We start from the raw sequence: 72089 nt of genomic DNA, 5'->3' as shown, positions 1-72089 counted from the left end.
TACCGTTCAATTTCATTCAAACTCAGTGAAACAGAAATTAAAAACAAAGTGAAACACCAAGACACACCAACCCAAATAGCTGAATCTAAGTGGATGGAGAATACCGAGTTCTAAGGTTTATTGAGAATGTGCAGTGATAGTAGTTTAAATCAGTACCAACTCCTCAGAATTCTGTTGCCATTTTCTCCTAAGGTTATCTAGGCACAAACTGGTATTCAGAAGTTTTATATGGAGAAAATTACACACATATGCCATCAAAAGACACGTACTAAATACTCTTACATTGTTCAAAATAGCCAAAATTGGATAAAATCCAAATATCCATATATACAGTAAATATGAATGACATAGACAACTCTATGGGGATTATAGGAGGCAAAGAGGGTGAGGGAGGTAGAAGAGAGTAAAGGGGTGAGTAATGGTGATGGAGGGAGACTTGACTTGGGTGGTGAACACAGAACACAGCATATGGAGGATGTGTTATAGAACTGTACACCCAAAACCTGTATAATGTTATTGACCAATGTTACCTCAATAAATTCAATTAAAAATAATCAAATTGACATAAGAAGTATACTATTATTACAATAGATTGCTGTGTAGTAATTGGTAACATTATAAATTGAAAACAAACAAACAATCCTGCCGTCCCACACAAATGCAGGAGGGAATTCCGTAAATACTATGGTAGTTGAAAGAAGGCAGACACAAAGTTATTGCAAAGAAAATCCTGTGTAGTCGACATGTAAGATTTTGAAAAAGGAACACAACTAGGAATCAGAATAGAAGTCCAGAGAAAGAGAACCTTTGGAGAGGAAGATCAGATTAATGTTTGGAAGAGGTTATTTGGGGGATTTGAGATTCGTTAATATTCTATTTATTGATTTGAGTAGAGGTCACAAGGGTATGCTTACTGAGTTGCAGGTTTTTATTTTTAAAATTTTCTGTATCTAAGTATATTTTAGCAAAATATTATATAAAGTAAAATAAACAAAAACATAGCTACACCAAGGAGGATGGAAATATGTATTTAATTATAAAACCTTAAGTGTATAGAAATTCAAGAAGACCCGCCCTGGCCAGTTAACTCTGTGAAGAGCGTCGGACATGCATAAAAGTTGCCTGCCATTTCGATTTCTGGTCAGGGCACACACAGGAACAGCTCATTGTTCCTGACTCTCTCTCTCTCTCTCTCTCTCTGTCCCCTTCCTAAGCTTGACACTTTTGTGGAAAAAGAAAAAGAAATTCAAGAAGAAACCAACTAATATATGCTAAGTAGGTTAAAAGGAACAGGGGATCAGAGACATCAAAAAAGATTAATTTCATTGCTTAACCTACTAGAAATATATTTAGAAAAATAATTACACAGACATACATGAAATAGGTGAACACTAGGTAGATTTTTAAAAAAATAATAACTGCTATATGTTTCAAGTAAAAGTTATCTCTTGCTTTATAAAACGTAAATTTAAAATAAAGGGCACATTTTACTGACAGAGTAAAGCACGAACTGAAAGGGCTTTGAGGTAGTTCCAATGAAATATGAAGAACGTAGAAGTTCAAAATAAAGGTGAAGTGGAGGAACTGAATGATGAAAGATTAAAGAAAACAATGAAGTTACACACTATGAAAAGCCTGGCTATGTCCTCAGGGCGTTTAAAATCATCGCAGGTGAGCTCCCAGCAGAGCACGTGGGGCCTGCAGAATCGGGGGTCAGCTTTAAACCAGTCACCCAAGAGAAGCCGCTGCAGGAAGCGCTGCTCAGTGAAGCGAGCTGACCCGGGACCCGGTTCTCTCTGTCTGGGGAAAACTGCCCCACCCCGGGTACACAGCAAAGATGCGGTTAAGGATCAGAGGTCTTTGTCTAGAACTAAAGAACTACATTGCTTTTAGGATGTTGCTTTGCCTTTCTGTGACCTTTATTAAAAAAAAATTCAATCTCATTCAATTCCTGAACTAAGCCCTCCCCCTTTTTTTTAATCACAGCAAGGGATTCTGATTTAATGTGTCACCACTTCCTTGGGAGTTCGACTTTTTAACTGTGATAGTCATTACAGCAGGCTTGGGAGTTATTAAAATAAATAAGTCATGTGCCCTATCCTTGAGCAGCTCACGACCTACTGAGTTTGAAAAATCGAAGAATGGTTTTAAACATCTAAAGTTGGAAAGCGTGATGTACTCAGGAATGGATTCTGAGGCCAGTAAGAGATTTCTGGGCAGCAGCATGAAGTCAAAATCTACATGTGGGATTAGCTGCTATGCGAAACTTGGGACCCATGGATAGAGTCTTCTAACCTTAGGAGGAATTCCTAGACTAGAACAATGAAGGAAATGACGGGGGTACTTTAGCTTGATAATAGGGATATTGAGAGTTATTCTTGCTTTGGGGTCTGCCTTGGCCTTGGCATGCTTCTTCAGAATATCATGTGAAAATTTTCCTCTCCTGGACCCTTTCTTTCTTCGCTGATAGTTCAGAAAACTGCCGAGGAACACTAGGTACAGGGGCCTCCATGTTGGAAATTATTTCTCATCCTGGAATAGGTACCCGTCTCTTCTGGGAAAAGCGAACCCTGTGACTCATTTGTACACGAGTCTGGTTCTCCAGGGCCTACCCTTAGGTTTGGTGGGAGTTGCAATGATGGATTTTATCCAACCGTGTTCCCTTGTGGACTTCTAAGAGGCTGCCTTCAGCCCTTGAAGATGGCCGGCCAGTGTTGACTGAAAGTATAATCAGCTGACTGCAATGAACTATAAAAACTTCTTCTGCTAGGTCTTCAGATCAACTCAATTGATGACAAATTAAATGAGCTCCCATATCCCCCAAATTGGTCTTCTCTCTGGTGAAGGAGGCTAATGGCGTAGTAAGGTATTTGAAGAACTTCCTTGCTCTTTCAGTAGGAGATAGAATTTGTGTATTGCCTTCTTTCTCACCCTCTTTGAATCCTAGGAATAGCATGCCCCTAGGCAATGGAGGGATGGGAGAGACATGGGAAGAATCTGTGAAATGTATGTCCTGTGAATCCCCACCTGGATGTAGTTGTAAGCTTGTGTCATGATGCTATGCCTCCCCCCACCTGTGTGTAGTCAAAGAGTATATACGCAGCCCCTGAGAGGTGATCAGGGCTGCAGGATTTGGGTAGGAGGCTTGCCCTGTGTATGCTGCCAGCTTTTCATGATAAAACCCCTCAAAATACATGTTGGATGTGGTGTCTCTACATGAACCCGCAGAAATGAGGTACAGTACTTTATAACAATGGCACTCCAAGCGTTAGAAGTGAGATGAAACAAACACAGAAACAGTTCCATTAGCTGCAAAATACCAACTTTATCTAAGAAAATAGCCACGTATGTGGCTTGGGTAATTAACTAGAATTAAATTAAATTAAAAATTTAACAAGGAGTCCTTCCTTTTATATCTTGGATTCATGAAATGCAAAGCAAGATCAAACTGTACACCCAAAATACTCACGAAGAGCCATAGCGAAGGTAAATATTACTTAAGAGAAACACTCTTCTGAGGTAGAGAGCATCTAACTGTTTTCCTAAAATAGCATATGCTAATGAGGTGTATCTGGACCTCGCTGTTTTCCATCAGTGATCTATTTGGACAGCATTGAAAAATCACATCCAGACTGCATAAGTTACAGTAGCTCATTTGTTTCTCCCCTAAGCTCAAGTGTACAGAAGATAGAGGAAGACTAGCTACATGCATCAAGTAAAAGACATCTGAATGCATCTCCAAACAGTAACATTACCCTTTGTTAACACTACTGAATGGGAAACATTAAGTGTGAGTATCATCACTGAATCCTACGCAGAATGCTGGTCAAACTGCAATATTCACAGAAGAGAGAAACAAAAACGGTCTTTCTAAGTAACAGCGGATTTGTCATTAAAACTCGACGTTGTGATGACTCACTATGAAGCCGATACCAACGCTCTCTGAGTTTTGCAGCTTGCAAGTTTGCACTGTGTTACTGTTGAGGAAACTAGAGAAATAAGCTGATTCCAGGGTCACGGGATTTAAAACCAAGAGTATTTAAAGCAACGGAAAGTCAAAACCCTCTAGATTTTACCTTTTGACTCCAAATGACCAAAATAATTGCATTGCTTTTTTCCCAGAACATCTAACTATATACAGCTAGAATCCTTGCTTCATTGCCTTTCAAGGAATGATTCTAAAATGATATTCATTCCCTTATGTTATCTAATGGACAAAAATCCTACCTAGGACTTTTTAACAAAGATAGGACCTCTCACTACTAGCGAATACAATAATATCTTAGGAGCCTTCTAGAAAGATGGTGAGAGAGTGTCAGTTACAGAAATATGGAAGAATCCATTGTCGGCACAGTTGGGAATTATTCTCAAGGAAATGCAGAACACTGAATATTGATAAAAGATGTCATAAGAGAAATTTATTATAAAAGAATATACCTAATAAGAACGTTTTTCATTTTTAGAAAATAATATGGCCAACATTTATTTTTTTAAATAAGAGAATTTCTCCCAAACTCCAGCTAATCAATGACTTGAAAGAAAAATATACAAAATGGAGTGATATTTGTGAAAATAATAGCAATAATACAGAATGCCAAAACTTTTGAACTGGAGTTCAAGTGTGCCTGAACTATGTTTAACTCTGCAACTCATTACTATAGCAAGAATCCTTTATACAGGCACCAAAAAAGGTGATCGCTACCCTCTCACATCATGCTTCTGAGTGGGGTCTATTCCTCCCATGAAACTGGTTCCATTGTTGGAGAAGTCTCACTGTTACAAATACCTTCACGCTGCATTACGTATTATAGCCATAGACCCTCTTCCAGTAAGGCTTTGCCACAGAAAGTTCAAGATATCTTAAAAACCAATTGTTATTTACCGTACAGATATTCTTTAAAACTCCATTATTTTCAAGTTTAAGGGAGACCATCTTCTAAAAAGCTTAATGGTCTGTTGTTTGTAACTGGGGATTTTTCCATAGGACATTGAGATGCACCATGCCTACATGCTCCCTTTATGTCCTCATAAATAAATTCACACCACACACATGCATGCAGGCACACATCTATTAATAAATGAATAAATAAAACTATGCCAAGAGTTTAGTTCTCTGCACTCTAAACATCTTTTCACTGACCAAATATTTTAGTATTTTTCACATGCAAGGCATCACATGCAAGACAGGAAAATATGATCAATTAAACATATAACTTGTATGTGAAGGAAAATGTATGTGAATATTCATTATATTATAGGTATTATTCATTATATGTATTATGCATACATATTATAGATATTATGTCATTCTGAGAAAATGCACTGAATGGTTAAAGTCTAGAGGCTAAAATAGTCTCCAACAGAAAATGATCAGGATCAAAAGTATTTAAGGTGAAACATTGGAAACTTAAAAATACAGGAGTATTGTAAATGGCAGCTCCCAGAAGTAGCAGTTACATATTTGTCTATGTGAGTGGCACACCTGGGGACTGTGCTATGTGTATCTGCCCTGGTCCCACACAGCACATATACTGAAGGTTCACTAAATTAAAATAGTCAATATCTAAAGATGACGTCCACATTAGGAAACAGCGTGGGCTTTGGAATTAGACATGCCTTTGTCTGAACCTTGGCTGTTGTACTCAACAGTTCAAGAATTCTTACCTTTCAAGTAGGTGTACGAGAAAACTTTTTCAGAAGAATGGGTCAAACTACGCACCTCTCCGACCTGAGTTCTCCAACAGCCGGTGGAGCTGGGAGAGACAAAGAGGCCACCTCACTGGCTGACCTGTGAGCTGCCCTAGGCAATCACAGTCTTCGCAGCCTCTGCCCTGTTCTCGGAACACACATTCTGCCCATGGTTGTCACAGCTGGGGCCATGTGCAAGGACACAGCCGTGAGAGAGCAATGTGCAACAGTGACTGAGCCACTTCCAGCTTTCTCCTATAAAGATCCTGGTGGGCAGGTGCAGATTTCTTCTCGTCTTGGGGCCACTGATAAATATATAACTCCCCTAGTTTATCAATCCTGCCACCTACCAATCTGGAATGGTCTGCCTCTTTCGACCTCTATGAATGGGGCCAATTTGCAAGCCAGCAGTAATAGATGAAGGAGGTAAAACCCTGCTCTAAACTACAGACAGCTGGACGCACTCATACAGCCAAATGGAACCATCAGAAAGTGAAGGTTAAAGGTGCACGTCTAAGCAGGGATGGCACTGTATCCTCACAGACACTCGGGTCATTCTTCCACAGGGAAACAACACGACTGACACGCCGTTCGATAAATGCATGTGAGTCTTATTACCTTTTCATGTATAGTTGATGGAAAGTATTTATATACTTTTAATAAGTAAAATTTTTATATCAGTAAAACACAACTTGAAGTTGAAGGACAAATAAAGGTTTTGTGTTTGGGTGTCATACAAAATGATCTGTGCCCATCCTCCGAAGAGTCTGAGGGCAATATTCACCCTACAGGAGCTGAGGGCAATATTCACTGACATCAGAATGCTTCAGCTAGGATCCATGGGTTATTAGGATTGTACAGGTCTTGCTTTCATTTATATTCAATAGCAATGACTCATAGCATTTTAGCTACCCATTTCTGTGCTGTCTAAATCCGTCCATCAATTATTTAAAAAATATTTTTTCAGATCAGCTAGGTGTGTTCGTGCAATTTTTTAAAGGATTAAGAAAAAAGTGTCCTTTGTTAATTCAAGTCAGTGCATCTGAACTTAAACTACTAGCATATTTGAATTTTTTCATTGGACTATTTTATGAAGGGTACACTTGAAACTGGAAACAGCTGTGAGTTTCTATGTTGTAAAAGTGGATAGGATAAGTTATCAAATTAATCACATTGGACAAATCTCAAGTTTTTAAAAGAGGAGAGATGAGTCAATTTCTTTTGGCAATGTTTTGAAAATACTAAAAAAAAAGTACAAATATTTTAGATAACCTTGTTCTAAAGATACAATATGAATTATTTTGCCTTTCAACCCCAAGTTAATCATGCCATCCACCTCTTTACCTCCTACAGAGATTCTTCATTCTCTGGAACTATATTTATTTTATTACCTCTGTATGTCGTTAGATGCATGCTCATTGTTACAAGGGAAACTCTAACTAGATCACCCATTGTCTGCAGAGAGCTGGGATTTCAGATGAGCCTGGCAACTCTCATTTTATCATTAGGCTATAAGCAATTTTGAAAACAGAAAGTAGAGTTTATTTACTACACCTGGTGAGTCTCTAATTACAATGGTCTATATTCATCATTTACATACATTTGTCATTTTAATTAATTACTCAGGGCTCAACCTGGTCCCTTTGCTGCATTCTAAAATTCCCATTGATTTAAACAGGTATAATTGGTGCTACGGATTAACGGACTTTTTGGAATTAGAGGTGTTTATGCAATCAAGAACTATTCTATACAATGTTTCTCCTTTGTGAAGTTCGGATTTCCTTCCCCTTAACAATCATTTTGACTTTCTTTTTTTCTATGACTATTAATACAAAGAACCTATTTTGAGTATTTTAGAAAACCATTAAAAAAGTGTCTTCAGTCTTATAAGTCCCATGTTTAACATCATTATAAGTATTCATAGGAGATATTATAACATATTATATTTTATTAATAATTGCTTTATATAAATATTAAAGACGTTTCATAGGTAACGTGTTTGCCTGTAGCCATAGTCATTCCTAGAAATATAAAAATTAATGCTCAAATGTAATACAAACATTCTAAATTATTTATATGATACTGTTCACTCTTGAACTTTTTATTCCCTAAGTATATCCTTGGTTTTTAATACAGTCAGTAACTTTAAAATACAGATTTAACCAATGTCATGAAAAATATCATTCACAACCACATGATAGAGTTCTTTCGGTTTTGAGTAGTATGTAACTCAATTGATATCTACACTAAATCAACTTGATTTAAATGACTAGACATGTGCTTTTTTTTCATGCATTACTAACTTGTATCAGCCAGTTAAGTAAAGTATGTATAATACCATGGGTGATTTCCAATAATAACTGTGTTTATTGGTTACTTAGATTATGGTGCTATTCCAAGTGCTCCGTATGGAGAAACTGACTTAATCATTATATCAAACTTGTCAATAAACCCTAGTTTAACCTCCATCTTATAGAAGAGGAAACTGAAACACTGAGGGGCTATGTAATTTCCAAAGTTCACACAGTAAGTGGCACAGATTGGACCTGACCTTAGACTCTAGACATCCAGAAGCTGCCCTCCTAACCTCAGTGCTCCACAGCCACATTTTCATTTATTTATTATAAGATATTAGATAGTTAAGGCCTCATCCTGGGCATCTTTTACCTCTCCCACAGGTCATTAAGAACTAAGTGCTGAATGTTTTTGACACAACACATCACAACCCAGCACAATTGGGTGAGCAGACTCAAGATGTCAACTGGGTCTTCTTCTCAGTCCATGATTTGTTTTGTTCCTTCTGTTCTGGTTTTCAACAGCTTTATTGTTGTTTATGTTACATCCAAGAATTTTCATTTGTTTTAAATGAGCAATTTGATGAGTTTTAGGGTACTTTGTATATCCATGCAATAATCATCACAATCAAGACATAAAATTTACCAATATCTCAGAAAATTACCTCAAGCCCCTTTATAGTTAACTTTTTTATTCCCCTGAATCTTGCCTATCTGCTTTTGGTCATTATTATTTACTTTTTTCCTAAAAGGTCATAGAAATTAAATACCACACTATTTATTCTTTATACTAGAATCTCTTCACTTAGCATGAACTTTTGCAATTGATCCAGATTTTTACACATGTCAACTGTTTGCTCCTTTTAATTTCATCATATATACAACAGAATGGGTGCACCAGAAACTTGAGTGGCATCAGTTGATGGACAGTTAGATTTTTTTCTCATTTTTAGCTATTATCAGCAATGCTACTACCAGCATTTGTGTACAGGTTGTTGTGTGGCTATATATGTTTATTGATCTCTGGTAAATCTCTAGAAGTGGGATTGTTGGATCATATGTCATTGTAGATATAACATTATCTCTGATGCTGATCTGTTTTCCAAAATGACTGTACAATGTTGCATTCCCATCACCAATGTACGAGAGCTCTAATACTCAATATAAGTTTTAAATGAAAGTTGGTTTCAGCATAACCTCAATGGACTGATCATAACTCTAGTTAACACCAGAAACCCAGTGTGAGCAACAAGTATATGGTAAAGAAGAAAGCACCAGCCATTTCCATTTATTTCTGATCATCCCAATAGACAAGAAATGGATGCACTTTAAATGGTTTCTACCAATTTTATATAGTCAACTCGGTGTTTACCCAAAGTACTCACCTATGAGGAAAGAAACATTCTTTTATCCTGTGTTAAATACATATTAAGTTTATTATAGGAAATTTAAACCCAACTTTAAATAGGATAAAAGCTATCTGCTGTACTCTGCTTTACTCTGAACAAGTAATCAATATATTCACATAGAGGTTCAGAATAAAACAATTGATGGTATCATTTATTTTAAAGACTTTAAAGATCTTATTTATACTTATTTTTGTTATGAGATAAGAATAAAAATAGATTACATAAGGAAGCCTCAGAAATTAATCTATCAGATATATTTTATTAGTTATAAATAATAGCCTGACAAGGCAGTGGCACAGTGGATAGAGCATTGGACTGGGATGCAGAGGACCGAGGTTCAAAACTCCGAGGTTGCTGGCTTGAGTGTGGGCTCACCAGCTTGAGTGCAGGTCGCTGCCTTGAATGTGGAAACATAGACATAATCCCATGGTTGCTAGCTTGAGCCCAAAAGTCACTGGCTTGAAGCCCAAGTTCTGTGGCTTGAGCCTAAGGTCACTGGCTTGAGCAAGGAGTCCTTTGGTCTGCTGTAACCGCCTCCCCCCCCCCCAGGTCAAGGCACATATTAGAAAGCAATCAATGAACAACTAAAGTGCCGCAACAAAGAATTGATGCTTCTCATCTCTCTCTCTTCTTGTCTATCTGTCCCTACCTGTCCCTCTCTCTGTCTCTGTCATAAAAACACACAAAAATAAAAAACATTCATGAAATTTTATACTTTTTAAAGTTTCTAATATTATCATAGAAACCTAACTCAAATTTTCAACTCTACAGCCGGGTCAAAGTAAGTGCCAACGTGCTCAAGGAAAAACAGTTTGGACTGTTCTCCTAACTTCTGTGATGAAGTATAAATGTCCCTAGGGTTGAGAAGAATCAGCAATTGCAATCAGAAGAAGGGGAAAATGAGACACCTGTCAAATGAAACACAAACCCTGAGGCTAAAAATACTTTAAATGGTGAATTAGACAGTAGTATAGCTATTGAATCCAAGTATTCTCTCAGAATTCAAGTTTCTTTCCTACAAACTTTAACAAGTACACTGTATTATAAGTATCAGTTATGCACAGCATTAAGGACAAGGGTGAGCCTGAGTCAAGAGTCAGGTTTGAAAACAAACAGTGTGTTTTCTGCTCCTTAGCAAGGAAATAAGTACAAAAAGAATAAGTTTTCAAGTTAACAACTGTAGTGGCCTGGAGAAATAGAATTCTAAAGCTTATTTGTTCTGAACATATAAACAGTCTCTCTCTTGCTCTCTCTCATGCACACACACACAAACTTTAAATATATTTTTATAGAAATGTGGACTTATCTATCACTATACTACTAATCTCTGTTTGATTTTCCTTTTCTTTTTCTTAATGACCCAAGTTCATATTGATACCATATATTTAGAGGCATATCAATGGTCAGGATACAGCGGCAGACACCTGTAAGGTGGTCCCAATGGTCCAAGCATATCAGTGCGCATGACTGTGTAATTCCTCCCCTTGAGGGCGGGAAAGAAATGACTTGCGCTAACCCATAAAATAGAGTAAAGGTGCTGGGTTTTCACTCCCATGATTTGTTACCTTTGATGAGATGCTACCTTGCTTGCAGACTCACTCTCATGCCTCCCTGGTAGCCTTCAGAAAGCAAGCAAACATGTTGCCAGCTGCTTATAGAGACGAGCACCAGTGAGGGAGCTGTTGGATGAGTTTTCGAACTGAAGTCAGCTTCCGGAACACAGGCAGCAAACAACTGGAGCTCTCAGTCCCATAACGATAAAGGAACGAACTCTGCCCACAACCTGACCGAGCTCAGGAATGGTTTGTTCCCCAGTTATGATTCCCGATAAGACCACAGCCTGGCTGATTGCTTGAAGCCGCCTTCTGAGACCCTGATGAGAGAGAGCTAGCTATACAGAGACTTTGGACTAGCAGAAACAAACAAGATGATACATAGGTATTTTTTAAGTTTGTGCCTAATTTTTATGCAACACAGCTGATTGATACATCTCTATTTTAAAATGATAGTCTAGCCTTAAAAATGCATTTTTCTTGCCTCACCAGGCAGTGGCGCAGTGGATAGAGCATTGGACTGGGATGTGGAGGACCCATGTTGAGACCCCGAGGTCGCCAGCTTGAGCACAGGCTCATCTGGTTTGAGCAAAGCTCACCAGCTTGAACCCAAGGTCACTGGCTTGAGCAAGGGGTTACTTGGTCTGCTATAGTCCACGGGTCAGGGTACATACAAGAAATCAATCCATGAACAACTAAGGAGCCACAAGGAAGAATTGATCTTTCTCATCTCTCTCCGTTCCTGTTGGTCTGTCCCTCTCTCTGACTCTCTCTGTCTCTGCCACACACACACACACACACACACACACACACACACACACACACAAAATGCATTTTTCTTAACAATTTTACTTATTTCCGATTTCCCAGCTATTGATGGAACACGCTAATGTGTTTTGGCGCTGTTGGGCCCGAAGATGTTTGGTCATCATTGTTGAATAAATTTGGAGCTATAAATTAGCGACTCATACATGTAGGTTTATTGGTATTAGAAATTTAGAAGATGATTTTAAAAAGCATATGAGAGGTCTGCTTCTGTGGAGTTCACTAGGTTAGGGGCAGACCAATGCCCTCACTGTTAACAACTAGTAAAGCAAGATAAATAATAAAGTTACAAAGTTACATTTTTGAAGCCATATGTGAGATTTCAAACCAATGAGTACTGGATGGGTTCAATTTCTAAAGAAAGAAAATTGCTCAGATAGAAAGCAAGGACTCACAGCTACTTTTTTTTTCTTTTTATCCCCTACTTGCTTTTGCACGTTGAGACTGTGGGCTTCGGCCGAGGAGGGGACCGCGGAGTGTGAGCAGTGGGAGGGGAGGGTGACAGGGGCTTGCAGCGCTGGCACAGGACTGCCTGAAACAAAATGTGCATCTTGATGAGCCATGAACTCAAGACCGAATTTCCCCCAAAGCATTTCACTGCATTGGGGGATGTTAAAATAAGACATAGATAGGGTTACAGTGAGAGCTGCTTAAGAGCAGAGGGAAGGTTCTGTACGTGCAACGGTGTATCATGGAGAAAGACCTCCGGGAACAAGGGAGCATGGGGGACTGGAGCCTAACTGGAGGGTTGAACAGGCCATGACAAATTTCATCTGCCTTTTTCTTGAGTAAATTGCTAAACAAATACGTAGCCCCCAGCAGAGGACCGCTACTGACGAACCCAATCAGAAACTGCTAAAAATTCCTAAACTAGAAACACGGGAGTCCTTAAAAATAAACAGCCAGTTTTCCCTGGAAGATAGATGACTATTTTTTTTTTTTTAATCAGGAAAGGTAGGCAAAAGAGAAAATACGAAAACCTTCTGAAAGACTGCCACAAATCGCCAGTCTTCTTTCTGAGCTAAGGATACAAAGTCTGTCCAAGCTATCCACTGAATGTTCTTGAGAGACAAAGTCTAGACACAGAGTCAACCACATGGAAGTTCAGATTTTCACTGAAGCCCAGCCTTGACCAGCTCAGTCCAAGGTTAGGGTGTAGTGAGACAGTTCACACTCCGGATGATAACAAAAGGAAGTATAAAACCTCTTCAATGAAAGACAGCACAATTGCATAGTGCTCAAGTTCTTTTAGACACAGAGCTCAGCATGTGTTAAAATCAGACAAGGAAGAAGAAAGACCACATCATTAAGAAACAAACAAAACTTCAAACATCAGGAAAGAAGTAGGTGATTCAGACAGGAGAGAGAGCAAACGACAAGAATGAATTTGTTACAGCAAATGAGGAGACCATGGATGGAATCATTGGTGAAAGAATGAAACATTTCCCGTGGAACGTTAGTTTCCAGAAAATTATAAGGCTTTCTAGAAACTGTGTTTTATAACTAAAAAGAGGCACGGACAGGATAGGCTTACCATAAGAATGGACACAGCAGAATATAAATTGGCAAGTGGAGCAACAGATTGGACGCAGCAAAACCCAGATCCACAAATGGAATATATGTCAGAAAATAAAGCAACCTGAAGCACAGAGATAAGCAAGTGTAGAGGTGAGGAAATGAGCTTAAAGGATGACTGGGACACGTGCAAAAACCCTGAGGCACGCCTAATTGAAATAGCAAAAGGAGAAGGCGGAGTAAAGGACAAAAATCAACATCTGATAACATAATGTCTGAAAATTTGGCCAAATCAATGGAAACTATCAATCCAAACAGTCAACCTCAACAAATCTCAAAAAGTATTAAAAGAACCCTCAAACAAACACCTCACTGAAAAACAAAATGAAGAGAACATCTTAAAAGCATTAACTACACAGACACACGAGTTATGGGCTGAACTGGGTCCCTACAAAACCCATGTGTTAAAGCACGAGTTCTTAGTACTTTCGGTGAAGTTAAAATGATGCCAGTAGAGCGGGACCTTCTCCGGGCTGGCTGATGTCGTGACAAGAAGAGGTGATTTGGACACAGAAGAGAGACACCAGGGATGTGGAGTCACAGAGCACAGAGCATCTGTGGGCAAGGCAAGTGGGCCTCCCTCTACAAGCCACCGGGGGAAGCCTCATGAGAAGCCAGCCCTGCTGATGCCACGATCTTGGCTATCGAACTGTGAGGATATAATTTCTGCTCTTTAAACTGCCCAAACATTGGTATCTACCTTTGGCGGCCCAAGCAAACTGACACCCGTGGCCTGCAGAGATGCGACAGGAAGATCCACCGCTGACTTCTCCAAAGGAAAGTCAAAAGTCAAAAGAGAATGTAATGACATGTTGAATTATTACTAAAAGAAGAGAGTAATGCCTAACCAAAATGTATTTAACCAAAGTGCAGGCCAAAATTTCAAAGATAGAACTTCTGCCGAACATGGCTGTACGGACAGGTCCCTAGAGCACAGAAGCAGAGCAAACCAACCGGCAGTCAGTGCACGAGCCTCGGAGGTTATGTTTACTGGCTTTTGCTTACATTGCAATGTTCTTTTGTGAGACTCTATTTTCTTTCGACAATTGGAAAATATTTAAACCAAGGAGAAAAATACTTAGAGTTAAAAAGAAAAGAGGACATTGCTCGCCTGCAGTTTTAAATTTAAAGAAGAAAATTTGAAAAGTAAATGAAGCAAAATAAAAAACAATCACGGCTGGAAACAGGAAATGCAAGAGGAGTGATGAATACGGGAAAAGGAGTTTATAAATGTATGAGTCCAGAAAAGTATCGAGTTCATAAAAACGACGATGGTAATAGCTTGCGAGGTTCCCAATATCTTCAGCAGGAAGGGCATGCCGTGATGAGAACGCGGAGAGGGGAGGTCTCCCAGGGGAGACGGACGCCCTCCTGCGCCACAGCCAGTGCTCGTCTTGGCATTAAATGGAACAGGTCAAGGACAGGGGATGTAAGCTTTAGAATCATCAAAGTATGAAAGTATGAAAGAATAGCAAATGATTAAATGAACATAAGGGGCAACTGCAATATTCATTACTTGCAGAAGACAACATGGAAGGAAAATAGGATCTCCCTTTGGTGAGTGAGACAAATGGAAAATACAGTGACCTTGGTGATAAAGACCCAACCATCTCAGTTATTACGGTGAATATGGGCTGACTTCTGCAAGTAAGACACCAATACCGTCAAACTAGACTTGATTCAAAGCCTAAACCTAGGCTACTCTCAAGAGACGTTTTGTGAAGATCAAGACATAGAACAATTAGAAGTCCAGAGAACATCTGTAAAGATTAACCCCTCATAATCGGGGAAGAGTAAAATTTAAGGCAAAAACTATACCTGAGATGAAGCCGGACATTTCAGAATGATACATTTATCATAAGCATTTCACAATCCTACACTTCCATGCATTCAGCAACGTAAGTTAAATTATACATTAAAAATTAATCAAATTATAAAGAGAAAACAATTCAGAGTCTTAATGAGGACATTAACCATCGTCTTCCAATAGTTGACAGGAGAAAGCAAATGAGAAAGAAAGAAAATATTTCTTTAATATAATTTTGAAATTTAACTAATTCCTACATACAAAACCTGGCATCACAAAAAACAGACATCACATGTTTTTGTTATTGTTTTTTCTCAGCTGCCATAAAACTCTTCACAAATTGTAGAGCTGGTTAAAAGGAAATTATAAAATACCGTAATTAAAATACTGAATTTTTTTTTATTTTATTTTTTTTATTTCTCTGAGCACAGTGTCGGCTAAATAACTATTTTTTTTTTAAAAAAAAAGTAACTAGGACATCCCTCAAGTGCTAAGATTTTTAAATCACACACCACTGCCTATGTCATAGTTCAAACGCAAAATCTAATATACATTAGAAAGTATTTTACTGAATAATAAGTATATGAATTCTTACGGGGTGTAATTAAAACTGGGTACAGTGACATGTAAATATTACAATCTGTATCCAAACGTTTCCAACAGGCTTTCAATTCCCAATGTAGGTTTCAATTAAGGATCAGACAATTCTTATATCGTCTCTGAAATCACCTTTACTCTCCAGGTGCCTCTGAGCTTTTTAAAAAAATATCTATGACTCTGACACTGTGTTGCTGTTTTTGCTGCTGTCATTCCTTTGTTAAAAATTAACGTACTGAAAAATGTAGCTACAGTGAGTAGTTCAGCGTACTGCGAAGTCTGACCTGTTGGAGGCTGTCCTTGCGTGTGGAGTCAGGTTCAGCGTTTTGAGCAAGAAGGCCGGGGAGGTGGGCGGTGCACTTCCTGCCGCACCAAATCAGGTGACACACGGTGCCTGCTGCACGTGATCTAGGATGCTGAAGTTCTGAACGAAAATATACACTTTCCGTCAGTAATCGGAGATACTCTGAAGTCTTGGGAATAACTGTTCCCAAGTTTCCTCTCAGAGCACTTGCTGAACCAAACATTCCCTGTGTGATATTCAATTAACCTTTTAAGGTTTATTAGCTGACAGTTTCCTGTACAGAAAGAACTTTCTTTTAACTTCTTCCTACAGAGACAGTATGGACTCGTAAATTATTTTTCTAATTCGACGGGTGATAACCCATACTGTTATTATCCATTTTTTCTTCAATGCCCCAAATGTGGCCAGTGAGAACCTGTCGTAGCCACTTCTCCCAGCAGGCCCCGGGGCTGAAGAAGCAGAGAAATATAATCATTTGATATTACATTGAAATTTTACATTTAATTTTGATACTTCAATTGTCTTAATGGCCACAGGGAGACAGTGCTCACGAGTAGAGTGACTGAACATCTCTGGGCTGTCCTTGCGACGTCTGAAAAGGGTCGGGGATTGGGTCCTAAGCAGACTCTCGGAAGACAAGAGTTGAAAAACTTTGATGCATTTTCCCTTTACACTCAACATATTCCAAATCTGTGACAGACTGGTGACAAAGCAAATAATAGTATAAGTACATACCTTATTTTTTTTCAGCTTTCTCCATATATATTTTTTTACTTTCTTTTTCTTTCTTTTTTTGTGACAGAGACATAGAGAGACAGAGAGAGTGGCAGATAGGGACAGACAGGAAGAGAGAGAGATGAGAAGCATCAAGTCTTCATTGCAGCACATCAGTTGTTCATTGATTGCTTTCTCATATGTGCTTTGACCGGGACACAGCAGACCAAGTGATCCCCTGCTCAAAACAGCAACTCTGGGTTCAAGCTGGTGAGCCTTGCTCAAACCAGGTGAGCTCGCTTTCAAGCCAGTGACCTCGGAGTTTTGAACCTGAGTCCTCTGTGTTCCAGTCCAATGCTCTATCCACTGCGCCACCGCCTGGTCAGGATATCTCCATATTTTTAAATGAAATCTTTACCATAATACAAAATTTATACAAACAATAGTGTAAATTGTATCTAAACAAAGCAGACTTACCACTTTGTTTATCTGTTATGATATGTGATAGTAAATGTAGCATGTATAGCATTTCGTATCATACACTATAATTCTATACCATGTAATAAACTTATTTATATTAGATATTACATTTTTGATGTTATATATGACACAGCAGGAATTACTTATATAGAACATAGTTTAGGAATTTAATATTGAAAATATAAAAACCACATAAAATATTTTTTCACATTTGTTATGGTTAGTACCTAAGAAAATGAGAGACTGGTAATATACCTCCCTATATGGATATATGTGTGCACATACATACTCACATGTATACACATCTCATACATGTGAGTGGCAAGAACTCTATTACAAATATATATTTGCAGATATGAAAACTCATAAGAAACAGTTGAAAATACAAAAGAAACACAATTTACAATCTCCAAGCTGCACAGTATACTATTTATAAAGGTAAGTATAAACAAAAGTAAATTTAGTAGTAGTATTTTCAAATTTGCTAAGGCTTTTCTTTTCCTTCTCTTCCTTGGGGATGTCTTTGTTGCTTTGTGTTTATTTGAGTAGATAAATATTTTATTACAGCTGAGTAGTGCAATTGCTACATGTTTAGAATACATTCATATACACATTAAATCGCCCTGACCACCTGCAAATGAATTTAGGAATTTCTATTGTTTCACATACTTGTAGCAACACCTATAGCAAAGAAACAAAACAGTGAGAATCAGTTTGGATATTTAATCATATTTTTTATAACTTGGAAGGATAAAATAAAGTTTATAGTCTTTTGCATTTTCGTTATAATGGCTTATTTTTTTTAATTAACCGTCGTCACCTTGAAAGCAGCATGAGAGTAGAATATACTTTTTTGGACACATTAAATAAGGTGGTTTGTACTTTCTTACTTATTTATATTGATCAACAACTGTGACTTGCTAAGCAGGGAAACTTGAACTTGCTTTTTTTTTTTTTAATTTTCTTTAAGAGAAGTGTGGTTTATTTTAGTCCTTTACAAATTTTTTTGAGAAGAGTCAAAGTCAGGGTCATTCCAATTTCATGTGATAAAAACTGACATGGAAACTAGGCACACACGATTTTCCTTTATTTAACTTGGGGAACGAGTGCTTCACAAATATTAGTTCATGAATATGAAGAATAACAGGATATAGCTGAACTAGAAACATTTTCTTAAAAATCATACATTTTGATCCCCGAAATCCAATCCCAGAACATATGGTGCTGTGGTTTCAGGTAATCAAATAACCTTTTAATTCTATTATCCTCACTCAGTATTTCTTTTTTTTTCTTTCTTTTTTTTTTTTTTTAAGTCAAATCTAAGATTAAATCAGTACTCTAGGCTTTGGATCCCAAAGAAAGTTAGCAGAAAAAAAAATAACAACAGCTATTTTCTATATCTCATGAAATCTAGAGGCTTCTCTTCCCATTTGGTACCATATCAGACATTACAACCCTCGTGGCACAGTAAGAGTGGCATCTATCCCTATTACAACAGGGTAAAATAACTCCCCTTTGACAATCAGTGTCACCTTTCCTAGTCAGTGACACAACCACACAATAGAACCGGCTACCAAGAACACTGTTGCCATGGGGCAGTTACACTAATATAAATTCTCTAAATGATTAAAGTATCAACTAATCCTTACTGTATTTCTCGATATGAAGAATCATTTATTGCAGGCAATTTTTGCAGGTTGTCAAGATGTCACAGTTGAACTAAATTATGTGCCTTTAATCTTACTTTTACTATTTTAAATTCATATTAATATTTCACTTGACCTGGTAATTATAAAGTATAATTCACACAAATTATAATTAACTTTTACAATAGTGAAATGTTTCTGGCCACTCAAGAAATGGTGCATTTTTCTATTTTCATGACCTCTAGATGAATATATCAAATATTCCTTCATTCTACGCAGAGACAACACACATTCTTTTAAAGCACCATAAATTTCATGTTGATTTTACATGAAGCTAATAAAATTTCAATCAAAAATTAAAAAAATAATAAGGACTTCTAAGTAGGTTGCTTAGAATTTTGAATCAAAGCTATTTTCCCAAATCTCAAATCAGATCAAAATATCTTTAACGGGCTCACTTGGCATTGGAATCAGTTAGTTAACTCCAAATGGGTTAACTAAGAATTCAAAACCAGAGATAGAGTGGCTCAATTCTGAACATTATCTCTCGCTGTGTCTCTTCCTAAGCTCTGCTCTCCCACGGTCAGACTTAACTGGCATTGCCTCCAAACACGTGCATTTTCACAGCACTGATATTTAAGGAATGCTACTGTTTCCATTCAAAACACCGCATCCCTGTCTCTCCTCTCAGAAGTCCCACTGAGCCATCACGTTTCAGTGGAAATCACTGTCTTCCCGACAACCCCTTCTCTGCCCTCAGTTGTGCCTGGACGTCTTGGTCATGCCCACCCTGTTGGGATAAGCTCCACAGCACAGGATCCCTTTGTTCTCCGTTATTACAGAGCCAGTAAAAGCCACTCTGACGAGATAGATTTTATTAAGGGGGTGCACATCCTCACTGGATTTAGCAAGAAAAAAGAGAGAGAGAGAGAGATCTCAACAAATGTTTATTCAAATCAAACCTTTGTATTTAGTAATCTTGGTGCCAAAGCTCCTTATTGGATGTTGCCTTGACTAGTGAAAATTAATATAACGTTTCCTAACAAAGACCAATACTGTATTATTTCACTTAAATGTGTACTATAAAGGAAAGGTAAACTAAACAGAAACAGGCTCATCGACACAGAGAACAGGTTGACAGCTGTGGGGGTGGGGGTGGGGAGATGCGTGAGGACAGGAAGGGACTAAGCAGAACAAATGGGCAACTTCAGAAGAGTCACAGGGACGTAGACGAGCGCACAGGTGACGCTGCGATGACCATGACTGGAGCCAGGTGGGGACGTTGGGGGACTACTCTGTAAACTATATCATTGTCTAACCCCTTTGCTGTACATCTGAAACTAATACAGAATAATATTGAATGCGATTTGTAACTGAGAAAAAAGAGCACCTTGAGTGACCACTTTGTGACAAGCACTTAACTTAGTTTAATTGCCAGCTCTGCCTCTCACGATTGCTTGTAATTCCAGCCCAGCTCCCGTGGCCCCCTCAGGGTCCCAGAGGTCTGGCTGGCAGTCACTCACGTCAGCTTCTCTTGTTCCCTTCTTTCCTCAGAACTGCGCTAGGCTTCATGGAGGGAATCCGGAAGGAAACAACTCCATCAGTTTCTACGATTCTGAACACAAAATTCCTGAGTTTGTAATCAACGCAGAAAGGCAACAGAAGCATGGATCTCACAGGGTAAATTATTACGCATCTCAACTTTTTAAGTTAACATTACTCCATGTTTTAGAAAACAAATAAATGACTCAGGTTAAAAAATAGCTTTCTAGTGTCTCATGATGACCTTTATCTTTTGCTTTCCTTTTAAAAATAAACCTTGTTTTGAGGACAATTATATGTTTACAAAAAGATTGCAAAGACAGTACAGAGACTTCCCTTTTATCCTATGCCCAGTTTCTCCTCCTCACAACTTCTTACATTAGTGAGTACATATATTTCAATTAGTAAGCCAATACTGATGCATACTTATTAACTAAAGTCCAGACTTTATTCAGATTTTATTAGTTTTTACTCAACGTCCCTTTTCTCTTAAGGGATCCCATCTGAGATAACAGTGAATTTAAGAATCATCTCTCCATATAGCTCCTCTCGGCTCTGACAGCTTTTCAGTATTGCCCTGTTTTTGATGACCTTGACAGCTTTGAGGGACAATGGTCAAGTGTTTTATAGGCTGCCCTCCATGGGGATTTGTTTTTCTCATGATTGGATTGGGGTTATGGGCTACAGGAGGAAGGTCACAGAAATAAAATGCCATATTCATCACATCATAGCAAGCGCACAAACGAGCAACATGATTTATGACTGTTAATGCTGACCTTTGTCACCTAGCTAAGGAAGCACCATATTTCTTCACTGTAAAGTTGGCTTTTTCTTTTTATATAATCTGGGTTCTGTAATGCGCTCTTTGGAAGGAAGTGAGCACATGCAGCCCACATTTACAGAGCCTGGACAGTGCGCCTCCTCCTGGAAGGTGGAGCCTCTGCACCAGTTACTTAGATTTTTTTTCTTCTGCATGGAAGGTTTCCTCTGCTCCCTGAACTGTTAATTTATTCATGTACTTACTATAGCCATGCGGACTCGGAGGCATTGGTATTATATTATGGGAAATAATCCAATGCTATTGTATTTATTTTGTTCCTCAAGTTGCTCTTGCATTGGCCATTGGGAACTAATTGGCTTCTATGTCCCTTGGATATGTCCCAATCAGTGTGTGTGTGTATGTGTGTGTGTGTGTGTGTGTGTGTGTGTGTGTGTGTGTGTTTAGCAAGCACTTCCTTACCTTCTGCAACTACAAGATGCCCCAGATGCATTCTGTGTATTGGAAATCCCAGCCCTGTCACCAGCCATTTGGCCCACGTGATTGTTACTTTCCCTGGAGTATTAGACTCTCAGATCTGGGTACTAGGGGTGCTCATTTCTTTCAAGCTCTCTCAACTCACAGGCTAAAAAAAAACACTGTGTGCGTGCTAACCTGTGTGCATATGTATGTCTATAAATATTTCTGTATGTAACCATATGCATTACACTAAACAAGAACCCTTACTTACGTCTCTAAAACCTTTGATGAGCACGTTGCTCCCCCTGCCCTCTCCCCCCTGCTTATGTGTAAATTCACAGCCACAGTCAGCTACCTGGCTCCCACCATCGTCGCCTCAGATCTTTTGAGCAGTCAGTTGGTTCTCTTATCGCTGAGCTTTAGAAGTTCTCTTAACATTTTAGATTTACAAAAGAGTGGCTTGTAATTTGTAGAAATAAAGCCATCATGCCCTTAAAAATGTAGTTTGGGGAGATGATACCACTAGTTTAGAGTCTGTAATAAACTAATAAGTCACCCTCACTAATTACAGTAGTCACTTTCCAACTGGTTTTATAAAATCTGTGCTTCGTTTGGTTTTTTACATTATTTTCTATTCTGTCATAAAACAGATTTATCCAGGAAAAACAGCCAACTAACTGACTTGGTAATATTTCTTTTCTTCCCTCTCCTCTTTTCTAAGAATAAAATGTTATATTCCCTGTTGAGTTCTCTTGACTGTTTGTATTGCCCACTTAATCTTCCCTATTTCCCTCTTTGGGGAATACAATGTATGCTGTATCTTTCTAAGGCTTCTTCACATTCTATATTGTTTCATCAAAATGGAAGAAGACAGAGATAGTCCTTTAAGTTGATTTATGCATATTCACAAATATGTAAAATTTAAAAACAATAAATAGCATATAAAATAGAATAAAATTTTGTTACAGCCTCAAAAAGGAAAACAATAAAAATATATAGGTTTTGGAAAATTCCAGAAAAAGAAAGTACTAGAATGCATCTATTTCTTTTTCCATATTTGATATGGACCAGAGTGGCTAGAGATTCTGGGTCTTGAGGGAGAACGATGTGGAATTAAAAAAATACTCTCATCAAGAAAAGAGGATCGATTAGGAAGCCTCTTCAATGCTGATGGCAATATCTGAGAGCCCCACAGACTCCAGTTTGCTTTACTATATAGCCATATGCAAATAAGGAAGTCTTTGATACAAAGTCACACATCTGAGGCAAAACCAGGAACTCTCTTAAGACATAAACAGGAATCCCCCCACCATGCATAAGTGAAATCAACCAACATCTGAACAAACAAAGGGTGAGAGGAAGGACATGGAAACTGCTTCCAGCAACTTAAGCAAGCAAGTGAAGTGGGGCTATGGGATGAGTGCAAATACTCAGCTTCATAGACAATATGGAGGTGGTGGGGAGGAGAACTTAGCCTTTGCAAAGCTTAGAATTTACAAAGGCTTTTCGCCACTTGCAGTCTACCATACATATTTAGTACTTCCTTAGGCTATATACATTAGGATTGTCCTGACCACTGGATACAGAGCACGGAATAGCACAGAAAATGTCCAGATGTTCAGGACACTGCTTTCTAAAAGGAGACAATGAAAAAATCACGAATAACAAGATGTCAATTTGTGACAAGTAGTATGATAAAAAAAAAATTTAAAGCAGAAAGAGTGATAGCTACTAGTCTCTATTTCCAAATAATAATAATGGGTAATTACATTTATAACTATTGATAGACTAAAAATAGCTCTTTGTTTTAATATTAAGATTTTCTCTCTCTTGAGCTATATTTGTTTCTATGCAAACTTAATATGCAGGAAGTATCCAGCATGGATCTGAACCTTTGTTCTATGTAAAGACACAAAATTCTCATGCAGGGCTGCGCACAAGTATCAGTGTTTGCGTTTACCTAGCATTTCCAAATATGAGAATATCAGAAAGTGTCCTTAACATGTAAATGTGCTAGGCCATATGTCATTATTTTGAAGTCAAATCACACAGAGAAATATTTCTGGGTGCCTACAAAATTTAAAATTACATCTTCTCATCTGAGAGCTCTGCTCTTGATAGCCTTTGAAATGGGATATAAAGTCACAATAATTCTATGTATTTATACCTCTATACAGTAATGACTTGGACGGTCATCTATGGAGCTGCATGGTACAACTCTGTAGCTTCCATCAAGAACTCCCTCAAGGATTTAGAGCTGAATGTGATCTTGAATCCATTTCTAACTGAACCGTGTCCTCTCATAGAGCCAAAGACACCACCACACGTGCTCAGCCTCCCGCAAGTGCTGGCTTATCACCAGTCACGTGAGCCAAGGAAATGACTGCAACATTTTAAAAACAGGAGGTGAAAATACTGGTAAAGAAAAAGCAACTACACCCAGATCGTCCTAAAGATTAAGGACATATACAAACAAAAGTGTGTGTGTGTGTGTGTGTGTGTGTGTGTGTGTGTGTAAATACCAAGTTAACATGTCAGGAAGTCACAGCCTCGAGGAACACAAGGTAATCACAGAGCAGGTGCCGTTCCGATAGGACACAAGGATGTGCTATCTCATAGAGGGGATGAGACAGCCACCCAGCCAGGGGCCAGGGGCCAGGGGCCAGGGGCCAGTGGCGGGGAGGGAAATATTCCTTGAGATGCATGTTCCTTCTACACCTGATGACAAACTCCTAATATTTTCAGTAGAATCCATTAAAATGTCTGAACGTTTTATCAGTTCTGGGGAGATCCTCTTTGTACTGAAATCAGTAAATGACAGAAATATCATGCCAGAGGCCCTGAATCAGATATTAAAACACACACACACACACACACACATACACACACACACACTTTATGATGTGATAAGTTGGAACTTAAAATGTTCTGGTGGCAGTTCAAGTTTCATGCATAAGTCGCCGTCGTAAGACAGAAAGTTGATTGCAGAGCAGTGGGAAATTTATTTTTCGGGAATCTTATTGATTTGATTAGTTGACCCGTTGGCTTTAAAATGCTTCAGCAGTGCCATATCGCTTGCCTAAAAATGGACATTGGAAACAAACCGTTCCAAAGACTGTATCTCCGATTGCGTTAGATACTACGATCGGGGAGCAGGGATTGGAGACCCTTACAGAGTGGAAGGCAGGGTGGTACCAGGTGCCATGTTCCTGCCAAGGAGGTCATGCTGATGGCCAATTACACTACATAACTTTATGTTCTACAGTTCTTCCCTTTCAAAACCCTAGTTTATACACTGTTTTATAAATGTGATCTAACTAACCCCAGTTCAGTGAGGCAGACTCAAGGGTGACGTCGCCCACATTTTGTATATGTAAGTAAACTGGCTGAAACAGGTCACGTGCCTGGCCACAGATCAGACATCCAGGAGACGGATGGATAGGTCAGCTGGGGCCAGGCCTGTCAGCTTCTCAGCACAGAAGGCCATGTGTGGAGCGGGAGGACGGGGGACCAGTTGGATGGAGGACCAGGCCATCCCTGTTCTAGGCGTTGTACCTGACTCTGACACCACGGCTGCGACTTTAATTCAACTCTGTATGAATGGAGAGAGTGGGCAAGTCATGTTTTTCCCTGTTGTTGACATTTTGGATATTTTCCTAAATATAACCCTCCTCCTACACTCACATTTCTTTATAAAAACCTACAAGCTACTGCTGTCGAAAGGCTACTAGAAAGGCCCTGCCCACAGCTCCAGCTGGGCCGACACCAGCTGCACGTCCTTGAACAGCTCTCGGTGGCTTTAGCTCCAGTTGAACAGGTTCAGGAAAGGGCCTTCTCCCAGACATGCGTTCGCTATTAAATCATGTGATTCAAACACGGGGCCATTACTCCCTTGTATACATTTCCTAAACCACAGACCCCCACATGTTAAGGAAGCACCGTCACATACTATTGTTTGCTTGTGTGTTTGTTTTTAAATTCAGAGACATTTCCTAGTCCCAGTCTTCCGTGTCGCTGAGGGTGCTGCAAAGCGTACACAAGGCTCTGCAGAAATGCAGCTGGATAAGCGTGCGCAGGAAATCCCGTTCTCGGGCTCTGGCCACATGGTGGTCAGGGTGCCCTGACCCGATGCACTTTCTGAGGCCCATTCCTACTCCCACCCACCACCATGCTGTTCCTTGGTGCTACCACTTGACTGAAAAGAGCGGACGAAAACCATTCTTGCTAAACATCACCATTTCATACGATGGCGATCTCTGCAGCAGAAATGGCGGAAGGGAATTGTTCTTAGAACGCTGAGTTCAACTTCTTAAAAAGGAATGAAATCTTACCATTGGCAACAATACGAGTGGACGTACGGGGTATTACGCTGCATGGAATAAGTCAGACAGAGGAAGACAAATGCCACGTGATTGCACTTACATGTGGAATTGAATGAACAAGCAGCATAGAAACAGACTCACATACGGAGAACATTTTGACATTGCCAGATGGGAGGGGGTTTGGGCGGATGGGTGCAAAAGGTAAAAGGGTTAAGTAAAAATCAGTAGTTATAGAAGAGTCAGGTGGATGTAAAGTCCACCCAGCACAGGGAACAGAGTCAATAATGTTGTACTGGGTATGTACGGTGCCAGGTGGGTACTAGACTTGCTGGGGTGATAACCTAGTGAGCTATATAATGCCTAATCACTGCAGTGTATACCTGAAACTGATATGATATTGTACGTCAACTTTAACTGAAAAAGAAAAAAATTATTTAAAGTTGAAAAATAAAAAATAAAGTTCTCTGAAGAACAGCAGCATTACTTACCTTAGAAATTGTCCGTAAGAAACGAAGTTTATTGGGTGGAGAAAGAAGGGGTGAGGGGGTGTCACAGGACAGGTGTGGGGCCTTGACTTCCAATCTCAATAAAACCACACATATCTGTGCACACAAAGAGCAGCCAGGCACACACGCCTCTCATGGGGGAAGTCTCCCTTATCGCTAAGTGAGCCAAATCTCCAATGCAGAAGTCCTACAAGTTGTCACAGTTGTATAAGAAAGAATAAGACTCGGGGACCTGAAACTAATCAAGGGAAATGGGTCAAAGAGTGAATTTGTGGATGTACAAAGAATGCCACTTTTCCTCATCTCTTAAAGAATATCAACATTCTGTCTCTCGGTAGCCCTTTTCAATGGCACTCTACCTCACAACTGCTTTTTGACAACCTCTTTAGAAAATTAGGTCATTTTTTATTCCGTGGCCTCATGCTAGATCCCATAAGACGTCTTCTGTGGATAATAGGACGGGTTCCAAAACCCACGCCGACTTTCCATTTAATGAGAAATGCGTTGTTCTCCCGCCACTTAGAAAGGGAGATGTATTCCAACAGTCTCTTTGATTCTGAGCAAAAGTCAAACCAGTCACATTTTTAGGGACAAAAGAAAATCATTTATAACTCAGCAGAGCATCCAATCCGTGAATTACTGTCACTCACCTGCGCACGGTTCGGGTCATGGTGATGCCTGCTCCCCAGGAAGTGTGAGGAGCTGCATCGTGCACGGGAACCCTGTGAGAAAAAAGGAAAAATTGTCTGCAAGTTGAAATCAGGGAGCTAGACCTTTTCCAAATAACACAGATTTTACTACATATATGTGTGTATATATATATATATATATATTACTTATTTTACTATACACACACACACACATGCACATTTTATAAATTTCACGTTTCTTATCTGTACGTGAGACCTAAATTTACCAAGGCCCACAGACAAAAAAAAATATATATATATTATATATATATATTTTTAAGTGTCATCTGTCCCCATAGAAATAAAAGCAATTTCTATTATTAGGATTTATTTTTGTTTTAAGGGATGGTGAAATTAATCATTTCTCAAGGTCCACATCGTGGTTGCTATATCTAGTAGTCACATACTTAGAGGCAACTCGTTTAGCTTTATATGTGGTAATGTAAAAAAGTTTACAATAGAAGCTTCTTGTGCCTGACCTGTGGTGGCGCAGTGGATAAAGCGTCGACCTGGAAATGCTGAGGTCGCCGGTTCGAAACCCTGGGCTTGCCTGGTCAAGGCACATATGGGAGTTGATGCTTCCAGCTCCTCCCCCCTGTCTCTCTCTCCTCTCTCTCTCTGTCTCTCTCTCTCCCTCTCTCTCTCCTCTCTAAAATGAATAAATAAAATAAAAAAAATTTAAAAAAAAATAGAAGCTTCTTGTGACAATTATAAAACATGAAAAAGCTTGCACTATCCATATATGTGTTTGTGTATGTGTGTATGTGCATATATATACACACACACACACAAGTATACTATAATATTTTTTTTATTTTGTTGGACTTTATTAATGGGAAAGAAAATAAATATCACCTATTTGTGAAAAATAGGTGCAAAATTTACTTGAAAATCATAACTGCAGAACTCCCCCTTCCCCATCGTGGGGTTCTAACAGCACACACACGATCTCATTGTTTCATGACATGGAAAATGGGGAAGCAAAGTCCTCCTCAAAACTGTCCTCTTTTGGCCCTGGCCGGTTGGCTCAGTGGTAGATCAGTGGCCCAGCAGGTGGATGTCCCAGGTTTGATTCCCAGTCAGGGCACACAGGAGAAGCACCCATCTGCTTCTCTACTCTGCTCTTGCTTCTCTCCCTCTCTCTCCTCCTCAACTGCAGCCATGGCCCCATCAGAGAGAGTTGGACCCCAGCGCAGAGGATGGCTCCTTGGCCTCTGCCTCAGTTGCTAAGTAGAACTCAGTTAGTTACTGAGCAACAGAGCAACTGCCCCAGATGGGCAGAGCATTGCCCCCTGGTAGGCATGCCAGGTGGATCCTGGCCAGGCACATGTGGGAGTCTGTCTCTGCCTCCCTTCCTCCCACTGAATTAATAAAAAAAAAACAACTATCCTCTTTCCCAAGTACTCTGTGTCAGCGAACAATAACCAAATTTCATAGCAAATGCTATTTTCAGTTCCCTTTTATAACTCTCTAGTGTTGTTCTGCCTTTCAATAATAGGTAATTGGAAAAGGCAATCTGCATTATACAAATGTTTTTTTCTTTTCCCTGGGATTTCTGAAAGGTGACATTTTTCGAAAAGTCAAAGCCAAAGCGTGTGTTAGTCCAAGGAAGCTCATATAATTAAAGCCTCCAGCTGCATGCATCTCTAATACCGCAGACAACATAGTAATTGACATGTGGGATTCCAGACCACGCTTCCGATTTCAAATTATTTTAGCCTGCTGGAATGTGTGTAAGTGCCCTAACCAGATAGACTTTCAGTAATTCGGCTTCTAATGACTATCCTTCACTTCCGATCTACCTTTGATGTTAAAATGGTCTAAGAAATAATGTAATTTCCCCACATGCTGGTTGGGTTACAGTCAGATGTTTCTTAAATATTTCATGTGAGAACTCTCCTTGACCCCGACCACTGTGAAAATGTGAGGAGATTTTACATACAATAATTTTATATCTTGTAGTTCACTAAATTAACTGGAATGATCAGGACCTCCACCGAAATTGATTGCTGAACCCCAAATAAGATCAAAGCAGTAAATCAAAAGGACATAGCAGATGTAAAAATACAAATGATAAGAATAAGTTCGGGATAATTAATATTTGTAAAATTGCACTGAGGCAGGCCTCAGAGGTGGAGAGCTGAGAGCACATTAAAATCTAAAATTTTAAATAGGCCTCTGCACCCAAAAAAGACTACGAATTCCTACTGATTTCCCATAAAGCCACGAGGCAGGGTACCACAGAGCTTTATTAGCAATTACACTAATTTCTGTGCTCAGCCTTCTGAATGCCTTGCCACCAGGCTATTCAGACACCTTTCGTATTCATTAGCCAAGGTTACAGTGCCTACATTCCCCTCCTTAAACAGTTCAGACAAAATATAATCATGTATAAGGAACACCAGAGAGGATTCCTTTTAATAAATTAAATTTAGTAAGTATTCATTGAGCTCCCATTATCGAAGAACCAGCGAATTGTTTTGGTTACATAAAGAGATGAAATAAAAATATTTGTTGTCTTCTGCCTTAGAATGTAATAAAATGAGGAGATAAATAGAAACAGTATGTGAGGATCAGGAGAAATGCTGAAAAAGGGAAAATATTATGTTGAATTTAATGCGGCTGGGTTTCCCTTAGCTGAGACAATAAGAAAACATTCCATGGTAGTGGCAGGCAGTTCATAAGTTTTAAGGGAGAGAAGAAAGAGCATTTCCACTATGAAAATTGATAAAGGATTGAATCGGCCCCAGCTGGCTGTTTCAGCAGAGAGAGTGTCAGCCTGGTGAGTGGACATCCCGGGTTTGATTTCCAGTCAGGGCACACATGAGTAGAGACCATCCGCTTCCCTCCCCCTCCCTCTCCCCCTTCTCGCCCTCTTCCCCTCCCACAGCCAATGGCTTAATTGGTTCTAGTGTCACCCCCAGGTGCTGAAATTTGGCTTCATTGATTCGAGCATCGGCCCTAGATGGAGGTTGCCAGGTGGATCCCGGTTGGTGCATGTGGGAATCTGCCTCTCTATTCCTCCTTCTCCCACTTAAAAAAATAAAATAAAGAAGGGTTGAATCACAAAACATGGGCATAACTGTCAGTCTACAAAGAAGTCTGCTTGACATGACCCAGCCAGCACCAAGAGAAATAGAAGAAGTTAGGACTGAAGAGGTGGTGTTGGTGGTTGGGTCATGCACCCTGATCTGCACACTTCAGCATCTGTAGTTCCTCTGGCCTCCTCACACCGTTCCTGCGCACACAGTTCCTCTGACCTCCTCACACCGTTCCTGCACACACAGTTCCTCTGACCTCCTCACACCGTTCCTGCGCACACAGTTCCTCTGACCTCCTCACACCGTTCCTGCACACACAGTTCCTCTGACCTCCTCACACCGTTCCTGCACACACAGTTCCTCTGACCTCCTCACACCGACGCTGCATGGTGGTGAACACAGAAGCTAGGCAGTCACGGGGAGACACTAATGAAGAATTGAGTGCAATGGAACTTTTGTAAAAAGAAAAACATACAAATAATTCGATGGAGGGAGGGAAAGACATCATATTAACACTAGATCCAAAAAAGTCAGGATAAAAGTTTGTTGGAAATTCACACAGAATCTCAAAGAGAACCCAAATATTCTTGATAAAGGAAGAAAAAAGTTGGAGGGTCCGTACATCTTCATTTCAAGAGTCACAGCAATACACACAGTCTGAGATACACATAGACACACAAACCAATGAAATAAAACAAGAAGCCTAGAAATAAACTCTCACTAATATAGTCAAACAATTTTCAGCAATTGGGCCAAGACAATCCGTATGGGGAAAAGACTTTGTTTTTTGATAATTGGTGATGGGAGAACAGGATATCTAAATTCAAAAGAATGAAGTGGACCCTTATCTTACACCATACACAAATATTTACTCAAAATGGATTAGACCTAAATGTAAAAGCTAAAGCTAAAAAGAAAAAGGATGAAAGTTTCAATGCATTGATTTTGGCAATGATGTAAGACAGGACAACACAATCACAGGTAACAAAAGATAGAGAAACAAATTAAACTACAGCAAAATTTAAAACTTTTGTATTAATTAAGACACTGTTAAGACCATGAAAGGGGCAATGCATAGATAGGAGAAAATATTTGCAAACCATATATTTGATGAGAAATTTATAAACATAATATACAAACAACTGTTACAATTCAACAATGTCAAAATTCAACAATGACAACAAGCAACTCAACCTAAAAATGGGACTTGACTAGACATTTCTCCAAAAATGATAGTCACATGGTCAATAAGGACGTGAGAACATGGTCACATCTCTCGTCCTTAGGAGAACGTAAATCAAAATGACATTGAAATACCACTTTACACCCATTAGAGTGCCTATTATAAAAAAAAATGAAAATATAAGGGTTGGCAAGGGTACAAAGAAACCAGAACCACCTTGGCCAGGTGGCTCCGTTGGTTAGAGCATCATCCTGAAACCAGAGTCTCTCTCTCTCTCTTTTAGCTTTCTCTCTCTCCCTTTCTCTCTCACTAAAATGAATAAATACAAATATTTAAAAAAAAGAAGTTAGAACCATTATGCCTTGATAATAGGAATGTAACATGGTACCTCCACTCTGAAACACGGTACAGCAGTTCCTGAAAAAAGTAAACATGGAATTACCATGTGGTCCAGCAATTTCCCAGAGGAACTGAAAACAGGGACAAACAGATATATACAAGAATGTCTGTAGCAGCATTATTCACAGTGACCCAAAGGTGGAAGCAACCCCAGGGCTCATTAACAGATGTATATTTACACAAAATGTTGCATGTGCAGATGATAAAATATTAGTTGCCCTAAGAAAGGAAGGAAATGCTTATGATACAATGTGGATAAACTTTGAAATCTTTATGTGAAATGAAGTAAGCCCACCATAAAAACAAAACAAATACTATATGATTCTACACATATAAGGTACTTAGCATTGCCAAGTTTACAAAGACACAACACAGACGGGGTTTACCAGGGACTGGGGGCCAGAGAGGGATCGGGAAGTTAGGGTTAGTAGTTTAATGGATACAGTGTCTGTCTAGGGAGAGGAGGAACTTCGGGAGACAGACTGTGACAATGCTTGCATAGTGTAAATGTATCTAACGCTACTGAAGTGTATGTGTAAAAATGGTGAAAATGAAAACTTGTATGTTATGCGTCCTTTAATGTAATTAAACAAAAAGGGAGAAACAAAGTCTGTTGGGCAGAGGAGCTGAGCTGTGACACTGTCAGAACAAAAGCCTCGGCCAACTCCGTGGGGCACTCGGGACCTTTCTTGAGGACACGGGCAGCAACCTTCGTTCATTCCATTCACAACTAACAGACTTTGGGTAGAGGCCACTCCCAGCGAGGTGCAGTAGACCTGCATGAGTCCACTCTACCCTTCAAAGATGGCGAGGGACGGACTTCACTGAATGTAGCCTGCCCTCAGTATCACAGCAGCTCGTGGGTGAGTGCCTCAGTCCTAACGGCCAGCTGCAGACCACACCTGTGTGGCCATCACCGAACTCTCTGCCATAGCTGTGGCATTGCTCCTCCACCTGCCGCTGGCTCTCTGTCTCCCCGTTCGAAGAGCCATCCTAGAGTCAGGGTCCTGTGTAACTCCTGTCGAACAGGCGAGTGCTTCCATTTCAACAGCATTTTATATCCAGCCCAAAATCTTGCCCATCTTGGTCCAACATTCTAAGAAGTCAATTCATTTCATATTTGTCCAGCTTCTCTTGTTACATGTTGGCTAAATCGTGCAACTCCTTCAGGTCTAAAATGTACTGTTTCTTCCTAGCATGATTCAACGACGTCTGTAATGCTTTTGCTAACTTTTGCAGTTTTTACCTCTTTCTTAGTGCCCTTTCTCCAAGACACTCCTGATTACTTGATTAACCTCCAGTAACTGCAGATGGCATCCTCGGTGAGACAAGAAAATGGGAGCAACATTTTTCATGGTTTTATGAGGTGTTTTACGCTACATATATTGCCTTAATAAGTTTAAGGCAAGTTTTATATCAATTTTATAGAAGAGAAACCTGAGGCTCAGAGAAGTTAATTGACTATAAAAGAATAAATACCTAGTAAGTAGCAGAGGAATCATTTGGCTACAAAATCTTTACCAATACTTCCTCATTAATGATATCAACGAAAGATCTCTCTTATTGGGCATCCAATATGCGACACACACTGTGAAAGTCACTCAGAGTTTAAATTTAACACTTACAACCACCCTATAGGAAAAAAGGAAAACTATCATTATAAAGAAGCTGATGTTATTCCAATGTCACATGTGAGAAACTTGAACTTCAATTAGAGACAAAACACCTTAACACAAACTCACACTATGATCTATGTCCAAAGTCACTCGGTCTTATGGAGATTCCATAACCAACCTGAATCTGCCTTAGAAACTTTAGATATAGATACAGAGGTAGAGACAGAGATAGAGCTATCTAGATAGCTGGATCACATTTATATACATATATACATATGTATATATATACAATCATTCAGGGATAAAACATGCCTTCTGTGGTAGAACCCATTCCATTGGAAGTATTTCAGCTTAGAAAAAAAAAAAAGTCACAATAAAATACCAGCTGGCAAAGTTAAGCACTTTATTCTACATCACAAAAATTAATCTTCTATTTCATACGAAATATAAGGTAGATAAAACATTTGTATTGTTTAGAAAGTAATATAACACATAGGGTATTCTATGTTGGTTTTAGGCTACTCAGGAAAAAATAAAAATTTCCTTTACAGTGTACAACAAACACATTATTTCTTCTCAAAAAGCCCCCGGAAGTTGTATCACAGACAAATGGAATGATGCTCTGTTTTAATAAGGCTTGAATAATTTAAATTGATAAGCTCAAATCACTTTATTATACCAAGTACTGAAACAACATTTAATTATCTGTAGTTAATAATACAACCTAATGGAATAAGCTGTTATGCTCAGGGTTCCCAGAGGCACAGGGAGAAGGAAGCTGGTCAATAAGCTTCAGGATTAATAGACCGTCTAAGGGCGATGTGTGTGGATTATCTGCGAGTGTGTTTGAAACAGATGCATCCCCAACACTGCATTAATCTGCACACGGGAAAGCAGGACCCAAATGAGTACCAAAATGGAAATAAAATCGGGGCAAGTTACCTAAAGAATAGCAGCTCTGCCAGGGCCATGTTTCAGATCACTGACAAAGTGGAAGTTCAATTCCATGCGTGGTACCAACGCCCTCGATTGGAAAAACCCTAAAGGGATGAGTTAGGCCAAAAAAATGGGAAACACACTCTAAATCCACTCAGGTTAGAAATACATGAAATAGAGCCTGACCAGGTGGTGGCACAGTGGATAGAGCATCAGATTGGGACCTGGAGGATCAAGTAGCTAAGCTGTGAGGTCTCTGGCTTCAGCATGGGCTCACCAGCTTGAGTGAGGGGTCGCTGGCTTGAGCATGGGATGGTAGACATGACCCTATGGTTGCTGGCTTGAGCCCAATTGGGGTCACTGGCTTGAGCTCAAGGTCACTGGTTTGAGCAAGGCTCACCAGCTTGAGCCCAAGGTCGCTGGCTTGAGCAAGGTGTCACTCACTCTGCTGCAGCCCCCAGTCAAGGCACATATGAGAAAGCAATCAATGAACAACTAAAGTGCTGCAACAAAGAATTGATGCTTCTCATCTCTCTCCCTTCTTGTCTGTCTGTCCCTATCTGTCCCTCTCCCTGTCTCTGTCTCTGTCTCTGTCTCTCTCTCTCTCTCTCTCTCTCTCACACACACACACACACACACACGAAATAGAGACGGTCTTTCCTGTAACGGAGCTTCAACGATCAGATTGGTTATTTCTTGAAATTCTTCTGAAAAGGGCTCAATCATGTTTACCTATAGAATCATGCTTTATTTCTTCTGCAAGTATTTGAAGATAACAATTTGTGATCACCACAAATTAAATTTAGTCTTTTCTTGTGCATACAAGGACAGAAATACAAGAAACATAAAATGCAATGAAGTAGCAAAACCACTAATGTTTCTCAAGGAGACTGTGCAAAACAAAGTTATCAGTAGTTTGAGCAGGCTTTTACTATTTATTTATTTATCTATTTATTTATTTGACAGAGACAGAGACCTTGGGCTTCAAGCCAGTGACCTTGGGCTCAAGCTGGTGAGCTCACACTCAAGCCGGCAACCTCGGGGTTTCAAACCTGGGTCCTCCGTGTTCCAGTCCTATGTTCTATCCACTGTGCCACAGCCTGGTCAGGCTGAGCATTCTTTTGGAAGGGCGGTTTCTTGGCTGGATGACTACATCTCAATTGTTTCAGTGAAACAGAAAATTAGTGCCACAAGAGTTCTGGACAGACATGTGACGCTGTAGCATTGATAGTATACAAATGTAGGGCTTGTAGAAATGAAATCCTTTATTAAGTTAACCGTTCATGTTCTCTTTCTGTTTTTTAATCCTATGACTTCAATGTATTGCAGAAATGAAACGTGTCAGAAGAGAGAGTAGTTGGACAGAACGCATGCCTCCCTCCCAATGAAGAACGAAGTTGGATATTACCATTGGCGGAAAGACCTTGCTCGCATTTTTTTTTTAAAGAGACAGAGAGAGAGTCAGAGAGAAGGAGAGACAGGGACAGACAGATAGGAACAGAGAGATGAGAAACATCAATCATTAGTTTTTCATTGCGTGTTGCTTTAATTATTCATTGATTGCTCTCTCATATGTGCCTTGACCAGAGGCCTTCAGCAGACCTAGTAACCCCTTGCTTGAGCCAGCGACCTTGGGTCCAAGCTGGTGAGCTTTTGCTCAAACCAGATGAGCCTGCGCTCAAGCTGGTGACCTTGGGGTCTTGAACCTGGGTCCTCTGCATCCCAGTCCGATGCTCTATCCACTGCGCCACCGCCTGGTCAGGCTGCATTTCTGTTTTTACTTTACAAGTATGAACCTCTTCAAAGTTTAGTTTAGTCTCTACAAAAAAAAAAAAAAATCAGTCAAAATAACATTAAAAACCAGGCTAATGTTTTCTTCCTATTACACATAAAAGTTCCCAGCCACGGCTCATGTTCCTGACAAGACAGGAAGGGATTCATAGAGAACCTTGCGCAAAGCGGGGGAGGCAGCCTCTTGTTCCTGCCGAGCGCGCAGAGCCCACTGAGCAACAGACAAGCTATTATAACTTCATTGTTTCAGGATATAAGCCTATTATCATCGGCAAATGAAGACACTGACATTGTGCTGTATTGGCTGAAAAGATTACCAGTTCACAAAGAACAGGACCAACTGAGCCAAATTAAATGTATTAACCTTTGAAGGCTAAACAGTCGGTGTGTCCTCCGCTGTAAAAGCACACAGAGATATGGCTGTTAGCAATGGAGTGCATGTCAGTCTTGTGCATGCAATTTAAGTCTTTGCTGTTTTGTAACAAAACATGACAAGGTGTGTTCTTCTAAACCATTAGTAGGCGAGTGGAGTGTTGTGAAACAGTGAGGTAGTGTGTGTGTGTGTGTGTGTGTGTGTGTGTGTGTGAAGATGAATATATTTGGATATTCATGTCCTGGCACCCCTTAATAGAATTAAGAAGTAATATTTAAAATACTACATACAAATATTTATGTGCTGTATTTTTTAATTTTCATATTTAACATCTTTTTACTCTACCTTGAGTCATCATAGGTTTTATTCTGCTCTTTTAATTTGAGTGCCTTTTATTTATTTATACACTGCACTTTATTTAAAATAATCTTTTTCTTTTATGTGAATGCAAGCTCCATGATGTTATTAGTTATGTTATCTGTTTCCACTTCATTCTCTGCATATGTAAGCTATTGATATTGATATCAACCCCAAACAGATGCAATGAGGATTAAATCAATAAAATATTTTAAAGCATTTGTCATTTTAAATCTTTAGCATTTAGGGGGAGAACAACACATGGTAAATGAGAGTGCAAAGGATAGAGCAATTGTCTGTATCTCCCGTTTGTGTTCTGCACTCACCTGCCTTTAGAAACATCTCCTCAGAGTATCTGAAACATGCTCCAGACTGGGTGGAGCTCCACTGGAAAACACCCAGTGACTCAGCACCCACTTCTGGGGCCCCAGCAACGACAACGATGTCATTCTAACTGACCTCACTGTTTTCTCTCCAGATTCTCCAAGTGTGCGCATTTCTGCTCGTGTTCAAGAATGATACTTCATTTTAAATTACAAGAATGCATTTAATCCGGTGTTCATATACACCTATGTATATATCAAAGGCACATTGGTGTACTCCACAGAATGACCTAGTTTAGTGACACTTCCTACTTGGTATTTTCAGAGTCACAGTTTTAACAAGCTTAATCACAACTGAGAGCATGAGAGGAGGAAGAAGATCGGGATAAAAGAGACTTTGCTGTCACCTTCCAGGCTGGTGATGAGTCCATCATGATCAGAGAAGTTCCTCAACTTCCCACAGAAAGATCAGCTGGTGATGGTTCGAGCCATGCTTTCCTGGATCTTATATTTTCTATTCCTCACTGTTGTAAATGTCCCTGAGAAAATGCAACGTAAGGATTGTATAGTCAACATGCTAACTTTCTTTTAGTTTTGTTTAGAGGAGTAGAATAGAGAGACAATCTAAAATTATAAAAGGGCAAATCCTGGTCCTCAGCCTTTGGAATGTTAGAATTGATAAGAGAGTTTCTATTTGGTGGCTTAAAAGACTGCTCGATAGTATCAATATAGATAGATAGATGATAGATAGATAGATGATAGATAGATAGATAGATAGATAGATAGATAGATAGATAGATGATAGATAGATGATAGAGGTAGATCCATCCTTGGGTTACGACAGTCTTGACATATGACATATCAAGTTTATGATGCTCACTCCCATAAAAACTTCAAAAAATTGAAATGTGAGTGTTTTGGCTTACACCATTAGTGCTATACTTACTGACTACGTGGGCAACTAGTTTGGTTGCAAGTTGCAGAAAAATACGCAGAATAAAGTATTTATAGTGTATTTATATCTTTTTCCTTTTTCTGTGGCTTGGTTGTGTTTTTATGTTCTAGATTGTTATTTTACAACTGTGTTAGGGTAGGTAAGTGACTTAGGCTAGAGTGTGTTCTGACTTACACCAAAATTCGGTTTACGTCACTGTCATAGGCATGGAACTATGTCGTAACCCTAGCACCCCTTGTACATAATAGATCTCTGTATCATAAAGAATTAATTGTTGAAAGGCATTGCATCTCAGTTTTAAACAGTGATTTGAATTTTTTATATTTATTTTTTATTCACTTTAGTGAGGGGAGAGACAATGAGAGAGAAGGAGAGAGGAGCAAGAAGCATCAACTTCCATATGTGCCTTAACCACGCAAGCTCAGGGTTTCAAACCTGCAACCTCAGCATTCCAGGTCGACGCTTTATCCACTGAACCACTGTAAGTCAGGCAATTTGCATGTTTAAAATAAAATCACAAGGCTAAATGCAACTACGATGCTAAGAAAGGCATACTGTAAATGTTAGATGTTAGAGAGGATTAAGAGAGGAGATAAAATAATGACAACCCAAAAACTCACAGTCTGAGCTTACTGATGTTGTCATATGAAATCCGAGTTGCTATTCTTCATACATCTATTCAGCTATTTTCCCAGTAGGCACTTCCTGAGGGTTCACTCTCGTAAGTACTGTTGACAGAGCGGAAAGCCAAACCAGAGGGAGCCCTGTCACCCCAAAGTTCTCAGATTGGGTAATGTGTCAAAAAAGCAAAAAAGAACTTTTTGTTTCCCGCCCATTTTCTTCACTATCTTCTCAATAATCGTTACTTCATTTGAAAGTATTGTTAAAATACAGCCATTGGATTTCCAAGGGCTAGGTTTTAAATTTAGAAAAAAAAATAATACAAAAAGCCAGATGATGGACGACAACTACTTCTTTAAAATATTTTGAAATCACTTTCCTGATGCTCAGCCATGACTTTGGAGGTAAAACCTGTGTCATGTTAATTCATGGTTAAAAAGCACTGGAATGACTCAGACCTGAAGAGATTCCTTATGTTGGTAAACTGGTAAATATACTTTCTCAAACCAAAGACAATTTTTTAGTTTTTTTGCAAATAAATTTTTAAACTTGGTACTTAATATGTATCTGCATTACTGAATATCAAGGAAGTTACCAATATTTTAAAAGAAACTGTTAAACTTCAGTTTTTTTATATACAACAGATTTTAACATGGCTTTTCGAAAAACAATGTAACATGAATCATGTTGACAGTTTTCACTGTGAGAGATTAAAAGTGACTTCCCTTTCTTTCTGAAAGGCAGGATGGTACTAGATCCTTGATGACCTGTATTTCTCACATTTCTGACCAAGACAACCATAATAAGTAGCATAAAAAAGAAAAACATATACACCTATTAATAAGCATTACTTATAAAGTTTATTTTTGAATCATATTTTAAAATATATTTCCTAATATTACTTAAAAATTAAAAACAGTAGTATTACATATATTATGATGTCTTTTAGACCAAATGTGAATTATTTTTTACAAAGGTGCTGAGATCACTAGAAATCTTGCCAAAAGAGCCAAATCATCTCAAGTTGGCTTGATGACTCATAACTTCATGTAGTTCAAGTAAGACTTGTTTACAGAAGGTGCTGTATCTGTATCGTGCAGTCTCTCCTATAAAAGTAGAACCCGTGATGGATAGAGCCTGGAGCTCTGTACAGAATATCAGGCAAGGCTAACGCACCGTGAGATCCAGTTTAGCAATGATGTACATCGCAACTATGAACCAATTTCATTGCAGGATAAACAAAATATGAAAGGTGCTTTTAGTTACCGTTGATAAGAAGTTATTCACCTGAAAATAACTAGGAAGGAATAATTATGAGAAAAAAATAGAGATTATTAATTTGTGATTTGAAAACTAAACTTCAGTAAATTTGGATAGATTCTATTAATAAATAATAAACCTTCAGTTTCTGTGTTGAATACCAGTCTCCTGCTTTCTCCACTGAAAAATCTCATAGGTAGGCGTTACTCCATCAGTTTACACATCCCAGATATTACTAGGCAACAGCCTGGAGGGTAATATCATTACACAACTTGAGTTCATTAATTTACTATGCTTTAAGCACAGAACTTGAGTGTACCTTGTTCTACCTCCTAACAAGTCCACCACTTGAGCCTCAGACAGAGGAGCCAGGAAAAAAAACGTTTTGACAATTTTCAAAAATGTTATTGAAATAATCTGATTAATTTTTAGTAAGTCCACTATCATTTTATAATGTTTTATAATTTAAAAAATCTTATACAGAATACCATGACTATATCTCAATAACCAGATCAAATAAAACTTGTAAATACTCCTTTGAGAAATACACTTTGGGAAAACTATAGTAATTCTCTTCCTGAAGTGGAAAAGGTCCCTTATACTGACATTCACACCCTGACATTCACACCCATGACGGGCACCGACCCTGAGCACCCACAGTAATTAGCAGTCCTCAAGGAAGCCAGCATGGTACCGGGGCCATGGGGCTTCGTCATCGTCAAATGAAACAAGAAACAGCTCTATAAAACAGTGTTATCTCCAGATTAAACCTTTCATTTCTGCAAATTAAGATGAAGACAGATTTAGTCAGCAAAGCAATGATTCAATACTGAAGGAGAAATAAATGCACTTTCTTACAAACAGAATTGATTTTTCACCACCACAAACACAATTTTACTTCAGGAGTCCATAGTGGCGTAACTTCAGAAAGGGAAAAAAAAAAAAAGATCTCCAAAGAGGCTGAAATGCAAGAAAGGTTAACTAGAAATTGGTTAACCACAGGTAAATCTGAGATAATTTCTCTATATCATCATAATCATCATATCACATGGAATTAAGAAAAAGGCAAAAATAAATTGCAAGACCACCATAGCCCACACGCAAGCATTGGTCCCGAGCACGCAACGCAAAACAGACTTTAGAATTAAGATACATTCAACTAAAATGGAAGATAGCAATAGATAAATGCAAGAAGTCGTCAAAATGCCTATTCAAAAAAAAAATGAAACAAATATAACTGTCCCTGAAGATACATGAAAGTTTCTTGCTTAGCGCTCTCTGGGCAATTCTCACACTCTTCCTTCAGAATCAGAGGTGATGCTCTTTCCTACTCTGTGAATTACTGTTCTCTGCAAATGAAATCATAGGTCCTACAAACAGTGTCACCTCCAGCTAGTGCCGCCCCTGCAGTGCAGTCTCAGTGATATCTCCCAGATCAGCAAGATAAGGGAAAACAGAACCAGCTCTGTGCGCTCCGAGCACTGTTGCTAGGGAACTTCGCATCGCCAAAAAGAGTCCTGTTCAAAATATTTTTTCTAGATGTCTTTCTTTGCCTTACCCCCACTTACTTAATATTCCACACCCAAACTGAAAATGACACAATTAAAAATCATTTAACAATGAAAATGCACTGTATCTATAGCAACCTGCACAAAAGAGGCATTGGACATCACAGAATAATCCCTCCTTTGTGTCACTCTTGCCCTCCCTCTTGTTTTATCTGAAGCATCACATTCTTATTATTTATGCACAAATAATCTGAGATACAAATACGTGTCTCACGGTCTCAGAGTTACTTGTATACTGTTTCCATTTTTAATTACTAGAAAGGCTCCTGAGGAAAATGGTCTCTGTATGGTTTACTTATCATTTTACTAAATATTATAAAATATTGGATCATGAGCTAATTAAGGTTTAATTTCATCTGGTAATTAGAATGGTCTCACTGAAATTTTGACCCAAGTCCCAGTTGACAATAAATGTCAGTTACAGGAAACCCACAAAGGCACAGGGCAGACATATCAGTAACTTAGAGAGAGCGGACATAGAGATTCCCTTGGAGGAGGTGACTGGTGTGCTGCGGGCAGACACTGCCTAACAAAGGTGGACCGTGGGGGACATGCTGCCTCCTCCTGAAGCCTAAGGAAATGTGGAAATTAAAAGGGCCACCCTTGACTTGATTCTGGTTTACTGAGCGTTTCCGATTTTGTTATATGGGAGGAGAAAGAACCAGTCAGATTCAAGAATCTGACTCCTGCTTGAAGAGTATTATCCATGCACACCGTGAGACCCAAGCATGGAGGGGACCCCTAAAAAATAAGATTTTACAGGGAGCAGTACTCATGTGAAGGTAACCTGCCCCTAGCCCATCCCTGAGCAGAGAGTGCAAGCACAGGATCCAGAAAGACCCTGTGGAAACTTAAGCTGAACTAGTAGCCAGTGAAGCTCAGCTGTAGCAGTCTGCCAGACCTGGAGAACAGTCATCTCAGAGCGGCACCACACAAGCAAAACTTGATGTGAAACCTGACCCCTTCGACGCTCTCTCTCCGTATTCCAAACTGAGGGAGGTGGGGGACACAGTGAATGGGAAAGAGAAGTAGCCAGCTGCCCCTATTCCCAGGTGGCAGGCAATCTGCCTGAAGCCAGTTCTATATGCTGCAATGAATATTTAAATCAAATTCACAGTTATGAATATTATACAGAATCAAGCATTTTGCTTGCTGATTTCATATTGTGTCTTTGGATTTAGAGTTACCACAGGACTTCCCCAAGCACAAACAGAAGAGTTAGGGGATCCATCAAAACTTTCATTTAGCAGGAAAAGAATACCTGCCCTCATTGAATCATAGTAAAGGGCTAGTAGGAACAAAGAATAAGCAGGTATATGAAAAGAATCTCAAAAGTCAAGTGTGCTCAAAATCTGGGTATAGCCCTGGCCAGTTGGCTCAGTAGTAGAGTGTCAGCCCAGCATGTGGAAGTCCTGGGTTTGATTCCCATCCAGGGCACACAGGAGAAGCGCCCATTTGCTTCTCCACTCTTCCCCCTCTCCTTCCTCTCTCTCTCTCTTCTCCTCCTGTAGCCAAGGCTCCATTGGAGCAAAGTTGGCCTGGGTGCTGAGGATGGCTCCATGGCCTCTGCCTCAGGTACTAGAGTGACTCCAGTTGCAACAGAGCAATGTCCCAGATGGGCAGAGCATTGCCCCCTGGTGGGCATGCCGGGTGGATCCCCGTCGGCACACACAGGAGTCTGTCTCTCTGCCTCCCCGCTTCTCCCTTCAGAAAAATACAAAAAAAAAAAAAAAAATCTGGGTATCATTTTGTATGAATGGATCATCATTTATTCTCTTCAACAAAAGAGAGAATGAGAGAATGTATTTGAAATAGTAGCTCAACTTAGCCTATAACAGAGACTGAGCTGGGAAAGAAACGTTTACAGAAGTTTTGTTTCTTGGTTGGTTGGCTTCATGCGGCCCTTCTCATTATCGCCATCTGGCAGTCTTCCTGTGACAATTACTGTAGAAACAAGGAGCTGTATCCCAGCAGTCACTCAAAACACACAATAGATATTTAGAAGAAAGAGAATCACCAATCATATCCAACACAGATGTCAGAAATTTAAGATGGTCGGATAGAGTTTTATTTATTTTTTTCTCAAAGTTTCACAAGTCCAGCAATATATCTTATCACCCTCTAGTTTTGAGTTTGATTATTCGCATAAACCAGGGTCTCTGTGCCTCAGCATAACTGACATTGTGGGCCAGATTGCGCTTTGTGGTGTGGGGTTGTGTGTACTGTAGGATGTGTAGCAGCACCACTGGCCTTTATCCTTGAGATTCGGGCACTTTCCCTTAGCTGGACAAGTGAGAAAAAAATCTCCAGACATTGTCATATATCTGCTAGGGAGTTAAACGGACACTGTCACCTACCACCACGAGAACCACCATTCTACAGATCAGCTTGCATCCAAATCTTTCAGTTGGCAATCAAATTCTAACATACTTGGTTTTCATTTAGACTTTTAAAAACTTTGTGATGCTTCAACATGAAATGATCCCTCTTGGTAAACCCAGCTTGGAAAGAGCTGACACATTCCAGGCGAGTTGGAAATTAGGAAATTGTTTTCCTGAGGCTACCTGGGCTCTTCCAAGACTTGACGGTAACTATCGAAACATGTCGTGGAATTGGGAAAACAGAATTACTGTAATAAACTCATATTTCAGTGAAAATTTAATAAGATTCTTTCTGAACCCTTAGACGCTCATGTCACCCATGGAGCAGAGAGTGTGGGTGATCCTGACACAGGTGCAGCAAGGGCAGCTGCACTGTCACTGCCAGGTTATTTGGATGTCAACAACTATCTTCCGGTTGTAATTTCTTTTTACTTGCAGCTGTAAAAAATAATCTTATGATGATCTGTTATTTTATTACTTTATAAAAAATGTTTTAGGTTACTGAATATTGATCACAGTCATGATTGAAAAAAAGGAAGAAAGGAAATGTCCTGCTTATATTTTAATTCAAACTAGATTAGCCTGACCTGTGGTGGCGCAGTGGATAAAGCGTCGACCTGGAAATGCTGAGGTCGCCGGTTCAAAACCCTGGGCTTGCCTGGTCAAGGCACATATGGGAGTTGATGCTTCCAGCTCCTCCCCTCTCCTCTCTTTCTTTGTCTCTCCCTCTCCTCTCTAAAATGAATAAATAAATAAATAATTTTAAAAAAACAAAAAAAGAACAAACTTTCAAACTAGATTAATACAGTCCTAATGTCATGACCTTTGAACAATGTTCAGATCAAGGTATCTATTTTGAGATTTGCTAAATATAAGTATTAAATATTTCTTTACCTTTACAAATAACTCCACATGGAGATATTTTTACCTCTTCTGAAATAGGCCTCCCAATTAGGCACCTGTTTCTGATGACACTGTTTCTGCTGTCTTATTAATGATTACCCAATAAATCAGAATGTAGCCAGTGAAGAAGAATGAATAGGGGATAGCTCTAACAATATATCATTATGATGCCAACCCACTTCTAATCAAGAGAGATAGACACTACTACACTTTTATAGATTGTTTTAAATGGAGGAGAAATAGCACCCAATAGCTAATGAGAAATATTTAAAGGATCTCTTTTATTGGACACGTGGATTACTTTGAACGAGGAACATATAATCATGTCATTTCCTCACTTATATGCATTTTCCTCTTCAAGCTCTATTTCCTCCAATGATATCAAATTAAATGATAGGTCAGCAAATCGTCCCAGCACAGCCAGTCCGTGTCCTTAGTTCCTAAGGTGAGTGCGAGAGTTTCAGCTGTGTGTATGTGAAGAGCATACACTTCTCTCAATAGGAACACACTGATGTGAAACAAAAGGCAATATATTAAGTGATATCATCTTAATGTTCTTTAAATATTTTACCTATGGTCTTCCATGAGCAATTAAGTTACTACCAAACGTGACCACATATACAACTTCATATAAAATTGCAGAATGATTAAACTCTCAATCTTGGTTTCTTTAGGTTAGAAAACTAGGACCCTCTGACTCAAAATTGCTTTTAAAAGTTCCTTCTGAAAGGCAGTGCTTTAGGCAGGAGTAGGAAGGACCCAGAAACCTTTGCCTCCTCTCAGTGACGTCCCTCTGACCACACAGTGTGCTGCATCTAACGCTTCTTCACAAAAGCACGTGGGGAAAAGAAGTGCTATAATATGTATGGACAGGCAGGAGTTAATCTGGGAACATTAAAATGTTTAATGAGAACAAAGTCTCTCAGCACACTTACGGTGTCCTGTTTTGGGGACTCCTGAAAACTACTTCAGTTGCTATGAACTTCACCTAAATATCTCCCATTGGAAGCAATGGGATAACCTACAAATATACAGTCAATAAAAATAAACCGTATCTTTAGATTTTTTTCCTTGGTGTTGTGGTGGAATGCTTCAGTGCACAATGGGTCGTTCTGTAAATTAATGGGCAGGTCATTTAAACAATAGGATAGTATAGCTAATGGAGTGGTAAAGGGTGAACTAGAAGAGAAAACAGTGCTGTGTGCAACATTGTCATGAAACACAACCAAAGGACAATAGAAGAAATTTAACTCACTCTCATCACACTCCTGCAAAATTGTGTCACCACACAAAGGCATCATCGCAGCTAAAACTTCAGGCTTAAACTAGACAATCGCCGTTCACCTCAGTGACAAGGCTTGAAGCTTATTTAATACATTTCCAATGGAATATTTATAGTCAGATACAAATTCTAATTAACCGAAGGTCATGTTACAAAAGGAAACTAATAACAAGGCTTCTAAGCCACACGTTTTCCGTTCAGTGCTGAAAACATAATCATAAAGAACCCATTGGGGAGGAGGGAGAGGAATGACAATAGATGTTCAGCATTACTATAACTGACATTGCCGAGCGAGGTAAACAAGTCATGGCTGTCTTCTTTAAACAATCTGGGTTCTTAGACTTCCCGGGGCCACATGCAGAAATACAGCCTTTCTGTCCTTAAGACGTGCCGTGTCAGGAACAAGATGGTCTTAGAAAGGGGACTGGGAAAATATCCTGCCACTTTCATCCTAACAGCCCTGGGTTAACTATGGCCTGTTCACATGCAACAAAATGTGTCCAACGTAATCTCAATGCATGTTCATGTGGAACCAACTAGACTCTATAGGGGAATTTTTTTTAAGTAGGGGGAAAGGGTTGTATTTTGTTTTATTCCCTATAAAAGGTGTTCTCCAATGAATGAAACTGAACAGTTGCTGCACACCTCGAGAGAACAGCGAACACTGCAGCTGCCCTGTGCAGGCAGAGGGACCCTCCTCTCCTGGAGGGGCTCCCGCAGGCAGGCACGGGGAAGCAGGGCCCTCTGGTGCCCCGATGGCTAAGGCCTTCCCACGGCTGTGAGTGACTATGTTGGGCAGGACACAATCCAGTCTCAGCTTGTGTTCTCCAGCGCCCCCATCGGCCAGTGCCAATCAAGTGTGAGTCACTTGTTTGGGAGTCTCCGGCTTCATCTGCTCGCTCAGCATCTGTCGGGAAAACTGATGGAAACAGTGAAATGGGAAAGGTATAGAGTGTCAGGGGCCCATCAGAGTGCAGGTGGTGTGGGTGCTCTTCTATTTAGGATTGCCCGGAAAGACCCCTTCGAGAAGAGGAGTTTTGATGCAAGAAACATCTGACTGAGGGAAGAAGAGAGCCCTGGGTTTATCTGGGAAAACGGTCCAGATACAGAGAGGAACCCACCAAGGGGCCCTGCAGGCTGCACCTACTTGATGCATTCCAGGCACAACGAAGGGCCCCCCCTGTGTGTCTGCCTCCTGATGACCAAGTGACAGGGAGGGACAGGAAGAAATTAGGGAGGGAGCAGGACCGGGGACATTTGTACCAGCAGATCATGGAGAGTGCCACGGGCCATTGTGAAGAATCTGGGTCTTATTCTGCATGTCAAAGGACGACACTGGGAGACTTGAAGGAGAGGAACAGTATTATACGACTTCTCCACAAAGAAATGTCAGTGGTCTCAGAGTGGACAATTTATAACACAGAGCCCTCCTGTGAATCAGATCTGGGTTAGAACAGCCGTAGGATAGGTGACGGTGGCTTGAGCCATTGGTGGACACGTTAAGTCCTGGCAGGAGTCCTGATACATTTTGAAGACAGAGACAGAACCTATTCCCGAGAGCCAGCTAGTTTGAGAAATTTGTGGCGATCCATTCCTCTAGTCCAGGCGGTTTCAGAGCTGAAATCACACCGCTTTCTCTCCTCCCTCAAGAGCACTTTATCCCTGGTACTCAGTGGCCCCCACCCCCAGGATGGCCACCGTAACACAGAGCAATGGTTACACAACACGGATTTCTAAGCCCTGCTGCAGTCCTCCGGAGTTAGACAAGCAGGAGAGGGTGGGTCAGGAAAGTATTGTCTCCAATCCTCAGCCAGGTTCGCACACCTCCGCGCACACCTTGCCGGGATAAGTATGATGGATGTGTATATAAGACACAGCCCTAACGCCACTGAAAAAATGACTGTGTCAGGGAAGCGTGCAGAGAATACTGGTGGTAGAGAGTGTTTCGCCAAGGGAGAGCGGACGCGAGGCCTCGGAGCACAAATTGCCGCCTCTGAATGAAAAGATGGAGCTTTCAAACACATCACAGGAGGAAAAAAACAAACCCTAAACGGGCCGTTCTCCCTCCAAGCCTGAAGCATAGGAGGGAAGGATGGATGGGGGCGAGAACACATTTGTTTGTAAAGAGACGTATCAAAGCCAGGTTCAGTCTCCTGGTCTCAATTATTTCTGCAAAGCAGAGGAGGCAGGTAAGCTGCCGGGGCAGGTGATGATGGATATTCGGGCAAGAGGCTTGCGGAGAGCAGGGAAGCTTCCGAATCGGGACCAAACAGAAGGAGAACGTGGCCGAGAAAGGAGGGCACCCGGGGAAACTCCAGGGAACATGTCAGAGCGCAGAACACGTGGAATAAACGACGGGCGCGTCCAGACAACTGCATGGTGAGTTCGTCCGTGCCACGCAGCCGCCGGGCTCGTGCATGAGGACAGCAGCGAGGACCCGTCCAAGTGTGAGCTCTGTGGGCTTCAGAGGGGAAACCAGAGAGGTGAGGACAGGTGTTTGGTGGAAAAGCCCTGTGAGCTCAGGCAATCTGTTTAACTCTAAGATTCCCAGATTTCTCATCTGCGAAATTGAGATAAATCTGAACTCATTATGCTGCGAGGATTAGATTAGATAAACCAAATTGATTATTGTCTGACAAATGGTAGCCAGTCTAGAATGGATAACCATTATTACTATTGTTATTGCTGTGAAGGAATGCTCCTGAGAGGAATAAAGATAAATTACAAGAATTCAGAAGGCCGAGAATGAGGTGGATAGAATTTTGGAATGTTCATGTGCAGACGCCTCAAAGTAGCAAGAGCAATGGCAGGAGGCCTGTTATTAAATGCGGACAACTGACGCGAAGAAAGCTCACTGTGTTTGTGTATTTCTCACCTGTTGAGACCACTGTGTACCATCACCCTGCCAGCCAGGTGATGTGATTGCCACCCAAATAACCTGTGGCTTTGAGTCACCCGTAAGTTCCCTTGACTTACATTTTTATGAGTATAGTGATCCATGGAGGCCCTTTCAGTTCTAATTCACAAGGTGAAGAAGACAGGAGGGTTGAAAGCACGGTGTCCACTTGCTTCTGTCCCAGCACGGGCAGTTTCACCCTCCCCGCCTCCTGGCCACTCCTCCACGCGCCTCCAGTGTGGCTCCCAGACCCATGCTCTGCAGAGACCGTTCTGGTAAAAGTCGTAAGTGACTCTATGTGGCCAAATCCAAATGACCATTTACACGTCTCACGTTCCTTGATCTCTCAACATTGATCCTTCAAACCCTGCTTCCTGCAGCCCTGCCATCTGGCCTCTATGAGAGCACACTCTCCTGGTTTTGTGCCCACTGTGTGTACGGCTTGGTCACAGCCCTCGAACATGGTTTCCAAGTCTGCAAACCATGACGGATTAGCTGGCAAATCATTTCTATGCATGTAAGAAATATGACTTATTTTTACATACATGGCTACTTCTGTCCCTCTCAATATGGAAAGAATATGTCAAACCTAGTTCTTCCTCCTCTTGCATGACCTCTGCTCTACACTGCAGGCTTGCCGATCCAAAGGATATTCACTGTCGCACGAGCGCCTTAAACTTAATACGCTGGGAACTAGCAAGCGATCAAAACACAACTGACCTTTGATGTCAAACCTACATTTTTGAACGGGTTACAATTTACATGTTTGTTCATTTTTCTGTACCTTATGTACTTTTTTTAAATATTATACAGCTATACATTATAAATTACATAATTTCCCTTCATAACTAGAAGGAAAAACCTTTGAAACACAGGCATCATTATTTTTTTAAACCTTTAACAGCTTCCCATCCTACAGCAGATAAAATCCAGGCTCCACATCCAAACGTAAAACGTTCCCAGTCTGGCCTGGGCTGTGCTCAAAGCCTTTCTCGTTCCTGTAACTCTGTGGCCACGCTGACCTCCTCCAGACACCTGGGGACCAGCACGCTCTCTCCTTTCTGCAGGGAATGCCCATGCCACTTACCCTCTTACTTGGAACCCATTTCTCTCCTCTCTCTATGGCTGGTTCTTCTCATGACTCCAGCCACCCTCCCGATAAATGTAATTTTCTAAATAAAATAAAAATTGTCTCCGCCATTATGCTTCATCCCTTCACCTTTCTGTTTCCAAAATAGCATTTATCATAATTTTAACTACATATAATTCAGGTTTATTTTCTATTATTCTATTTTTTTTTAATTTAATGAGAAGCAAGGAGGCAGAGAGACAGATTCCCGCATGCGCCCCAACCGGGATCCACCCATCAAGCCCCCCGGCAGGCAATGCTCTGACCATCTGGGGCCACTGCTCCATTGCTCTACAACTGAGCTATTTTAGCACCTGAGGCAAGGCCATGAAGCCATCCTCAGCATCCAAAGTCAAGTTGCTCTAACCATTCAAGCCATGACTATGGGAGAAGAAGGGGGTAATGGGTGGAGAAGCAGATAGGCGCTTCTCCTTGGTGCCCTGACTGGGAATTGAACCCGGGACTTTCACACGCTGGGCCGAAGCTCTACCGTTGAGCCAACTGGCCAGGGCTTGATTTTCTATTATCCTTGCACACACGTATATACAACCAGGGCCTTGAAAGCAGCTGTAAGCCAGACAGTACAGGGGCTCTGTCTCCCACTCATCATTCAGCACATAATTCATACCTGACATAGGCAAATAAAAATACTTTGAAGGAATAAATGCATGAAACACAAGCACTATTTCTAACCATGTGAAATAGATTTTTTATGTACAAGGGCATATTGATTAGTAAACAGCAGAAAGAGCTCTAAAATATTTTGTTTTTGTGTCTTTATATAATATGTCACTTTGTTTTTATATTTTAGCTTATCTTGAACATGAATTTTTCATCTTATGAACCACAGAGAAAATTGCTTTGATCAGGCGAGAAAAAATATCTGAGATCTGTATAATATTTGGTCACAATAATATGTATAATAAATTTGTTTTGAAGATAAAGTTTATCAGCATAATAGCTAACTTAAATAGGAAAATGATATTAAATACTATATATTTACAGTTTAACATTGAATATGCCTCTGAATTCCAAGCAAATCCAGAACATGCTTAGGTTGATTTCACAGAAACAGCGTATTTGCAAAACCTCTGATGAACAGTCAGCTTTCCTCTCTGAATGCCAGAAAGTGCATGTTTGCTTAGAACTCTACTACCATCGGTGTCTATTTCTTAAAAATAGAATTATTTGTTCATATTTAAAAGTCATTTTGTAACTAATGTAGCATTTGTGTGTGTGTGTGTGTGTGTGTGTGTGTGTGTGACAGAGACAGAGAGAGAAATAGAGAGAGGGACAGATAGGGACAGAAGGGAAAGAGATGAAAAGTATCAATTCTTCGTTGCAGCTCCTTAGTCTCCTTAGTTGTTCATGGATTGCTTTCTTATATGTGCCTTGACCAGGGCGGGATGACTCCAGCAGAATGAGTTACCCCTTGCTCAAGCCAGCGACCTTGGGCTTAAGCCACTCAAGCCAGCAACCACGGGGTCATGCCTATGATCCCACACTCAAGCCAGTGACCTCGGGATTTCGAACCTGGGTCTTCCGCATCCCAGTCTGATGCTCTATCCACTGTGCTACTGCCTGGTCAGGCTAATGTAGCATTTTTGAAATAGGCAACAACGCTTCCCTGAAAATGCTTATGTATTATAAACTAGCATGAAGTTGATTATTTTTGTTTCAGATTCATGTTTTTGTTATTGGGGAGGTTTGAATATATCTTAATAGTTTCATTATGATATATATAATTATTATATATTGTTACAATATATTATATAATATATATTTATATTAAATATATAATTATATAATTGTATTAGTTATATATAAATATATATAATTATATTAGTTCTTATACATGTGTCCTTCAAAACTATTTTCAAAGGAGACATACAAATGAACTTATTGGAAGTTAACCTTTCCAGAGTAAAAACATTGACCCTGAAATAACACCCTCCCCTTGCCACTGTGGGACGTGGTTTGGCTGTCAATCTTTGCCTGCTCTATAACTCCAATTACATGTGAAAAAGATTCATATCGTAATTTCACGGTTCTTCTCAAACAAAGCAAATCTGACTGATTTGCAATCATTGAAAAAAAGTGTGAAGAGAGTTGTTGTTTTTTTTAATTTAAATATACATAGATCATTCCAGGCTTCAATCTACAAAGCTCTGAGGAGTGAACTATGATGAGAAACGCTCCATCCTTCCAGACTGCACAGAGCAGCTGTGAATTCGGCTCCACCTCCGTCTTTCATTTCAATGTGTATTCTTTTGACCCCCGGAAAGAAACAATTGATAATTTCTAAAAAAAAAAAAAAAAAAAAAAAAAAGTAAATGCCTCAGAGGTAAGCGGTGTCCAAATAGTGTCCTGCAGCGATAAAAAATACATAGTGTCTGTGATATCTGGCTGTGGACTGGTGATGCATTGCCCAAGAACATGGAGACATTGTTCCCACAAAACTTGTAACGTTATGGGTTAGGGACGATTTAGCCTTTAACACAAATCATTTTTATTTTCCCTCTGGAATTCAAAGCACTTCATTCAGTTCCGTTGAATTTCTTTCTTTTTATTATTATTATTTTTTTTGATTCCCCACTTTCCCTGCAGAGAATGTTGTCCCTGGCAGGCTGGAACGCAGAAAAGAACTGGGGGCCTGATTGCAAGGCCGACAGACTGGGGAGAGACCGAGAACCAATCTTCCAAGAAGAGATACTTTTTATGTAAATAAGCTCAAGTCCATGCCAATAAAATATTTTTTCAATATAGAAATAAATTGGCTTTACGGTTTGTCTTTGTTTTGTTTTTTGTGTGTGTTTTTTTCCCTGATAAGTTCTGCCAGATAAACCTACGCATCAAGAATAACAAATAAACAACATGAAAAACAAAGAAATTGGCAGCAGTAAGTGTTGTCCTGGTGTTTTTCCTATTCTATGTTGTAGAGTGTTCTGTTCGCAGGACTTGAAGCCACACCACTGACAGGGTAGGAAGAGAGAAAAACAACGCTGATCTTCTAAGAAGAGGAAGGAAGGGGGAGTCGGAGAGATCATTTCATTTCAGAAGACACCTGCGATCAATGACACCTTTCTGGTCTTCCTGTGCTAAATTTGCTGAAGACAGGGGGAAGGGGGGGGGTACATTCCTTCAGGAGCTCTTTCGCCGTAATGCGCATGGATGAGATTTAACACGTTTCTTCTTTCAACCCTGACAGAATAGCATTGCAATTGGTACACAGTGCCAAAAAGAAATATAAAGAATAAAATATTTTGAGTTCTCCTGGGACAATAAAATGATTTGTATTAAAGGTTAAATAGTCCCTGAACTACACTAATACAGCTTTTATGGCAATGATGTCTCTATATGCTGGGGCAATGCATTACCAGTGCACAGCCAAGTACCATGACATTGTATATTTCTATTTCTGAAGAACAGTATTTGGATAGCATTTGCCTCTAACTAAAACCTTCCAGATATGGAGCAATAGGCATTTTATCAAAGAATGAAACAAGGGCTCATGACCTTAGATGGCACTATAATAGATCATTCAGTATTAAGGTTATTGGGGAAGTGTTTACGATGTGGCTACAATTTGTGTTTCTTCCATTTTTAAAGTGGGGTATTTTTTTTCTGCAAGAGTGGGAAATAGTTTGACTCAATATAAATTAAAATTTAAATGACTCACTTTGCCTTTTTATAAAATATCCTTGAGATGTGGGAGTTTTCAAAACTTACTAATTAATTATATTTAGAAGGCGGTTTTTAAAAAGGATGCACGGAATTGGCAATTATCTGCTAAAGTCAGGTTACAGAAAAGTCATTCAAGGAAATTCTCAATAAATATTTTAATTAAATGAATGTCATATTCAAATGTGTTCCATACATTTAGAGAACTCTAAAAAAATATGAAATTATTTCTACATATGGAAAATATGTCAGACTCCTTTTGTGTGTGTGTGTATGAGAGAGAGGAGAGGAGCTAGACAGACTCCCACATGTGCCCCAATTGGAATCTACCTGGCAACCCCCAAGGCTACGCTTGAATCAACTGAGCTATTTTTAGTGCCTGAGGTGGATGCACTTGGACAAACCAAGCTACCCTCAGCGCCCGAGGCAGATGCTCAAACCAAACCACACCACTGGTTGTGGGAGGGGAAGAGGGAGAGAAGGGGGAGAGAAGCAGATGGTTACTTCTCCTGTGTGCCCTGAAAGGGAATCAAACTCAGGACGTCCGTACACCAGACCCACGCTCTATCCACTGAGCAACCAGTCAGAGCCAATGTCAGACTCCTTAATACAATTGTAAGAAATATGACTTCATAATCTTTATTTTCATGTGGTTATTTATATATCTTACCAAATTAGTAAAGTATTCTGAAATATTAAATGACATTTTGGTGGAAAGTTAATGTCCTATTTTATTTTAGGAAGTTTTCTTGAAAGGCCCTTAGCTACAAATTATACACATTTTCCTTAGAGTATTTATGTCACATGGCATCCACTATAATAACTGCATCACTTTGATGGAGCATAAAACATTAAAAGTATATTTATACATTAACAAAACAAAATTAATTGTAATACTTTCTGATAACACCACAAATGCCCATTTCTAGGTATCTTTAAATATAGAATAGATATATTTGACCTCTAAACTTCCTAAACCAATCACCATTGTTTTTTTAAAAAAAAGAGAGATTCAGAAAATTGAAGTGCTTTTTCCAAAACACAGGGCTAAGTAATAAACTTAAACAATGAACTATGAAACCAGAAGTTAGAATATACACTAAAACTGTGTCTAACATTATAATTTCATTGTGATTAAATTTTAAATTAATCTGCCAGTAAAGATTAATAATGGCAAGGTTGTAAACTCTATCAAAATAAAACAGATCATCAACTGTTTTGGATTATTATAAATTCAACCCAAATGTAAGTTTAGGCTAGACATTGTTTGAATATTTCTGTTGTTGGAGAAAAATGAAGGCAGAACTCCCAATTACATTTTAAAGCGTGTGCCTCATAGAAAAGTCCAATTTAAAAGGTGCAATTACTCCATGATTTCAGATGGATATTAACCACTAATATAGGCCAAAAATTCTGCGTGACTGGATTGTGTGAACTGGCACGTTGGACAGGGTCAGACACTGTTCAACCCTAGCTGCATAGCTACACCCTCTGACACGAATACAGCAAGGGCAAAAGCATTTCATTAAAAATGCAGTGAATTTGCTAAGCATTCTGCATAGCCAGTATCAGTTGGAAAATAAAGGTCTGTTGATTTTGTCAAACCAATTTTGTTGAGTATCTGAAAAGATTATAAAAAGGCATTTATTCTCAGAAATATTGTCTCAACACTCTGTTACTTTCCTAGGCTACAGTAAACAAAATTGTGTTTTGACATAAATATATTGTACACTACAGGTTCAAAGACAGTGAAAAACTACTAGACACCTTTAGGTTAATTAGTTTAAAAGTTTTAAATGCCAACTACCTAACTTACAGCATTTCAATATTGCCTTTTCCTCAGCATATAGAATAAGGTTAAAATGTTCTAATTGAATAAGTTTAAGCATTGTTAAGAGAGCTTTTTAAATTACCTTGTATCACTAATTGGCACTCAACAAATTCCTGTTAACCCTTCCTAAAATTGTACTCATCTTAGAAGAACAACGACAAATTTCAGCATTCTTCTTTCTCCCTAGGTATACTGCATTAACCTTTGCCATATAATTTGTTTGGCATAAAAGGAGGACTTATAGCATAAAGGACTTCGCTTTATTATGGCTCCTTCTAAATTTGGAGATATTTTTTTCCAAGCATGAAATCCTCTTTAAATCACCACACACATGCACACGGGTGTGTCTGTTACTAGAAATGGAAATGAGCAAGAATTACACCCCACAGTCAGCTCTTCCCCAGCTGCAAGTTCAGTGAGGCAATGGCATGAATATTCTACTCATCTGGGCCTGTGTCTTTGGGAAACACCTTCCTCTACACAGAGTTCACTGCAGGTGTTTTTCAAGATTGGGTCCCTTACAACATTTATCTGAATAATGACAGTCCTGCGGAGTGACCTTTTGTTCCAAGGACTGTCCTGGGGCTGACTCCCTGGCTGACAATTTACTCACCAAGTATTTCTCGAGTGTCTAGGAAGAGCAGGTGCTGTTTTCGTACTGTGCCCATGGCAGTGAAGGACAGAGAAGGAGTCCCTGTCCTCGTGGGCTAACATTCCCGTGGGAAAGGACAAACAAAAAACAAGAGACGGCTGAAGACACAGAAATCACACACAGCCGTCCGTGCGTGCGACGTACAAAGATCAAACTGGGAAAAGAGAATGGGTGAGCTGCTGCTGCTGATCTCTGAAGAGCTGAAGTATTCCTCTCCTGAGCATTGTACCAGGAATCCTGATCAGAGTATTAATATATTTACACTTCTGTGCCTTCTCCAACCTTTATCTCGGTGTTTGGTCTTGAATTTTGTGCAGTGATAATACAAGGATGAGGAGAGATGTTCTGAGAACTAAAATGTCTGCGTTAACTGGATAGAGCCCTATGCATCACTGTGCTCCAACTCACTTGGTGTGCAGCCTGGGTGTACACTTTCTTGTGGGTTTTCATTCTAATAAAACATTTATTTGCATTGCATGTACAGATGATGGTTGGAGGGGAGTGTTCTCACTCTTATCTTCTGCTGTTAAATCATAAATTATCCTATTAGTCAGCCAATTGGCTTAGGTTAGTAAGGATGCTTTCTGAAGCTTGAGTTGAGGTCTGATGCCGTGTCTATTAGTCAAGTGGAAAGAATCCTCTAGAGTGAAATTATCTTCATCCTCACTACTAAAAGGACTAGACAAAAGTGATTTTTTTTCAATTGAATAGTGCAGCTGGGCTCTTTGGAGAATATTAACACAAAGACAAAGGGAGTGAAAGTCTGAACAATGTTTTTAGTGAAATATAACATGTAGATAGCTTAATCCAGTACACTTACAACAGCAATAAACAATTGCTTTAATAATACATATATAACAGCTATCTAGAATGCCTAAAGACACAGAGGCTAAATAATATGCTACTAAATAATGAATGGGTGAAAAATAAGATCAAGGAGGAAATTAAAAGATATCTTGAAACAAATGAAAATAAGGATACAACAACCCAAAATCTATGGGACACAGAAAAAGCAATACTAGGAGGAAAGTTCATACCATTATAGGCCTACCTCAAGAAACAAGACATTTACACAATGCATAAACATGAAAACAAAAGAAATCTTACCTTTTGTGACAGCATAGATGGACTTAGAGATCATTATGCTAAGTAAAATAAGCCAGTCAGAGTAAGACAAGCACCATATGATTTCACTCATATGTGGAATTTGATGAACTAACAAGAAAAATAGAGTCAGACTCATAGAGAGAGAACAGGCTGACAACTATAGGGAGGCTGGGGGCTGGGCATGGGAGGCAGAGGAATAAATAGAACAAAAAAGTCAAAATACTCACGGCCACAGACAACAGCGTGGTGATTGGTGGGGGGAGGGAGAGAAATGCAGAATGGTTAGAGGGTATAAATGGTGACTCAGGAAGATTTGACTCAGAGGGATGGACACAGAATATGGTGCATAGAGACGTGTTATGGATTGGGCACCGGAAACCTGTATAATTATGTTAACTAGTATCACTCAAATAAATTATATTTTTTAAAAAAGAAAAATCTCAAATGAACAATCTAACTTTACATTTAAAGGAACTAGGAAAAAACAACAAACCAACCCTGAAGTGAGTAGAAGAAAGGAAATAATAAAAACCAGAGCAAAAATAGAGTCTGAAAATTTATAAAAGATCAACAAAACCAAGAGCTGGTTTCCTTGAAAAGGTAAACAAGACTGACAAAAGTTTATCCAGACTCATCAAAGAGAGAGAGAGAGAGAGGTCCCAAATAAATAAAATCAGAAATGAAAGATAAGTAACAACTGATACCAAAGAAACACAAAAGATTGTATAAAAATATCATAAACAACAATAGGCCAACAAATTGGCCAATCTTGACAAAATTGATAAATTCCTAGAAATATGCAATCTTCTAAATTTGAATCAGGAAGAATCAGAAAATCTGAATAGACAGATTACAACTAATAAAATGGAAGCAACAATAAAAAAAAAATCCCAACAAACAAAAGTCCTGAACCAGATAGCTTCACAGGTAAATTTTACCAAATATTCAAAGAACTAACATTTATCCTCCTCAAATTATTTTAAAAAACTCAAAAGGAGGGAAAAATTCCAATATCATTTTGCAAGGCAAGTATTATCTTAATTCTAAAACCAGATAAAAATACTATAGAGAAAGAAAATTATAAGCCAATCTTTCTGATGAATAAAATCCTCAACAAGATATTAGCAAACTAGATTCAGTGATACATTAAAAAGATCACACACCACGATCAAGTGAGATTTATTTCAGTGATGCAAAGTTGGAACAATATCTGCAAATCAATAAATATGATACACCACATAAACAAAATGAAAGATAAAACTCATAGGATCATATCAATAGATGCAGAAAAAGCATTTGATAAAATCTAGCACTGATAATAAAAACTCTCAGTAAAGCAGGATAGAGGGAATGTAATAAAACACAATAAAGGTCGTATATGACAAACCCACAGCCAACATCATACTCAATGGGCAGAAAAATACAAGCATTTCCCTTAAGATAAAGAACAAGACAGAGATGTCTGTTGTTAGTACTCTTCTTCAACATAGTACTGGAAATAATAGCCACAGTAATCAGAGAGCAAGAAGAAATAAAAGGCATCCAAGTAGAAAAGGAGGAAGTAAAACTGTCTTTATCAGCAGATGATATGAAACTGTATAAAGAAAACCCTAAGGACCCCACCAAAAAACTACTAGAACTGATAAATGAATTCAATAAAGTAGCAGGATACAAAATAAATATCCAGAAATAAGTTGCATTTTTATACAACAGTAATGAATTATCCTATCAGAAAACTAAGAAGACAATCCTGTTTAGAATTGCATTAAAAAAAAATCTGGGAATAAATTTAACCAAGGATGTAAAATAACTGTATGTGAAAAATTATAAGACACTGAAGAAATAAATTAAAGAGGAGATGAATAGTGGAAGCATATACTATGTTCATGGATAATTAACATCATTAAAATGCTCATACCACTCAAAGCAATCTATAGATTCAGTGCAATTCTTATTAAGATACCAATGGTTTATTTCACAGAACTAGAGCAGATATTTCAACAATTAAATGGACAAAGAAAAAAAGTTGGAATAGTAACACTACATGATATTAAACTATGCCATAAGCCACAGTAATCAAAACAGCATAGTACTGTTATAGAAACAAACATATGGATAAAGGGAACAGAATAGAGAGCCCAGAAATAATCCCACATCTTTATGGTAAACTAAATATTGGACAAAAAATGCAAGAACATATAATGGGGTAAAGATAATCTATTCAAAAAATGGTGTTGGGAATATTGAACACGTAAGTATCAAAAATAAATAAATAAAACCAGACCACTTTCTTACACCATACATGATAATAAAGTCAAAATGAATTAAAGACTTAAATATAAGACTTTTGACCATAACAATCCTAGAAGATAGGCAGTAAGATCTCAGACATTTCTGGTAGCATTATATTTTCTGATATATATCTTCAGGCAAGAGAAACACAATAAAAAGTAAACAAAAGGGACTACATCAAACTAAAAAGCTTTTGCACAACAAAGGAAATCATCAAGAAAATGAAGAAAACCCACTGAATGAAAGAAAACGCTTGTCAATGATACATCTGATAAAGGGTTAATTTGCAAAAGTTATAAAAAACTTATAAAACTCAACAGCAAATAAACAATTCTATTTTTTTTAAATGGGCAAAGGGCCTAAATAGACACTTCTCCAAAGAGGACATACAGATGGCCAATAGATACATGAAAAGATGTTCAATGTTACTAATCATCAGAGAAATGTAAATTAAAATCACAATGAGATATCACCTCACACCTGTCAGAATGGCTATCAGCAATAAATCAACAAAGAAATGTTGGCCAAGATGTGGAGAAGGGGAACCCTCATGCACTACTGGTGAGAATGCAGACTGGTGCAGCCACTGTGGAAAGCAGTATGGAGTCACCTCAAAAAATTAAAAGTGGAACTGCCTTACAATCCAGCTACTCCACTTCTGGGAATGTATGCAAAGAAACCTGAAACACTAATTCAAAAGAATATATGTACCCCTGTGTTCACTGCAACATTATTTACAAGATCAAGATTTGGAAGCACCCAAGTGCCCATCAGTAGATGCGTGGATAAAACAGCTGTGGTGCATTTTCACAAAGCAATACTACTCAGCTGCAAAACAGAAGGAAATCTTACCTTCTGTGACAATATAGATGAACCTGGAATGATAAGTGAAATAAATTAGTCTGAGAAAAGCAAGTGCCGTATGATTTTACTCAAATTTGTACTGTAATGAACAAAATAAACTAACAAATGAAGTAGAAACAGAGTCATAGCTAGAGAACAGGCTGACAGCTATCAGAGGATAGGGGGTTGCAAGGCTGGGTAAAAAAAATTGAAGGTACTAAGAAAAAAACACACACACATAGACACGAACAACAGAATGTTGATTACCGGAGGGAAAGGGGGATAGAAAAGGTAGAAGAGGGTAAAAGGGGAATAAAGTGACGGAAAGAGACTGGACTCAGGATGTGAACACACAATACAATATACAGGTCACGTGTTCTACAATTATACACAGAGCACCTATATAATTTTATGAACCAGTGTAAACTCAGTAAATTCAATGACATTTTTAAAAGATATATTTTGTTTATAATTGAATTGACTATGAATATACGGGACTATGAGATCATTATTTCACTTTCACTTGAGTCGGTCTTTCGGTAAGCCTGTGTTAATCGTATTATATAACTTTTCAGTTTTGTGACACAGGAAAACTCATTTATTTTTTCATCAGAAGAATAAACTACATTTTTGAAAATTAAGAGCATGAGACATTTTAAACCAATATAATTCACATTTATCCAAGAGTGAAAAGAAAAATTACACGGGCACCAAAACATGTGAATTCCATACTGAGACAAAGTATAGACAGAATTTGAAAAGATTTGAAGACCCAAGGACAGGAGATTTCAGTCTGCATATGGACAGAGTAAGTCTTAAGAGATGTGTGTGTGTGTGTGTGTGTGTGTGTGTGTGTGTGTGTGTGTGTGTATGAAAGGTAGGACTGTTGGTTGATAATTCCTCCTGAAGGCAAATGAAAGCTATATATAGCAGGGTTGTTTTTTATTAATGAACTAGATCATGAGATTGTATAAATATAGGAATCAGGAATGTAAAGTATTAATTAACTCATTTCAAATAAATTCTCAGGAATACTAGATAAAAAGTATCTATGACAGCTTTATCTTGAAGATTTGTAGCACTGCAGTTGAGAGGGAGTGGCTGATACAGGATGGCTGCTAAAGAAAGTGAAGGAGACAAACAGAGAATGAACTCTAAATCTATTTATATTATTTGAAAACAAACATTAATTTTTGTTATTTAATTTTAACACATTGCAATTTTCCCATGCTGGAAACTCATTATCTATCGACCTTTGCTCTGCTATCAATTCAAATTGGGGGAAAACAGATGTTTTATATTTACTTTAATCTTATTTTTGTTCAAGTTAAATACAGTCTCTTTAGTAAAAACTGGGAAACAATTGCACTAAAGCTATAGTTGAATGTGCCCACCCAGAGAGGGAATTAGGTTGATTTGCCACGGGTTGGATGGAATCTGTAGCCTGAGAGAAGGGACTCATTTCTTCACAGGCAAGGCATGCGAAGGGCAAGAGACATGACGAAAGCAGAAAAAAGTCAACTTAACATTGCTCAACATTTACTTGAGGATCACTAATTTTTTTTTTTTTTTTAAGAAACTCAAGGCTGACCTGTGGTGGCGCAGTAGATAAAGCGTTGATGTGGAACTGATTCAAAACCCTGGGCTTGCCTGGTCAAGGCACATACCGGAGTTAATACTTCCAGCTCCTCTCTCTCTCTCTCTCTCTCTCTCTCTCTCTCTCTCTCTCTCTTTCTCTCTCCTCTCTAAAATGAATAAATAAATGAATAAGAATAAAAAAATAAAAGAAACTCAAGACACTAGGTATTATATTAGGGGCAGACCTAGAGTGCAGATTTCTGATAACCACAGTTTATAACAAGCCAACGCACTAATTCTGCACTGACCCTAAGGAAAGCCATATGTCAGTCACACAGCACGGTTCCTGGAGAACCTTCTCTCCACATCCTTTTACTTTACAGTCTTACTGGTCTCTAACCTCATGCCTTTCTCCCTGGGAGCCCCCGGAGGAGCCAATGTGGATGGTACAGAAAGAAGTTCCTCCCAACTTGATTCACACACTCTTTACCTACCTAAAGTCAACATGGAACACCTTATTCCTCAAATCATTTGCTCTTTCATCTCTCTAATAAAAATTAATCAAGCAGTCATTAATATGTACAATCAAGCGTATATCACACCCTGTTAAAATAACAACAAGACGAACAGGAAAACTCCAGATATCAGGGAATTTCCTGTTAACTAGAAAGACAGAGTCCAGCCCTCCATTCCAATAAGTCCTACATCCGAGGCCCGGACCTCCAGGGAAGTGCTCTGTTTGCGTAACAATCTGAAGAGGTGGCTGCAATGTCAGTGGACCTGAGGGAAGGGGGCTGGGGGAGGGATGGAGACTAAAAGCATGTAAAGGAACAGTCCCAAGGTAAAGGGCTCTCACGCTCTTCTGCAAGGAATGATAGCCTGCCTGTTGTCTGCTAGGAAAGAAAAATCATCTTATTGCTGAGGTGTCTTGTAGATTTTGGGGAATGATCAGTGCTCACAGTTTACTTTCTTCTACAGAGGAAGAAAATGAAGGGAGATAGAGAACATTTCAAAAGTGAAAAATCTCAAATTAGTTAGAAGAGCAATTCTTCACGTAGAAGTCATTTGCTAACTAACGTGCTGGAGAAAAAAAATATGGTGAGCCAGCTATTGCAGTCAGGTATTGCCACACAGAGAAGGACCCAGTCTGGGTGTGGAAGAATGGAGGACGCCATACAGTCAGTCCTTCACCTAGACAAGCACAATGCAATGTGCAGGTCAGCGGGGATTCAGGAAACTCGAAGAGTAACAAAAAGCACCTGGGAACATTCTACATTGTTTTTTCAATGAATTACTTGTATATTTACTCAACAGTTGGAGAGATGTTGATAGTAGCTCTGCACTGGTGTCTCTAGACTGTACTAAGTGGTCTTTAAATCCGGGGGGTGGGGGCAAACATCAGTTTACAGAGGTTCACATGGAAAAAAGATGTGCAGGTTGTAGTGATTACAATAGCTTGACTGTCTGTTTTCCATACTCGCAACTGTGAACCCCCTTTTGCCACACCCTGTGTAATCCCATCCTTAGTAAACAGAAAAAGTCACCTAACTGGTATTCAGAAAGAGTTCAGCTATCAATCTCTGCAGCTTTATGTCTACATGTCTTCCGTATTGAACTGCTTTGAGTAAATAAATATTCACCTCTGAGTTGATTATTTTTATAGTGATTCAATTCCATGTTTCATATCTCAAAGTTTCCCAAGCATCATGCATTATAGGTATATCAGGTGGGTACTAGACTCTACCACCTCTGGAATCCACAAGTGCGACTTTATGCTACACATTCCTACTGCTTTATGCCCCCCCTCTAAATTTAATTTATACTCTATCCATGTTTTTCAGGGAGCTTAGACATCTAATCAGGTTTCCTTTTGAGAACATGACTCAACTATTTGGGGGGATGGACATGTTAGAAATACTCAGGTCAGCTTGGTAACTACCCAGAACTTAACAATATCACATACCCAGTGAGGTTTAGAACGTCCGTAAAACTTTTAGATTCTTGGTTTTATTTCTCCTACAGTGTTTTTACTCATTTTCCAAAGATTGTAATAAAATTTTATATTAGAAAAGAAGAAAACATAAGAACTAGACAATCTATCTTAGAGCATTCAAAAGATAGCCTTTTTTAAGAGTTATGATAAAGTGGCAATTTTACCATATGTCATAATAAATAAAATTAACATGTCAAACAAAGGTTTACACTTAAACTTGACTCTCAGCTGCAAGATTCTATTGAAAAAGTTTACTGGGATATTGAAAAATGTCTATGAACTATGATGTTAAATTGCCCTCATCATTTTCAACTCCTAAAAAACTTTTCAAAGAAATGTAGTTCAGCTATGTTTGCAAATGTCTTTTATCTAAAAGCATAGAATTTTAAAATGTAGAGCAAAATTCATTTGGACTATAGCTTTTGCTTCACAAGTCACTCATGTGACTAAGTACAATCCTGGTGGTGGCCTTCCTGTAGTTCCATCACAAAAGTGAGAGGTTGGTAACGCCCTGAGAAAAACAGTTTGACACCAAGTAACAGAGAGCTCGGAGCCAGAACACAAGTGCTGTGTAGGACATTTTGCAAACCATCTTCCTATATCGCCAGAATTCATATCGAGTCATAGATACCCCATCACCAAAAACAAGCTGGTCAATCTGTTTTCTAAAAGTGTGTGTCTTTAATTGCATGCAGTTGATAATCTTGCCTAGATCCAGAAATATAAAATGTACTAACATGGAAAAGAATCCTGAAAGGCAATGTGGCTTTTTATTTCTTCGTTTGGTTTGGTTTTGGTTTTTTGTTTTCTCTACACGCAGGGTGAAAGAATATTGCATCCAACCCAAGGAGAACAGTAAGTGTGAGCTCCAGGGAGTGCGTTTTATCGATTATTGCAAAAAAAGGGAGGCAAGTTCAATTGACTCACACTCCTTGCTCTTGACCTAGACGCAACTTTGCTGAGGAGAAAAGAAGAATGAGGTAATGCCATCATCAATAATTGCTTCAATCATCCCGGCACAATGGAAGCTGAGATTTTGTAAAAGGAGTAAGCTCTGTAAGTGGACTAGCAAGATAAAGGCAAGCTCTTAAAGTAACTGAAGACTTTCCATTGGGCAGAAGCTTTATACAACACATGGCTTTAAATCTAAGTTGGGAGTTCCCTCTAGTTAATAACTGCAGATCAAAGTGGCTTTTGGAGATTTTACCTCTAGCTTTTGCTACCATGAACAGAATTAAAGGGGCTAACAGAAGACACACAATTAGTTAGCCTTCCATCCAACATTGAACAGCGACACAAGCAGAATAGGGTATTTGCAACAAACAGCCCCAAAGCTTTTAAAGGCACATCTTGTCTAAATATTGAAATAGATATTGATCTGTGTATTTCAAAAAGGAAAATATAACAACAGATTTAACAAAGATTGTTGAGATGTACTAATATAATATCCAGGATTTAATCTTGCCCCTTTTTTGAAAGCCTAGTATTCAAGATGCAGTGAAAAATGTAATGTCATTAATATGATGCTGTTTGCCTATTTTTTCAAAATACCTTCTGACTTCAATACATAAGACTTTTACTGCGGTCAAATCTAATTCAACATTGTCAAAGATTTGAATTCTTGCCACTGAATCAAATTAACTAGTTCATAATATATAATAGAATGCATACCAATAGATAATCATAGAAGGCAGTACCCTGCCAAGTCATGTTACCTATCATGTCCTCTGTATGGGCAGTCGTCTTTGTTTCACTGCAGAGGTAACCATAGCATGAAGAGGGAGAGCAGTGCACACGAGTCCCCACTGCCATACATTGGGGCCAGCCCTTGATGGGGGAGGCAGCTCCCTCTGAGGCTCAGAGCAGGGCCTTGGACACGCCCCACCCCCAGAAGGGGATCATCTCTGCACTTGCTCCTGTATGACTTCTGTCACGTTTGTTACCTAGATGTTCCTCAAATTCCTCTTCAGTAAATTAGGGTCATGGCTTCAAAGGATATTATAAACACCTCAAAAGTGTTTGGCAAATAAAGTTCTGATTTTCCAAAAACAGGATTTTCTTTTATATTCTACAACACTGCCCCTTTACCAGAGTGGTTTATTTGTGTTCAATGTATCATCTATTAGATATGTATAGAAAACTATTTATACAACTATGACTTTCAGAGATTTGGGAATTTCTGGTAAAATGGAACTCAATGAAGAAATGTTTAATATAACTCATGAAAGTAACTTAAAAGCAATATTTTAATATAGAAACCTAACAGGCCATCAATTGCAAAAATGTATCTAGCAAGGATAGCCCTTTCTTTACCAGGTAATAAGGTGCTACTACAGAGCTTATGAAAGAAACTTTACAAGCACCTATACAATTCTCATGAGAATGATTTTGTCAAATAGATTATTTCTTCACCTACTTGTCTTTAAAATATAATTTTCCCAAAGATTATAAACACTAGTTTCTATTATTCCACTTAAAGTATTTTAAAAATATTGTATAATGAATTAATGTTCACCTGACATTTATGTAATGTCTTTTATTTGCAAGTAGAACTTATGCTTTAAAACATTCCTTGAAGAAAGCTAAGAATTATTCTAATCAAAGCAAGCAGACCCAAAATAAGATTGTTAAATAAAATTTTATTTTAGTCATGAAAAAATATATCTCTATCTACAAAAACATGATATCTTTATAGGCAATCTTTTTTTCAACTGTTTATCCAGTACTGTGTTTGCTTATATTGTGTGGTAAATAAGTTCTTCACTCTACAATGTCATTCAAGGATACAATATAACACAAGAAAATAAGTCTTTATAGGATAGAAAGATTGAACTATAAAGACTAACCTATAAGTCATTATAACATAGAAAGACTAAGGCGTAGGTCCTATTTTAATTTTCCAATTCAACATAATAAAGAACACTGTCAGTAATCTAATTCGGTATTTTTCCATTTCCTTCGTCCATAGATCTACATTTTATTAAATAACTAGCATTAGGCAATTCCATTTTACATTTAATCATAGATTGGCATAGAAAGCACTGCATCCTGTAAATATTTAAGGACATGAAATGAGAATGAACTTCTTACTTAATAGTATTTCTATCAAGTAATAAAAGTATGATATATTTGATAAATATAATGTACTGAGCAGATTACAGATATATTTCATTTGACTCAACAGATGCCTAAAAAGTTGTATATAAATTACACTTTTTCCAATTGAACCATAATTTAAATGAAACTGAAGAAAAGTAGATAACTCCGCTGTTTCCCTCACTTCCCTTCCTCCCTCTTGAATTGAGACTGTATCTGACCACCTGGGTGTCCCCTTGGAGGACCCGCTGGTTTCTCCTGCAGACAGAAGCATCAAAGCTCAAAGATTAAAAAAACCAGGGAACTTCAACCAGGTGCCTAGATAGGGAAAAGGGAACTTAGTGTTTAGGTGACAGCTGATAAATAAAAGAAGAAACTACCATGCCTTGACTTCTCTCAGGATTTCAGCCACTTCATGAACCCCATTAGAACCAGAGAATGATGACAATTTCTCAAAGAGAAGCACTTCTAAATGGCCTCATGGACTAACATCCTAGACAAGAATAAGCAAAACACACAGAGTAGACAAAACCTACCTTTAAAAGAGGCTTAAAGAGACAGGCACTATTTTTAATACCACTGCAGTAACAACAAAGAGACTCAACAAGGAAATGTAAGCTTAACACACACACACACACACACATACATACACACACACACACACATGCTCACTCATTTTTGGATCCAAAAGACAGGATCTATTAATGTATCTTCTAAGGCAACAGGGAAAAAAGAAAAATAAGAAAATATTACATCGTCAGAAAGACAAAAGTGTTCAACTAGCCATGGCAGACACACACCCAGGACGCTGGAAGACGTTAGAACCATGTGGTATCCACAAACTCGGCATCATAAGGGCTACAGGTTACAAACAGAGTTTCAAGTCCAAACGTCAATAAGTCATCAGAGTAAAAAGAAAGAGACTCATAAAATGTCACAACTTTGAACATTTTTCATCTACACACCAAACATAAGAAATAGTTCTACTCAGACAATGAAATGAGAACCCACACAGAAGCACACAGGAGAATGAGAAGACAGTAGTGAGTGGTAAGTCATTAAGCCCAGAGATGAGTGCATACTTATAAAATAAATGACAACACACAGCTTCAATATTAAATAAGGATTTTGGAAGAAATATACTGCAAGGGGAAAGACCTAGTAACAACAGAGATTTCAATGGAACAGCCATTTCAGGAAAATCTAGATGCCTCAGTGGGCTAGCAGATTACAGAAGTCCTGGCAAAGATGTCCTGGTCTCACTGGAAGACATGGAGAGAGTAGGTCAATGAAAATATTCTGCTCGGCTTATTGTGGAAGTTAGAGAAGTGGAGAACTAAAGAATTCCATAAAATAATAGAGGAATACATGGTAGCTTCTCAGCGCTATGAAAGAGAACTTCTCTCTAATAGAATGAAGGAATTCTTGAGAAATTCTAAATTAAAAAAAAAAAGAGAGAGGGAGGAGTGAATTCAACTATCCCCATAAAGACAAGAAAAGGAAAAATAAAAGAGTAAAATACAATAAATAGTAAACAGAAATATAACCATTGTTATACTAAATGAAAATACACTTAATTATCCTATTACAATGAAGAAACCCAATTTTACAAAAAAAATACAAAAAGCAAAATTAGTTTTAAAAAGTCAAAAGTATTCTACAATGTTTTACTTCAGGCCAATATGAAAATAACAGCAATCAAGAGTGGAAATGTTGTGAAGGCCAAGAGTGTGTGGGAATCTAGAATCTCTGAGAGCTGTAGGCAGGATGTTCACACCCACTCTTCAAGTGATCTACAGAGACCATCAGTCTGCACTCGTGAGAACAATCATGAGCAGGAGAGAAATTTGGAGAAAAAAAAAAAAAAGGAAAAATAGATCTAACAGTAACCATGTTGGGAAAAATTTTTTCACATTTCTCTCAGTAACAATTTTAAAAAATCAATAATTATATAGACAGATTAAATGACACAATTAGCAAACTTGATTTATTTTGCCCTAATGAACAGTCCCTCCTTAATGCATATCCTGCATACATGTTAAGACTCTCCCATTTCACTCAGCAGAAAGGGAAAAGAAATGCACATGTGCGTGATGGGACACATACAAGATTTTTACAAGGCGTTACTTACAATACTCTCAAACTAGAATTCACTGGACGTGTCTAGGTTCAGTCAAATGGATAAGGAGATTTTGGTACATTCAAAATACATAACTGAAAAATAATAAAAAAGTGTTGCACACAGTAACATACATGAACAGTCCAAGCGATATTAAATAAATATGCCAGACACAAAAAAATACCCATTTTGTGCCTCCACTTACACAAAGTTTATGAAACAGACAAAACTGTAGTAATTAAGAATGTGTGCTTCAGTGATAAACGTATAAACAAAAGCAAAGTGAAACAAAGTACAGCTACTACCACGAAACTAAAGGCACTGGTTAAATTTGGAAGACAGGTAAGTTGTAATTATGAGGGAAGAGCTAGAAGTTTCTAGGTGCCAACAAAGTGCTAGGTCTTAACTGGGTGGTGATTATACAGATTTTATTCTGTGGGAAATCACTGAGCAGTATCTTTCGTTTCATTCAATCAAGTGGCTGAGAATGTTACAATAGCTAAAAACAGAAATTAATGTACCTAATATGGCAAACTATTGGTAATTGTTAAACTTAGTTACTGGGTAGATATGGATGTTATAGAATTCTTACTACTTCCTTGTTTGAGAATTCCAATAAAAAGTTAATATTGCATTGGGAATAAAAATATGTGTATGAAGGTATTCACTTCCCTCGGCCTATTTTGTTTGATGTTTTAAAATTAATGATCATAATTAATCAAGAGTTATTGTCCCACTTCTAGTAGTAGGCCTAAGTAGCCAAAGTGATCAACAAACCTATTAAGGGAAGTAATGAAATCTGAATACAGATTTGCCCAACCAAAGTCCAAAAGGATATGGAATAACTAAACAAGTTGTGCCCTAATGGTGCATTGCTCAAGAGCCTTGAAATACAGATTATAATTAGCTTCCAAATCTTGAAGGATTTTTCTTAGTAAGTGAACCACTTAACTTTTAAACAATTCCCTTAATAGTTTGGGATTTATAATTAACATCTGGATTATATTGGTTCAGAGACTACCATTGAAATAGCTACTTTAGGGTTCTAAAACATATACCTTGGAAATTACACAACTAAAAATACTAATCCCCAGCACCTCAAAGAAAGCTGGCTAGATTTTTAGGAAATGACTTTTATGTAAACCAGTACGGAAGTCTAAGTCTCTTATTATTTTCCTTTTCAAGAGGTGTACTTTCAATATAACATTTAAATATTTCTATCTGCAAACATATTTCAGATGTTAAATCGCAGAACAACTTAACTTTAGCCTAAAAAGAATGCAGAAATCAACCTGAGAAAATGTGGAAATGAGTAGTATCAGTCTTGCCATAAATGGATTTCCTCTGTGCAGGAATTTGGCTCCAAGAAGTTTTCTCCTTATAATGTTCTCTTGGTCTCTGAACTAAATCTACAGATCCTCTTCCTCATTTCTTCAACAGTATACCCCCAGGTCACCACCCCCCTTCCATGCCTTCCAATAACCATAGGTGTCCATGGCAAAACATTCCTGCTAGTTCTGCATTTGATGGGCTCTTATTTTTTTCAACGATGCACTTGTATTTCTTGAATGCCTTCTTAATGGTCCAGTTACTTCCACGGTGTGTGAGTACATGCACATACAAGTCTATAGAGTTTCTTAAAGTTCTCAAGTCAGTGATCCTTCTGTACATGCAGAAATGTATTTGCCTTCATCTCATATATATTTTTCTGTGTGAAGATTTATAGTATTAAAAAAACATTTGTGTGATCACAAAAAGGTTAGAAACGTACATGTAAATGGATCAGAGTTAACATGTCTGCATGAATATAGCATGACTTTTTTATAAAATATGTCACTTTGAGGTCCAAGACATTCTTCTTGTAGCCTACAATGCAAAAAACAAAACAAAACAAAACAAAAAAACAATGGAAGGAGACTTGACTTGCAGTGAACACACAGTGTAATTTACAGAGGTTATATTATAGAATTACACATCTGAAAACTATCAAATTAACCAATGCCCCCCCCAATAAATTCAATAAAAATTAAAAAGAACTAAATAGGAAAAGTCTCAAAAAATTTTAGTATATTTGTTTCTTTGTTTTGTACAGAAGAGAAGAGCAAACATTACAATGGAGAGGAAAGTGACCCTGGCCAGTTAGCTCAGTTAGTAGGAGTGTCATCCCGAAATGACAAGGTTGCAGGTTTGATACCCGGTTAGGGCACTACGGAAACACTCAATGAATGTGCAACTAGGTGGAACAACAAATGAATGCTATTCTCTTTCTCTCTTTACCTTCCTCTCTCTGCTTCTCTAAGATCAATCAATTAAAAAAGAGAGAAAATTACAATTATCGTATTATTAATAGAACTGTATGATCTATCACGAGATAATGGTCAGAGCAAAAATAAAGTAGTAAACTTTTAAAGGTTTTATGAAATCAAAATAATTTAGAGCTACTCATAGAAATGAAGCTGAACTAAATTGTGTAAACTAAAACAACTTTTTTCAGTAAATATATCAAGGCTTTTAATGCATCATCAACAACAGAAATGGCTAAAGTACAAAAATATCATGAAATTGAATATAGACGAGAGAATGTTAAAATCGGTGAAAAGCTAAATTGTTATTAAGTAGAATTTTATGAAATACTGTCAAATAATAGTCTCACCAAAAGGTGTGAATATTTTCTACAACTTACATGTCCTTGTGT

Source organism: Saccopteryx bilineata, chromosome 6, assembly GCF_036850765.1.
Source record: "Saccopteryx bilineata isolate mSacBil1 chromosome 6, mSacBil1_pri_phased_curated, whole genome shotgun sequence".
Classification (NCBI taxonomy): domain Eukaryota; kingdom Metazoa; phylum Chordata; class Mammalia; order Chiroptera; family Emballonuridae; genus Saccopteryx; species Saccopteryx bilineata.
Note: the sequence above shows the minus strand (reverse complement) of the source record.